The sequence below is a fragment of the Lithobates pipiens genome, unplaced genomic scaffold (genome assembly GCF_037356315.1).
Source record: "Lithobates pipiens isolate NorthernLeopardFrog02 unplaced genomic scaffold, aLitPip1_a1.2 Scaffold_18, whole genome shotgun sequence".
Classification (NCBI taxonomy): domain Eukaryota; kingdom Metazoa; phylum Chordata; class Amphibia; order Anura; family Ranidae; genus Lithobates; species Lithobates pipiens.
Window position 1 is genome coordinate 245,201,580 of NW_027507758.1, and position 72,089 is coordinate 245,273,668.

Genomic DNA, 72,089 nt, shown 5'->3' on the forward strand with positions numbered 1-72,089 from the left:
GTTGCTCAATATCCACCAAATGCATACATTAGCTTGGTCTTTGCTAAATATATGTAAAATGAAAGAATGATACTTAGTTTTTCACCTTCTTAATCCTTTGTTGCTGCTCACGGCTGCTGATCTCCCGTATCAACTTCCCGTCTATGGGAATGTCATTTTTCAGAATGGCTTTTCTGATGAACACTGAATCATGTCTGTGTGATAAATGTTGAAACAGCCACTAGTAACCTCCATCTGAAACCCATGTGACAGAGTGACAATGCAGAAGCCCAGCTCAACGATAGGCATAGGCCTCATGCACACTGGGAGTCAGGACTTTTTTCCTTTTGTCTCTAAATGCCCCTCAAGGTTAGCCTATGTGGAAGAACCTTCATGGAAGAATCCCCAGGTATTATTCTAATGAAAACTGCAAATGTAAAAATAAATGTCAATAACTTTTAGTTACATTAACATGTTTAAACTTCTATGAGGATTTAGTGACTGTGTTTACATCTACTCTAAGCTGCAAGCGAAAGGAAATATCAATACATAGGTATAGAACTTAGGAAGTCATCATCAATAATGATTGGTCATAAAATCAGTAATAGTGAATAGGGATGGACTTGGTGTTTGCCCGTTTGGCGCGAACGGCCCACAGAGTTCTGGGTTCGCCAAATTCGTGTGGTGCTCATGGCCCACAATGCACTGCCCCATCGCAGTGCATTGCTGGCTCATGATTGGCTAAGCATGCACTGTGACCCCGCATGCTTGGCCAATCACAACGCCGGTAGCGAGGAGAGCCATGATTGGCCACAGGCAGGATGCTGTGTAGTACACACCCCACCCCAGGCGGCGGCCCTGTATAGTGTTCCCGCGTCTGCAGGAGTTAGTGGGTGTTGTCTGTGTGCCTTCAGCGCAGTATACACCTGTATTTACCTATATTGCTGTTCTCTAATTGAGCCATCTGCAGGAGTTAGTTAGTGTTGTGTGCCTCCAGCGCAGTATACACCTGTAGCTACCTATATTTCTGTTCTCTAATTGAGCCATCTGCAGGAGTTAGTGGGTGTAGTCTATGTGCCTTCAGTGCAGTATACACCTGTAGCTACCTATATTGCTGTTCTCTAATTGAGCCATCTGCAGGAGTTAGTGGGTGTTGTGTGCTTCCAGCGCAGTATACACCTGTAGCTACCTATATTGCTGTTCTAATTGAGCCATCTGCAGGAGTTAGTTGATGTTGTGTGCTTCCAGCTCAGTATACACCTGTAGCTACCTATATTGCTCTTCTCTAATTGAGCCATCTGCAGGAGTTAGTTGGTGCTGTGTGCCTCCAGTGCAGTATACACCTGTAGCTACCTATATTACTCTTCTCTAATTGAGCCATCTGCAGGACTTTATTGTGCTGTGCTGGAGGCACACAACACCCACTTACACCTGTATCTACCCTTTATTGCTGCTGTTCTATAATAAAGGCACCTGAAGGAGTTAGTGGGTGTTTTGTGCCTCCAGCACAGCACAGTATACACCTGTATCTACCCTTTATTGCTGTTCTATAATAGAGCCATCTGCAGGAGTTAGTGGGTGTTGTGTGCCTCCAGCACAGCACAGTATACACCTGTATCTACCCTTTAATTGCTGGTGTTCTATAATAAAGGCATATGCAGGAGTTAGTGGGTGTTGTGTGCCTCCAGCACAGTGCAATATACACCTGTATCTACCCTTCATTGCTGGTGTTCTATCATACAGGCATCTGCAGGAGTTAGTGGGTGTTAGTGGGTACACTACCCACTTGCTGGTTTTCCCATCTCCCTGCAGGCCATTACCATGTCTGGAAGACCTACAAGGAGAGGCAGACAGGCACCAGCCAATAAAAGAGAGCTGGTCATGGACACGGTGCATCGTCATCAGCACGTGGCCATGGGACACGCTTGTCCTTATTTTCGGCAGCTGGACTTGTTGAGCCGCATCATGCTGAAGACTTTGTGTACTGTTGTGTAGTGGTTGTTGTCTGCGCTATATTCACCTCACCTATATAGCTAGTGATCTATCTTTTATAATAGAGCTTGCAGTCAGTAGTGTTCGGAGCTTGTGCGTGCTGTCTGCGTGCTCTGTACCCAGTACACACCGCTATATCCACCTACATAGCTCTTCTCTATTTGAGCCATCTGCCATCTGCAGGAGTTATTGGAAGTTGTGTGTGCCTCCAGCACAGCACAGTATACATCTGTATATACCCCTTTATCTCTGGTGTTCTATAATAAAGGTATCTGCAGGAGTTAGTGGGTGTTGTGTGCCTCCAGCACAATATACACCTGTATCTACCCTTTATTGCTGTTCTCTAATAGAGCCATCTGCAGAGCTTAGTGGGTGTTGTGTGACTCCATTACAGTATACCCCTTTATCTCTGGTGTTCTATAATAAAGGCATCTGCAGGAGTTAGTGGGTGTTGTGTGCCTCCAGCACAATATACACTACCAAACTGCTGTTTTACCCAACTCCATTCAGACCATTACTATGTCTGGAATGCCAGCAAGGAGAGGCAGACAGGCGCGAGCCGATAAAAGAGGGCAAGCAGGCTCTGTGTCTAGAGACAACAGTGCTGGTCGTGGACGCGGTGCATTGTCATCAGCACGTGGCCATGGGACACGCTTGTCCTTTTCAGCAGCTGGACATGTTGAACCGCAACATGCCAATGACTTGGTAGAGTGGATGACCAAGCCCTATTCATCCTCTTCATCCTCTCTCACCCAGGCTCAGGGTACTAGCAAAGCAGCTGCCAACGCTTCCCTCGTCTCAATGTCATCATCAGTGACTCCTTCCCTAGACCCACCATGTCCTCCTGAGGAGTCCCCGAACTGTTTGAGCACAGTTTTGGGTACATGCTCTAGGAGGATGCCCAGTGTTTTGGAGGCTCTGATGATGATACTCAGCTAGAGGAAGGCAGTAGCGTGAGCGCAGAGGGGGGGGATGCTCAAGAAGGACAGCAATTTGGCAGTCATGTTCCACAAGTTGCAGCATACTGCCAGGTTTGCTCCAGTGATGAAGAGGGAGGAGATGATGAGGTCACTGACTCCATGTGGGTGTCTGGTAGGAGAGAGGAGGAGGAGGCACATCTCCAACGAGGCAGGATGCCCTCCGGAGGCCAGCTTAGGGGCAGCACACTGACTGAGTCACACCACAGAGCTCCGCCTGTGCAGGGCGCTGCCTCTGCGCGTTATTCTAAAAGTTCTTTGGTGTGGGCCTTTTTTGAGACGAGCGCACCAGATCGCACCACTGCTATTTGCAACATATGTCTCAAGCGTATCTCGCGTGGCCAAAACATTAGCCACTTGGGCACCATGTACCTCAAAAAAATCACAATGGAAGCCTCCAATAGTGTAATACCGTAAAAGCACTTTAAAATTCACTCTTTATGCACTCACATGAACAATAAAAAAATAAGCCACTGCAAATAGGTCAATTCACTTCACACTCCAAACTCCAACAGGTGCTTTAAATACGCTGGGGAATTGGTGGTCACAGCGGACCTCTTAAATAGGGAACTGGGTCGCTCTATCTCACCCTTCCTCACGTATCCCGCCTGGTCCCACACAGCAGGTCCGTAATTTGAATTTGTGCGCCTTAGCTAACTTGTAACATCCCCTTTGTCCAGCATCACCTTCCACCACCGTGTATACATGCTAATGTTTCAGTATTGTTCGCCAGATAGCCATGCCCCCGACATGTTTCGTCATACCAGACTTAATCATGGGATTCTTTTACGGTATTACACTATTGAAGGCTTCCATTGTGAGTTTTTTGTAATAGAAACTTCTGAGCGGAGGAGATCCAGTGATATGAGATATTATATTATAATTATCTCTTAAGAGGAGTAAAAGCCTTATTAGCTTAACACGTGAGTGGAAGGCTCAACAGCTGGTGAGTGTACCCACGAAGGGGGAGTCACAATCACAGATGGTGTGGTGAAGGAGTTAACAACTGTTTTGGACACTGGAGATTGCTTGCACTTTTAAAAGGACTACTGTAGAATTTTCTAATTACAATCACTTAGGGTGATGGAATAATTAAATTTTTTTTTGGCTGTTTTTTGATATAAAATAATACTACAGTATTCACGCTGTTTAGTATATATATTTTCACATTGCACATAAAGTGGGTGATATGTACAGTTATATGTGCTTTATGTATACTTTTCTGAATATATCTATAAATATGGGATTATAGATTATTTTCTGTCAGTAATGAAGGTAGATTGTGTGCATTAGTATTTACACAGGAATAGTGCTATAGGGTATTATTTATTTGTATACAATTGGAAACAAATTTTGATGCACCTATATTTTGTCCTGTTATGTTGACTGTCTATCCTCTTCCTCCTCCGCTGATATCTTGGAAGAAGGTTTTTGGTTCTGGGTGATGCCACCAGCCCAATTTTATTTGTTTAACAGGGGCATGTAATACAATTTTTGATGCAATGCTTTGCAGCAGGGCTCATTCCTGCACTCCAACTAGAGTATCAGGGAGAGGTTGCAGTGTTGTGGCACCAGCAAGCAGTGCCTAAGGCCCAATTTTTCAGCCCCTGTTTAACAGGGGCATGTAATTACAATTATTGATATAATATTTCACAGCAAAGCCCATTCCTGTGCCCACTGAGAGTAACTGTGAGGACTTATAGTGTTGTGGCACCAGCACCACCACCGCAACCACCAAAGGCCCAATTTTTTTACCACTGTTCAACAATGGCATGTAATTACAAATCTTGATATAATCGTTCATAGCAGGGTGCTCCAGCGCCGACCAAGAGTCACTTTGAGGGCTTACAGGGTTGTGGCAACACCAACACCTTGTTCCACCATTTCTGCAGAGCATATAGGGCAGGCCCCTACTTTCAAACTTCCAACTTACAAACTTCTCCTACTTGCAAGCGGAAGGAGACAACAGGAAGTGAGATGAAAAAAGTGTCAGGAACCATGAAACAGACAGAGACAGAAGTACAATCAAATCACACTTGTTTATTAATAAAAATAAAAAGGTAAATAGGAAAAAGCGTAGTCAAGCAAGCCAGAGTCCAGTAGCCAGATCGGGTAGTCAGCCAGTCCAAAGTTCATAAACCAGATCAAGTAATCAGCCAGTCCAGACGTCAGGGATCCAAGGAGAGCAACTGCAAGCAGGATGGAAGCCAGGAGGGATGTTAGCAAGCCAGTCTTGAAATAACAACAGGAGATGGTTCCTAGTGATGTGACCAAATGTGAAGGCAATGAAGAAATGAGCTGGGAGACTTTAAATAGGAGGCCAGACGAGCATCATCGGGAACAGCTGGTAACTGTGGAGAGAGAAAAGATCTGGCAATTAGCCGATAGCTGAGCGGCCAGCCCAGAGGAGGAAGGGCTAACCCATCCCTAACAAAAAGACAGACGGCAAAACAAATTATACAGGGGTGATAACCCTTCCCTATGTTTTCCAAAAAGCTTAAAAATAGATTTTTTGACTGGAGCTACACTTTGAAAATGTACCAGTTCAAAATTACAAACAGATTCTACTTAACACATCATACCTACACAGGCCCTGTCTTGTTTGCACCGCCTGTATACTCCTGTTCTGAGTATATAGGGCCTGGGGGACCCACACCTTTCCTTTTTTTAATATGGGTACGGGGTTCCCCTTAATATCCGTACAAGACCCAAAGGGGCTGGTAATGGGCAGGGGGGGGGGGCTACCTATGCCATTTTCTCAATCATTTTCATCCATATTGCCGAAACCAGATATTACATTAAAACCACAAGCAGTTTTAAATGTCTTTTTTTCCGTTAAATGTAATTTTGTGCAGGGGCTGTTCTAAACACGGGAAAACACGTGCCACTTCACAGGCATACTATAGACACACCCCATGCATGATATTTAAAGGAATATTTCACTTTTTGTTTCACTTTAATCGTCATTAAAATCAGTGCTCCTGAAAAAACAGCCGTTTTTAAAAACATTTTAGGCATTGACCCATGTCCCCTGGGGCAGGAGCCAGGTCCCCAAACCCTTTTTAGGACAATATCTTGCATATTAGCCATTAAAATGAGCACCTTTTATTTTGAACGTTCAAGTCCCATAGACTTTAATGGGGTTCTAAAGTTTGCACAAATTTTCAGTCCGTTCGAAAGTTCTGGTGCGAACCGAACGGGGGGGGGGGGGGGGGTGTTCGGCTCATCCCTAATAGTGAAGGATACAAGTTATTTATTCTCTGGCTAATGCTTAGGTCTGTATATCAGCTGAACTGGACTACTCCTACAAAACTGTCATAGTTTACCCATAGTGAGGAAATAGGAGACACTACATACTTATCTGTCCAGCAGGCCATTTTTTTAAAGTTCTCTGTTATCCAGCTCAGGATTCCTCAACATTTTACATCTCCAAAAGTGTCAAACGTTTGCATCCCCTGCCACATGCTGTGGTTCGTTCTTCAAACATCCCTTCACTACAAGTTTAAGCAGAGACATAGGGGCCAGAGGAAGAAACAAAATGACAAGGAACTCACATCCCAGAGCATGCTTTGTTTAGCCTTTTCTGCAAGTACTGACATTTTTATAACAATCTTTACAGACAAAATAACACTGACAGTGTTATTATAGCTATAATAAAGTCCACATAAAAGTACATTTTCAAAGTTTACCATACAGATTATTAGTCCTTAAACTAACACTAGCTTCAGGTGATTCTGTAAGGATTAATTGATGCCTGATACTCAATGCCTTATTTTTGTGCTTTTATTATGTGACAAATGGCTCCATGATTGCTTTATGATTAGCAGCACCTTAATTTAACAGCCTGTGGTAACAGAGGAATAATTCTGCTGGTAGCGAGCAAACAGTGTTTGTGCCCCCAAGAATTGGGATTCCGGGGATCTTTTTGACACCTCTATCAACAAATGTAACCATAAGTAGGTCTTTCTTTGACTCTGATGTCTCCTGAATTTTGGAGGTCTTGGCAATAATGCCAGACACTGCCATCTTGTAAATTCAGGATCCACCTCGGCTCCCCAGGAGACCCGCTACAGCTGCATTTCTCCAAAGCAACACAATACTTTCCTGGAGACCCCCTACAGCTGAATTTCCCACAGTAACATAGGTGGAGCATCTGGCAGCGGTTTTTGTGGCGGTCTCTGAGTCAGAACAGCCCACCATGTCACAGCAGCTGCATACTTCTCCCTGCTCCCCAGGATTGTGATGGGGTGATGTTAGGAACTAGACAACTGGTTCCTGGACCTTAAGAGTGTAGTCCCAGAATTCACTAGCGGGTGTATCCCAATAGCCTGCAGATCCCAGCATTTAGTCTCCCCCTTGTGCTGACAGCTGGAAGGGTATTTAGTGGCTCCCTGAGGTTCCACAGTGTTTTGCGCTGTGTGCCCAGAGGATCCGATCTTGCTTCCCCGGCATCTGTGATCCTGTTTTATCTATGTTTTTTAACTCTTACTCAGCTTCAAAGCAACAAGGCCAGTTACCCCATCCCATTTCTTTTACCTGTTCATCTTGATCCTGATTCCCACTCTGACCCTCTTTCTAACCTGTCATATTCAATAACCTTTGCATGCATGAATGCAATCTATACACTAGGGGGAGAACCTCTGGGGATATCTAGGATGGAAAAGGACCTGCTGGTCCTAGTAGATGATAGGTTTAGCAATGACATGCAATGCCAAGCTGCTGGTAACAAAGCAAACAGAATATTGGCATGCATTAAAAATGGATCAACTCCAGAGATGAAATGATAATTCTCCCACTCTACAAGATTCTGGTTCGGCCGCACCTAGAGTACGCTGTCCAGTTCTGGGCACTAGTCCTCAGAAAGGATGTACTGGAAGGGCAACTTCAAATCAACAAACAAATCAAGGGTCTGGAGGATAATAGTTATGAGGAAAGGTTGTGAGCACTGAACTTATTCTCTCTGGAGAAGAGACGCTGGAGAGGGGACATGGTTTCAATTTATAAATACTGTACTGGTGAACTCACATTAGGGATAAAACTTTTTTGTAGAAGGGAGTTTTACAAGACACGTGGCCACTCATTTAAATTAGAAAAAAATAAGTTTAACCTTAAACTATGTAGAGGGTTCTTTACTGTAAGAGTAAGTGGAATTTCCTTCCACAGGTGGTGGTCTCAGTGGGGAGCATCGATAGTTTCAAAAAATTATTAGATACGCACCTGAACGACTGCAACATACTGGTATATACAATGTAATACTGACATATAATCACAGCCATAGGTTGGACTTGATGGATTTATGTCTTTTTTAAACCTCACCTACTATGTAACTATGTAACGTTCACTTCCAAGTGCACTGCTAGTGCACTTGGAAGTGCAGTCATCGTAGATCTAAAGGGGGGCATGCAAGGAAAAAAAAAAACAGTATTTTTGCTTGTAGGGGATTAGATGATAAAATCAGAAGACCTTCCCCTCATTTCAGATCTACAGAGACTGCACTTCCAAGTGCAATTTCAAGTGCACTTGTAGTGCAGAGTGGATTTTCCTTTAGTAAATCAACCCCTATATATCCATACACAGGTACAGTGCCTTGAAAAAGTATGCATACCCCTTGAAATTTCCACATTTTGTCATGTTACAACCAAAAATGCAAATGTATTTTATGTGAATTATAGGGTGCACAGAAAATAACAGAATGAAAGCCTCGTCACTCAGGTTAGCTAATGAGTTGTTAAAGTGTACCATCATCCAAAATTATATGAAATATAAGTCGAAAAGCCTGGTTCCCATATCAGGCTTATCGAAAACAGAGGTGAGCTAAAGGACATGTAGAAATGTTAATAACCAATTGTTTAAACCGGAGTAAAATACAAATAAAGTTTATTCTTATTATTATTTATTATTTATTGAATAAACTTTATTTGTATTTTACTCTGGTTTAAACAATTGGTTATTAACATTTCTACATGTACCGTAATAGTCCTTTAGCTCACCTCTGTTTTCGATAGGCCTGATATGGGAACCAGGCTTTTCGACTTATATTTCATATCATTTTGGATGATGGTACACTTTAAGTCGAAAAGCCTGGTTCCCATATCAGGCCTATCGAAAACAGAGGTGAGCTAAAGGACTATTACGGTACATGTAGAAATGTTAATAACCAATTGTTTAAACCAGAGTAAAATACAAATAAAATGTATTCAATATATAATAAATAATAAGAAGAATAAACTTTATTTGTATTTTACTCCGGTTTAAACAATTGGTTATTAACATTTCTACATGTCCTTTAGTTCACCTCTGTTTTCGATAAGCCTGATATGGGAACCAGGCTTTTCGACTTATATTTCTTATTTGGATTATATGTGATAGACCAACACAAAGTGGCACATAATTTTGAAGTGGAAGGAAAATGATAAATGCTTTTCAATATTTTTTATAAATCAATATGTTAAAAAATGTGACATGCATTTGTATTCAGCCCCCTTTACTCTGAAACCCCTAACTCAAATCTAGTGGAACCCATTGCCTTCAGAAGTCACCTAATTAGTAAAATAGAGTCCACCTGTGTGCAATTTAATCTCAGTATAAATGTAGCTGTTCTTTGAAGCCCTCAGAACACTGTTCAATCCATCCTCCAAAAATGGAAAGAGTATGGCACAACTTCAAACCTACAAAGACATGGCCGTCCACCTAAACTGACAGGCCGGGTAAGGAGAGCATTAATCAGAGAAGCAGCCAAGAGGCCTATGGTAACTCTGGAGGAGCTGCAGAGATCCACAACTCAGGTGGGAAAATCTGTCCACAGGATACCTATTAGTCGTGCATTCCACAAATATGGCCTTTATGAAAGAGTGGCAAAAGAAAGCCATTGTTGAAAAAAGCCATAAGATGTCCCGTTTGCAGTTTGCGAGAAGCCATGTGGGGAACAGCAAACATGTGGAAGAAGGTGCTCTGAAAACATAAGACCAAAATTGAATTTTGGAATTTTTTTGGGCCTAAACGTAAAATGCTATGTGTGGCGGAAAACTAACACTGCACATTACCCTGAGCACACCCTCTCTACCGTGAAACATGGTGGTAGTAGTATCATGTTGTGGGGATGCTTTTATTCAGCAGCAGTCTTTTAGTCCGAAGAAACCTGTGGACTTGTACGTGGCTGGGAGGAGTTGGCTGCGGATCATGTTGTCCTTAGTGACCTAGAGGACTCTGGACTGAATGCCTTAGCTAACCTACGCTGCATGGCCTCCTTGATCCTACAAAGCCTGCAGAAGGATCCTCGTATTCGTCGGATCAAGGAGAGGGATCATTACTGGCTGACAACCCTCCTTCATCCACATTACAAGGGTAAGGTTGCAGACCTTATCTTGCCGTTGCAGAGGGAGCAGAGGATGAAACATCTTCGGGAGGCCTTGCAGAAAGGTCTGTGCAATGCGTTCCCAGAGACTGGGAGGTTACAAATTCCTGGTCTTCGACAACATGTTGCTGTGGCTTCGGTCAGTCACAGAAGGAGCGGTGGAGAAGGTCGCTGTCTGACCGACGCATTCAGACAATTTTTTAGTCTGCAGCCCCAAGGTATGATCGGTTCCAGCAACCATCCAGCATCTGATTTACATGGTGCAGGAATACCTAGGGGCAAGATCAGACTTGGACACCTTTCCCACCGAAAATCCTCTGGGTTACTGGGTCTTCAGGATGGATCACTGGCCAAAACTTGCAAAGTATGCAATTGAGCTGCTGGCCTGTCCTGCATCCAGCGTTCTTTCAGAACGCACATTCAGTGCTGCTGGAGGCTTTGTAACCAATCACAGGGTGCGCTTGTCCACCGACTCGGTTAATCGACTGACCTTCATAAAAATGAATCAGTCTTGGATCACCATCAGCTACCAAGCCCCTGATGCTGATATAACTGAATATTTTTTTTTAAATGTCAGATCCCTTCAAGACTGCTAATGCTTTGTGACTATCCTGTTATGCTGAGTGACTCTCCTCTTCCTCCTCAATGATCATGCTGATAGCTTGGAAGAACATTTTTGGTTCTGGGCACCGCCACCAGTGGCTAAGGCCCAATTTTTCAGCCCCTGCTTAACAGGGGTGTGTAATTACAATTTTTGATGCAATTCTTTGCAGCAGGGCTCATTACTGTGCTCAAACTAGAGTATCTTTGAGGGGTTGCAGTGTTGTGGTACCAGTGCCTATGGCCAAATTTTTCTGCCCTGTTCAACGGGGGCATGTAATTACAATTTTTGATGCAATACTGTGCAGCAGGGCTCATTCCTGCACTCCAACTAGAGTTTCTGTGTGGTGTTGCAGTGTTGTGGTACCAGTGCCTATGGCCAAATTTTTCTGCCCTGTTCAACAGGGACATGTAATTACAATTCTTGATCTAATATTTCACAGCAGGGCCCATTCCTGTGCCCACCAAGAGTAACTGTGAGGGCTTACAGTGTTGTGGCACCACCACCACCACCAAAGGCCCAATTTTTCTACCACTGTTAAACAATGGCATGTAATTAAAATTCTTGATATAATAGTTCACAGCAGGGCGTTCCAAGCCCCACCAAGAGTAACTGAGAGGGCTTACAGTGTTGTGGCAACACCAACATCTAAGGCCCAAATTTCTGCAGAGTATATAGGGCATCCCCCTACTTTCAAACATCCAACTTACAAATGACTCCTACTTGCAAACGGAAGGAGACAACAGGAAGTGAGATGAAATCTACCCCTAGGAAGGGAAATTCTCCCCTGTAAGAGTTAATATGGGAGAAACATGTCCTCTCCACTGATGTTTTTTTGAAAATTTTAGTGAATAAAGCATTTGTCATTGGGACAGAAAGTGAGGTGAAATCTTCTAAAGAGGTGCACAGACAGCAAAGCAAATGTTACAGGGGTGATAACCCTTCCCTATGTTTTAAAAAAAACTTAAAAATAGATTTTTTGGCTGGAGCTACACTTTAAAATGTTCCAGTTCAAAATTACAAACAGATTCTTCTTAACAACAAACCTACAGTCCCTGTCTTGTTGGCATCGCCTGTACACTGCTGTTCAGAGTATATAGGGCCTGGGGGCCCCACGCCTTTCATTTTTTTAAGGTTCCCCTTAATATCCATACATGACCCAAAGGGGCTGGTAATGGGCTAGGGGGGCACCTATGCCATTTTTCGCAATGATTTTCATCCCTGTTGCCGGGACCAGACATTACATTAAAGCCGCATGCAGTTTTAAATGACTATTTTTCCTTTAGAAATGTAATTTTGTGGAGGGACAGTTCTAAACAAGGGAAACACGTGCCACTTCACAGGCATACTATAGACACCCCCTTGCACGATATTTAAGCATCATTAAAATCACTGCTCCCGAAAAACTGCCATTTTGAAAACTTTTTTTTGCATTGATACATGTCCCTGTGGCACGACCCGGGTCCCCAAACCCTTTTTAGGACAATAACTTGCATATTAGCCTTTAAAATTAGCACTTTTATTTCAAAGTCACATATATTTTAATGGGGCTCTAAAGTTTGCACAAACTTTCAGTCTGTTCGCAGGTCCTGGTGCGAACCGAAACGGGGGGTTTTCGGCTCATCCCTAGTGACCAGGGAGTGTAATGCACCACCATGCCCCTATATGCGTTCTGCACTGCATTCAAACAACATATCCATGCAAAGTAACAATTTAATACATATAGATACATAATATTGACAATAAAACATATATTTAAAAACATAATTGCAACTCTAACCTAAGACCCATTTAAAATACATGAAGTAAGCAGATATAACCTAGGAACTCCCTCCAGTGGTAAACCAATGGTATTACATAATCTAAATAATCATCCTCTAATGAACTAAAGATAAACGAATGTGTATGAGGTAGAAAGATGCTAGAAAAATGCTAAAAAAAATAATTTTTGACAAAAAATATTTAAAAAAATCTAATATTTTAAAATATTTTTAATAATTTTATTATAACTAATTTTGGAGGAGCAAATGCCACGAGATAAATTAGAAATCCGAAACAAAACAATTTATATCAATTTATATCAAAATCTATATTTAAGCACAAGGACGCAATGTCCCCATTTCAAAAATCCATTTTGATTTGTTTTTACTTAATTCTCTCACTTCATTACTACCCTGCCACTGCGGTTTATATTTTTCAATAGCCCAGAATTTCAACAACGGGGTTTTTTATCATGATATAGAGAAAATCGGCATGACACACTAAAAATGGCGTGACACACTATGTTTTGGAAAACCTTTTTTTAATATTCTGTATGTGCTCCCGAATGCGCTTCCACATAGGGCGTCTCTATCTTCCCACATACTGTAGGGAGCACAGACATTATAATACATACACCAGCCCCTCAGTTCTGCATGACACAAAATCTTTGATTTCATAATCTTTGTTTTTATTGGTAGATGTGAAAATTATTCTTTTTTTGACCATTTTGCTTTGTATTTCTACAAGCGTAGCATCTTTTACATGGAAAGAAACCCTTTCCTTGAAAAAATGTGAACCCCTGTGAGATTTTTGGAGGGTCCAAAACATTTTTCACTATTAAATCCCTTAAAGTCGGTTCCTTTCTATAAACAAATTTTGGTTTCTCTGGTAAAATACTACGTGATTGGTGATCCGCTAAATGTAGTGACCAATGGTTTTTAAATATATACTTAATTTGCCTACGCTGAGTATTATAATCCAGAATCATAGGAATCTCTTGGTACTGTGTGGTTTTCTTTTGTTTGTCTTTCATTAATTCTTCCCTTGAGAGCTCAGATACCTTCTTGATTTTGTCTTCTATAAAATCATTATTATACACTTTTTGAACAAATCTCCTTCCAATAATATTAGCTTGTTCCAAAAACATGCTTTTATCAGTGCAATTTTTTCTTAGACATATTAGTTGCCCTTTTGGAATAGTAATCAGCCAGGGATCAAAATGACAGCTGTATACAGGGAATGTATAGATGTGTTACAGATTTCATAGGTAAACTTGATATTTTTTTTGATTGTCATTCAATTTTTCCAAAAATTCCATTAAAGTATTTTCATCCCCATTCCATTATACAATCATCTATAAATCTTCGATACATTATCAATTGTGGGGGGGGGGGGGGTATTTGAGTGCACCACATATTCCTCCCATTCGGCCATAAAAATATTAGCCATGCTCGGGGCATATTTAGTACCCATTGTAATGCCATTAAGTTGCCTATACAATTCTGAGTTATACCAAAAATAAATATGTTGTAAACCAAATACCAAACATCTTAAAATAAATCTTTTCTGTTTAGAAATGATATTGCCTTTTATTATTGGCCGTCCCGGCGGATTCTTCTGATCCTTATGTAGCTTTGGTATTGTGTAAATAATAGGCATCCTACATGTATCTGGTTAGAGATATTTTTCCTCCTTTTTAGTTAATATATTCTTTTTGACTCCTTTTAGTATCAACTTTATAAGGATCAGAAGAATCGGGATGGCCAGTAATAAATGGTATACATTCTATAAATTCAAGATTAAGGGAATATGTGGACATTTTTTGCAACCATTAGGTCCCTCAACACCAGCTTATCTGAGACACCAAGCACTTGATTAAGGAATTGAATAACATTGAAATTAGGCCAGATCAAAAATATTTGTTAGCCACAGCAGACTTTTCATCTCTGTATACAAGCATAGGCCATCAGGAGGCCATACAAGCCTCAAGATGGGCCATGGATATAGCAATACCATTTCTAAACAGAAAATATTTATTTTAAGAGGTTTGGCATTTGGTTTACAACATAATTATTTTTGGTATAACTCAGAATTTTATAGGCAACTTCATGGTATTGCAATGGGTGCTAAATATTCCCCGTGCATGGCTAATATTTTTATGGCCGAATCGGAGGAATATGCAGTGCACTCAAATACCCCCCCCCCCATAATTGATAATGCATCGAATATTTATAGATGATGATGATGTATAATATAATGGAATGGGAATGAAAATACTGATTTCATAGGTAAACTTGATTTTTTTTTTTGATTAACTGAATTTTTGGAAAAATTAAATGACAAAGTAACACATCTATATATTTCTTGGATCTGGATTTACGATTGACTAAGAATGGATTCCTAACAAAAACTTATTTTAAACCATTTGAGAGGAATAGTTATAGCCCTGTGGACAGCTGTCATTTTGATCCTTGGCTGATTAATATTCCGAAAGGGCAACTAATATGTCTAATGCCGCATACACACGATCAGACTATCCAGTGGACTTGGTCCGGTGGACCTGAGTCCGCAGGACAATCCGCCCGTGTGTGGGCTCTGGCGGACTTTTTTTTCCCAAAAGTCCGGCGGACTTAGAAAGTAATATTGACTCAAAAATTGTCCTGTTGATGAGGACAAGGGCCTCTTCTCGACAACCCTGGCCGTTGGTTGTCGGGGTCTGCGGGCAGGGGGCTTATCGGAATCCAGGAGCCCCCTTTAATAAGGGGGCCCCCAGATACCGCCCCCCCACACTATATGAATGAGTATGGGGTACAATGTACCGCTACCCATTCACCTGGTGAAAAAAATGTAAAAAAAAAAACACCACACAAGGGTTTAAAATAATTTATTGCACAGCTCCGGGGGTCTTCTTCCGTCTTGGGGGGTCTTCTCGCCAGACTCCTCTGCTATCTTCTGCTAGCTCTTTTACTAGTGGAGGAGCCCCACTTTCTTCGTTGTCGCCGCCAGGGGGTCTTCTTCCGACTTCGGGGGTCTTGTCCCCCTCTTCGGTTCTTCTTGCCGGGCCTCCGCTTTCTTCCTTAAGCTCTTTTACTAGCGGGGGCCCGGTCTTCTGTCGCCGCCGCCTCTTCTTCCGACTTTGGGGATCTTGTCCACCTCTTCGGTTCTTCTTGCCAGGCCTTCGCTCCTTCTTCCAGCTCTTTTACTAGCGATGGCCCTGTCTTCTGTTGCCGCCGCCGCTGTCACTGTCGCCTTCTCTAAGTAAAAACAAATCAAAATGGATTTTTGAAATGGGGACTCTTGCTCCCTTGGGCTTAAATATAGGTTTTGATATAAATTGTTTTGTTTCAGATTTTTAATTTGTCTCTTGACATTTGCTCCTCCAAAATTTGTTCTAATATTTTAAAATATTGTAATAATTTTATCATCTATTTTTTAAAATATATTTTGTCAAAAATTATTTTACCATTTTTTTTTTACATTTTCTACCTCATACACATCCATTTATTTTTAGTTCATTAGAGGATGATTATGTAGAGATGTAATACTATTGGTTTACCACTGGAGGGAGTTCCTAGGTTATATCTGCTTACTTCATGTATTTTAAATGGGTCTTAGGTTAGAATTGCAATTATGTTTTTAACTACTTCCCACCCGGCCAATGTACATATACGGCTGGGTGGGCGCCCACTCCTTCTGAGTGGACATTCAGAGGCTCTTTACCAAGGACAGTGTAGCAGTGTGTCAGACTGACACACCGCACCACTGGTCGCCGTGATGCGGTGGCTGTTATCCTGCTGGATGTCATATGATGCCCAGTCAGGATAACTGAACCATTTCCCGGCTGTCATTTTGCTATTGGCCAGGCGGGAAGTGGTTAAATATATGTTTTATTGTCAATATTATGTATTTATATGTATTAAATTGTTACTTTGCATGGATATTATGTTTGAATGCAGCGCAGAACGCATATAGGGGCATGGTGATGCATTACACTCCCTATAAATAGTAAGCAAGGTCGTCCCTTGGAAAAGTCACATGTCTTGTGATAAAACTGGTCGGGAGGAGCCAGTGACGAGCAGTGCTGTGTGTGCACTGTTGGCGTGTGAGGTGATCCCAGCTGTTAGCTGTATGCAACTGACCTTACCATATGCGATTTATTCTGCTGGAAAGTGTGAGTGAAGTTTACCCTTAGTTTATAGGGAATATTCAATATACTATCTGCGCAATGATCTTTCTCTTTGTTGTTTCATACTGCGGAAGTTCTTTGAAAGCCAGAAGCCAGCCCATGCTAATGAGCAGGAAGCCATCTCTATCATTGGGGTTACTCATTGAAACCTGTCTAAACTCAATCACTAAAGACTTTACATTTCTTCACAGCAGTATGCTATCCTATTGAGATATTTTTGCACTGTGGTTCATCACATTATTATATCTCATGTTTCTTTTTTTTTATTGTGTTTAATAATTTATCATCACATTTATATTTAGTTTTAGGATTTTGTTATGGTGAAGGATGTTATGTTATTTATAATAGGCTCAATTTGCTTATTTTGCACATGATTCACTGATTAACCATTAGGAGGTTACACCGTGTTATATTCGGAGGTTAACATTAGCGCATTATACATTCTAAATATAAACTGCTCTCCGCTACGCTGCGATAGTGACCACCACATTCCACCTAAATGGCTGGAATGTGGTGGTCTGGATGGCACAGTGACTAGATCCACATCTGGCCCTCAGTCAGCCATTTAGTGATGCCTGCTTTAAATGTTAAATAGAAGCTCATCATTATACATCCTTTGTGTTTGTGTTAGGTATTCACCAGAATGTGGATGGGAAGTGTTTGGAGCTGATCCCTCCACAGATGATGTTGCTCGATCTGGAAAACATGAATGTTAAAAAAAAAATATTTCTCACATGTGTAGTCATAAAATAATACTCTCCTCTCCTCTCCTCCCCTGAATGCCTCTCCTCCCCTCCTTCCCTCCATTCTCACTCCCAGACATTCTAATGGCAACAACACCACCAATCCACACAAAAACAACCACAAAAACAACAATACCACTCTCTGCTCTGCTCTCTGATCCTCCCTCACCACTCCACTGTACACTCCCTCAAATTGGCAAACAGGGGCGGAGGCTATAGCGCGTGTTGAAAACTAAACTAAAATTCCAGATTGCAAATCATTACAAAAGATTTGATATTTACGAAAGTACGAATCCATTAAAAGCACGGTAATAGACATTAGTACATTTACATTACGTAAAATTATGAAATGTGTTCTGATTACGACTCAACAAGAACAAAACAATGTTACGAAAGTACGAAACAACGAAAAATATAATCTCACAAAAGTATGAATTACAAAATTACGAGTAGTGTACCAAATAAAGAAAAATTATTTTCTAACAAAAATAGGATTTTTATAACAGCTTACTTGTAAAATCCTTTACTTGGAGTACATTACGGGACACACAGCCACAGTAATTACTGTATGGGTTATATAGGGACCTTTAGGTGATGGACACTGGCACACCTTAGACAGGAAGTTTAGCTCCCTATATAACCTCTCCCCTTACTGGGAGTACCTCAGTTTTGTAGCAAAGCAATACACGTGTAATCAGAAAGAGAGGAGGGACCTCTGTGTCCCGTGATGTACTCCAAGAACAGGACTTTACAGGTAAGCTGTTATAAAAATCATATTTTCCTTGTGTCCTGTGATGTACAATAGAGTCACAGTAATTACTGTATGGGATGTCCCAGAGCAATGTTATTTGAGGGGAGGAAGACATAAACAAAAGTAGGGTGCAATCAGACCTGAGGACGTATACTGCTGCCTGTAGCACACTGCACCCAAAGGTGATATCCTCATGTTTTCTTACATCCATCTAATAGAATCTGGTGAATGTATGGACTGAAGACCAAGTTGCGCCCTTGCAGATTTGAGCTATGGAGGCTTGGTGATGCACTGCCCACGAAACACTAACAGCCATAGTGGAGTGTGTTATGGTTTGAAGAGGAAAGTTCCATCTTTTCAAATCAAAAGCTTCAATAATTACTTGCTGAATCCACTTAGCAAAAGTAGATTTCGATGCTGCCTGTCCTTTACTAGGACCGTCAGGCAACACAAACAAAGCATCTGTTTTCCGAATCTGAGCAGTCGCTTCCAAATAGATTTTGACTGCTCTCACTACATCCAAAGAATGTAGTGACTTTTCTTCCATAAAACAGGGTTCTGGAAACAATGATGGTAGAACAATATCCTGGTTTAGATAAAAACCTGAAACCACCTTTGGCAAAAAAAAAGGATGAGCACGCAATACTACTCTATCCTTGTGAATTATTAATCACTTGCTTACTGGGCACTTAAACCCCCCTCCTGCCCAGACCAATTTTCAGCTTTCAGCTCTGATGCACTTTGAATGACAATTGCGCGGCCATATAAAACTGTACCCAAATGAAATTTTTAGCATTTTTTTCCCACAAATAGAGCTTTCTTTTGGTGGTATTTAATTACAGCTGGGAGTTTTATTTTTTGCTAAACAAACAAAAAAAGATGCAAAATAAAAAAAATAAAAAATCATGTTTCATAGTTTGTTATAAAATTTTGCAAACAGGTAATTTTTCTCCTTCATTGAAATGCGCTGATGAGGTGGCACTGGTGGGCACTGATAGGCTGCACTGGTGGGCACTGATAGGCTGCACTGGTGGGCACTGATAGGCTGAACTGGTGGGCACTGATAGGCACAGTTAAGGCGGCACTAATAGGCACAGATAAGGTGGGACCGATAGGCACAGATAAGGCAGTACTGATGGGCACCGATAAGGAGGCACTGATGGGCAAAGATGGGCACAGATAAGATGGCACTGATGGGTGGCACAGATGGGTGGCACTAAGGGGTACTGATAGGTACCACTGAAAGATGGGACTGATGGGCACTGATAGGTGGCACAGATAGGTGGCTCTGATAGGTGGCACTGCTGGGCACTGATGGGCACTGGTAGATGACACTGATGGGCACGGATATGTGGCACTGGGGTGCAGCACTGTTGTTGAGACAGATTGTGGGCACTGATAGGTGACACTGTGGGCACTGATAGGTGACACTGTGGGCACTGATGGGTGGCACTGTGGGCACTGATGGGGGGCACTTTAATATTTAGTTGGCACTGGCAGGGGGCAGGGGGGCACTGATAAGCTGGCTGTGATCGGGACTGAAGTCCCTCTCACGGCTGCCGGTGATCGGCTTTTTTTATAATAGCCGATTACCGGCTCTGTTGTGTCACATGATCAGCTGCCATTGGCTGACAGCTGATCACGTGGTAAGGGGTCGGAATCGACCACTTGCTCCGATCCATGATCAGGCGAGTCTCATAGAATCGCTGATCACAGAGCACGCCACTCAGGGGGTGCGCAGGCCGCTCGTGCACGGGACGACGTCAATAGACGTAGTCCCGGCAAAGCAGGTCTGCGCTGTAGCCGTTATTCGGCTATAGCGCGGATCTCTAGTGGTTAAATATGGCTCTTTACAAGAAAGAGCAGCCAAATCTGATACCCTTCTTGCAAACAATATGACCAGGGCTTTTTTTCAGCTGTAACTTGATGGAACTAAGTTCCACCACCTATGGCTGGGGCCCTCTGCTCCCTGCTCATCACTATTACTTGTAAATATTGAAGTCCAGCTTCTGTGTTTACAAGGAACAGCTTGTCTCTCAATGGCTCCCACAGATCTGATCTCCTGAGTGGACAAGGAAGATGCAGGTGCAGAGCAGATCCCAACCCCCGCCACTGGATCATCTCCCTACAAGTGAGAAAGGAACCACCTTTAGTGTGTGGGGAGGTACTGGAGCTAACAGGGTGTTTCAGTTTAATACAGCAACACAAGTAGGTTATGTGGAAAATGGCGGCGCTTTTAAGGAGGGAGGGAGAAGATGGGGGCAGTGGAAGGGGGATTGCACGCAGAGGTCAGAGCTGAAGAGGGGTGAAAGTGAGAAGTGAATGGGGGATACAGAGGTAAGCAGCTGCTGAAGAAGGCTAAACTCTGCACTATGTGTGTAGTGCACTCCTTAACTTTGCACTGTGTGTAGTGTACCCCATGAACTTTGCACACTGTATGCAGCGCACTCCTGAACTCTGCAGTTGCGCTGTACACAGTGCAAACTCTGAACGTGGCACACCCTAGAGTTCTGCACTTTGTGTGTGGTGCACCTCTGAACCGTGCACTGTGTGCAGTGCACCCCTTAACTATGCACAATGTATAGTGCACCCCATGAACTCTGCACACTGTATGCAGCACACTCCTGAACTCTGCACTGTGTACATAGCGCAACTGCAAACTCTGACGTAGCACACCCTGGAACTCCGCACTCTGTGTGCAGTGCACCTCTGAACTTTGCACTGTGTGTAGTGCACCCCTGAACTCTGCACTCTGTAGCACACCCTGGAAGTCTGTGTGTAACCTCTCCCTCCCCCGAATTCTGCACACTGTATGTACTGCACTCCTGGTATTTAATGCCCCTTTAAGACCCTTGTTAGTGAAATTTTACCACACCCACTATTTAATGAGGTTTGGAGGGTGTGTGGGGGGAAGGTTGGTTTTGGGGGGGTCGTGGTTGAGTTCCTGCATCTATTTTCTGAGAAAAAAAGCCGGTTCTGGATCATTTCCCTTGGACAGTTTCTCTTCCAGGACTGCTCCCCAACCCGAAAGGCTGGCATCTGTTACCATCTTCCAGGTAACTGGTATGAAGGATTTCCCCTTCCGCAGATTCTTGGGTATCAACCACCAACTGAGGCTCTTTTGGCGACAAACGCATCGGAAAATCTAGCGCCTGGACCTTCTTGTTCCAGGCAGACAGGATACTGTTTTGCAGCAGCCTCAAATGAAACTGAGCATAGGGAACTGCTTCAAATGAATTTCCCAACGATCTCATGCAAAGGCAAATAGAAGGACCCTTCTTCGCCATGATATCCTGAACCAGCTCCTTTATGGTGCTGATCTTTGCCTGTGGTAAAAGCACCCTTTTCTGGGTTGTATCTATAACCGCACCCAAGTACTCTAGTCTTTTTACTGGCTTTAAAGAAGATTTCTCTTGGTTGAGGACCCAAAATAGGTATTCCAGGTACTTGACTGTGGTGACCATGCTTTGGTCTAAGCAAGCTACTGACTGATCTATCAAGAGCAGGTCGACTAGGTAAGCTATAATCGTTATATCTTGGGCCCTTAATCTGGCCAGAGGAGGGGCCAGGACCTTTGTAAACACCCAAGGTGCAGTAGCTAGATCGAAAGGCAGAGCTACAAATTGAAAATGAAGGTTTTCCAGATCGAAACACAGATATTTCTGATGAGCGGGGAAGATAGAAACATGCAGGTATCATCCTTGATGTCGACTGATGCCAGACGTTCTCTTCCTTGTCGGATTGATTCCATACGAAGAGAGCGAATTTTCAGGAACTGATTTAGATCTTTGAGATCTAGAATGGGTCTGACATCTCCATTTGGTTTTGGAACCGTGAAAAGGTTTGACTAAAACCCCATCCCCTGCTCTTCCATAGGGATCACCATGATCACTTTTTGCAACAAAGGTTGGTCTAACGCTTGAAGGAGAGACTTCTTTTTCTCTGGATCTTTGGGAACATTTGACCTGAGGAAACGAGGAGACGAGAATTCTCGGAACTCTAGTTTGCAACCTAGAGCTATTGTGGCGACCACCCATCTGTCTTGAAAATCCTCCTGCCAGACCCTTGAGAACTGTAACAGTCTTCCCCCAACTCGAGCGGGCTGGGCGCCCCTTCATAAAGAGGTTTTAGCGTTCTGTCTTGAAGGTTTCCTCCCCCAGGACTTCTTTTGTCCATGGGATTGACTCTGAGGTTTAACTTTTGAACCTGACGGTGGAGGCCTGGAGGCTGATGCCCCTGGCACTGGAGAAAGAGCCTGTTTAAATGAAGGACATTTACTCCTTTTCTTAACTAGCAAAAGGGTACTTTTCCCACTTGATTTCTTTTGGATATATTTGTCCAAATTATCCTCAAAACAGCCTTTCACCATGGAAAGGAAACCCAGCCAGGAGCTTTTTGCATGGCGCTTCGGCTGACCAAATCATGGGCCTGCTTTTCAGGGAAAATCTTGAGTACCTGTTTCAAGTGGTCTCTCAAGGATTGACACAAACCAATTGCCAGTCCTGCAGCTACTGAAACTGACAAATAAAAAATGTTTTTTAACAGGAAATCCAACTTTTTATCAGTTGGATCCCTAAGCATTTGAGCATTGTCAACAGGAGAAGTCAAACTTTTATTTACAGAGGATATAGCAGCATCAATTGTTGGTATACCCCACCTCTTTGTAATTTTTCCTGCATAGGATAAAGTGTTAAGCACTTTTTCCCTCCTAAAAAGTTTTCATCTGGGTGATCCCACTCAGAATACATAAGCTTTTCCAGCAATGAATGGACAAGAAAGGCACGCAAAGCTTGAGGAGGCTTCAGCGAACCCAAAGAAGAAGTGGGCTTTTCAACCAACTCATTTAAGGGTAGCTTAACTAGATGCTGACCGCCGGCCGTCAAATGACGGCCAGGCGGCGCACCTATTGGGGCGGGAGGCCGTGATATGACGGCCTCCCGTTTAAACAGGGAATGCGCGCATCGGGCGTGCGCATCCCTGTTTCTTTGGTGGCAGCGTGTCACGGAGACACCGCTCGCCACCGAAGGGGGTGAACAGCCATTGGTTATGGCTGTTTACCACGTGATCGGCCGTGATGAAGTCACGGCCGATCACAAATGGTCACACCCCGGCTGTGCACGGCGCATGCGCGCGAGCGCGCTGCGCATGCACGTCGGTGGCGGCATGTTCCCCGGGAACACTGCTCGTCACCGACGCTGGTAAACTGCCATTGGCCGGCTGTTTACCCACGTGATCGGCTGTGAAAGGATCACAGCCGATCACTAAAATGTAAACAAACCACGGTAACGAGATGTTACCGGGTTGTTCTCCTCCTCACACACCGATCGTGTGTGAGGAGGAGATTGCGGTAACATCTCGTTACCGCCTAGTGTACACCAATCACACTGATGGACTGTGATTGACAGGTACTATGAGGGGTGGTGACAGGTTCTCTTTATTGGGGGGGCGCAATCAGAGTACCTGTCACAGTCCATCAGAGTATTTGAGTACCTGTCACAGTCCATCAGAGTATTTGAGTACCTGTCACAGCCAATCAGAGTACCCGAGTACCTGTCCCAGTCCATCTGAGTACCCGAGTATCTGTCACAGCCCATCAGAGTACCCGAGTACCTGTCACGGCACATCAGAGTACCCGAGTACCTGTCCCAGCACATCAGAGTACCCGAGTACCTGTCACGGTCCATCAGAGAACCTGAGTACCTATCACGGCCCATCAGAGTACCCGAGTACCTATCACAGCCCATCAGGGTACCCGAGTACCTGTCACGGCCCATCAGAGTACCCGAGTAACTGTCATGGCCCATCAGAGTACCCGAGTACCTATCACGGCCCATCTGAGTACCCGAGTACCTGTCACGGTCCATCAGAGTACCCGAGTACCTGTCACAGTCCATCAGGGTACCCGAGTACCTGTCACAGTCCATCAGGGTACCCGAGTACCTGTCACGGTTTAACAGTGTACCTGAGTACCTATCACAGCCCATCAAAGTACCCGAGTACCTGTCACAGTCCATCAAAGTACCCGAGTAGCTGTCACAGCCCATCAGAGTACCCGAGTAGCTGTCACAGCCCATCAGAGTACCCGAGTACCTGTCCCAGTCCATCTGAGTACCCGAGTACCTGTCCCAGTCCACCTGAGTACCCGAGTACCTGTCCCAGTCCATCTGAGTACCCGAGTACCTGTCACAGTTCATCTGAGTACCCGAGTACCTGTCAGAGTTCATCTGAGTACCCAAGTACCTGTCACAGTTCATCTGACTACCTGTCACAGTTCATCTGACTACCTGTCACTGCCCTTCAGAGTACCCAAATACCAGTCACCAAGCCATCAGAGTACCTGTCACCAGTCCATCAGAGTACCCCAGTACCTGTCACCAGTCCATCAGAGTACCCGAGTACCTGTCACCAGGCCATCAGAGTACCCGAGTACCTGTCACCAGGCCATCAGAGTACCCGAGTACCTGTCACCAGGCCATCAGAGTACCAGAGTACCTATCTCCAGCCCATTAGAGTACCCCAGTACCTATTTTCAGCCCATGTCTCATAGAATATACGTTGGGATGTTTGCTTTCCAAAATGGAGTCATTTTGTGGGTAATTTCACTGTCCTGGTGGTCCAGGACCTTCAAAAGTGTGATAGGTAGGAATGAAATGAGATGTGTCATTTATGCTCCTAGAACGCCTGAACGTACTACTTCAATGTTCGGCCTCTCTATGTGGCCAGGCTGTGTAAAAGTCCTACACATGTGGTGTCGCCATACTCGGGAGGAGTAGCAGAATGTGTTTTGGGGTGCAATTTTTGCTATATACATGCTATGTGTTAGAAATATCTCATAAATTGACAATTTTGTGTAAAAAAAAAATGAGTTTTAATTTTTTTCCACATATTCCAAAAACTTCTGGAAAAAAATGAACCATTCAAAAGACTCATTATGCCTCACAGATTATAAGTTGGGGTGTTTGCTTTCCAAAATGGGGTAATTTTATGGGCAATTCCATTGTCCTGGTACTCTAGGGCCTTCAAAAGTGTAATAGGTGGTTGAGAAATGAGAAGCGTCATTTTTGCTCGTAGAACGTCTGAAGGTACTACATCAATGTTGGTGCTCTGTATGTGGCCAGGCTGTGTAAAAGTCTCACACATGTGGTATCGCTGTACTCGGGAAGAGTAGCAGAATGTATTTTGGGGTGTAATTTGTTGTATGCATATGTTGTGTGTGAGAAATAACCTGATAATATGACAATTTTGTAAAAAAAAAAAAATAATAAAAAAAATCTTCATTTTGCAAAGAATTGTGGGAAAAAATGACAACTTAAAAAACTCATCATGCTACTTACTTAATACCTTGGAATGTCTACTTTGTAAAAAGGGGTCATTTGGGGGGTATTTGTACTTTCCTGACTTGTTAGTGTCTCAAGAAATGAGACTCACCTGATGTACTGAAGGCCTGATCAGATGTGATCAATTTTCAGCGATTGGCACCATAGTTTGTAGACTCTATAACTTTCACAAAAAACAAATAATATATACTAATGTGGGTTATTTTTACCAAAGATATGTAGCAGTATAAATTTTGGCCAAAATGTAAGAAGAAAAATTACTAATTAGCAAAAATGTATGACAAAAACAAAGAAAAGGGAATTTTTTTCACAAAATTTACGTTTTATTTTATTTATAGCACAAAAAATAAAAAACTCACTAGTGATTAAATACCACTAAAAGAAAGCTCTATTTGTGTGGAAAAAAGGACGCAAGTTTCATATGGGTACAGTGTTGTATGACTAAGTAATTGTCATTCAAACTGTGAGAGTGCTGAAAGCTGAAAATTGGTCTGGTCAGGAAGGGGGTGTAACTGCACTGTATTGAGGTGGTTAAATGTGGAGCAGACCATTTTAGTAAGCGATTGCACCAGCAATTTCTCAGCCTGTGAAGCTGAAGAAGGTCCTTCACCACTTGATCTCTCAGAAGAGGAGTCATCAGTCTCTTCCACATAAGACACTGGTGAAAAAAACTGAGGTACTCCCAGTAAGGGGAGGGTTTAAATAGGGAGCTAAACTTCCTCTCTAGGGTGTGCTAGTGTCCATCACCTAAAGGTGCCTATAAGAGCCACAGTAATTACTGTAAAGCAATTACTGTATGGGTCAGTGTCTTATGATGTACGATAAAAAAAATTACAAATCGATCAACAAAATTTAGACAGAATTACGAATCATTTAGAATCAATGTAAATATAACTGTTACAAAGATACGAACGAGTTTGAATATGCAAACTCACATCTTACGAAATCACAAATAATTACGACTCAACGGAAACAAAAAGAAACAAAACAGTTTTTTGTTGTGAACATGTCTAGTATTCAGAGAGTAGTACCAAAAATGATATAACTATTTCTCCCCAGATTTCCAACCGCCATTTGACCAAAATGTTTAAATTCTTGAACGCCAGCATAACTATGGAAGACCTTAGTCTGGTTATTAAACAATTACCTACACATAAATCCCCAGGTCCAGATGGCCCTATATAAGACTTTTCATTGCAGTAAACTGGCTCTCTATAAACATTTGCTTCTTCTTCTCAGGCCGCGTACACACGCGGGGACTGTTCGCCCAACTTTGTCCGTCAAACAGTTTCGGCAAACAGTCCGCTCAAAATTAGCATGGACGGACATGCCCACATACGACGAACGAACAGTTTGCTGAAACCGTGCGCGATGACGTGAACGGCACGTACGACGGGACGAAAAATACGACGTCCTATACACTGCATTATAACTTTCGGCGTGTAAATCCTTTCTGAGCATGCGCGGAACTTAGTTTGACGAACAAGCCTACACACGGGCGGACTGTTCGCTCAAACAAGGTTTCAGCAGACAGTTTTACGGAATTTCCGAAAAACCTTGTTCGTCAAACTGTCCGCTGAAACTGTCCACTGAAAGCCCACACACGAGCGGACTGTCCGCCCAAACACTGTTCAGCGGACAAAGTTGGGCGAACAGTCCGCCCGTGTGTACGCGGCCTCATGCTATTTACCTTACCGATTTTGAAATGGTGTAAGTTGAGGGATTCCTTCTCCTCTCCATGCTCGCCTTTGATAAGTTTCTTATATTATCCAGATCTTCCAGGCAGTTTAGCCTATAGACACATCGCTCCGTGGGCCAAATCAGCCCTGTTCCAACTATGCCACTTAGTCAACCCAGTATCTTGTATGTTATGACCCTTTGCAGATTTAAACTCTTCTAAACATATACCATCTCATCACCAATTTGTTTATCTACAGATTAAGCATTTTTTCTCTGTTAAGGCCCTATCCCTAACCCTAGCAAAACCTAATAATTGTGAACACATTTGCACCAAAGGCTCCCACCAATTAGGTTTAATTTCTTCTATATATAAATGACTACAGAACCCCTTTGACTATAGAATCTAATTTATACATGAGCAAATGGTCACAGAAACGTCAGCAGTCATTTTCTCTCAAACTCAGGGAGAAAATTTTTGACTCTGCATTCAAATCCTCTCATTGCATTGTATAAAGAGAATACTCCTAAACTTATGATGTTTTGGTATAAAACTCCCAAGGTGTTTCATGCCCAGAATCCAAATAATCCTGCAGCCTTCTGGAGATGTGGTCAAGGCATTGGCTTGCTTTTTCACATGTTTTGGCTCTGGCTGCCTGTCCGCCCTTTTTGGGTAGATGATTTACCAATATTGCAGCAACTCTTAAATTTTACTCTTTCATATGAGGCCATCACTTTTTCTTTAAGGCCTACCTTTTTAGACATTTCCAAACATGCCAAAAAACTGACTATTCAAATTTCACAGCTGCCAGGAGAACTTTTCCACTGCTATGGTTGTTTACAAGAGCACCTTCCCTTTCTGATTTGTTGAAGTAATTACTGAAGTCAAGAAAATGGAGTACCTCGCTGTCCTTGATGGAAACACCTTCCCAACCAGGCCATTTGCAATATTGCACTGCGTTGCTTTAACTGACAATTGCACGGTCATGTAACACTACCTAAATAAAATGTATGTCCTTTTTTTTACGCAAATAGAGATTTCTTTTAGTTGTATTTGATCACCTCTGTGGTTCCTATTTTGTTTGCGCTAGAAACAAAGAACGACAAGTGTCATTGCTTATTTTTGGATGCTATAAAGTGAGAAACCATTAGACATAACTTCAATAATAATGTGCAAAAAAACGAATGGGCCTGGGGGAAGAAATCCAGCGTCCGTATTGGTTGTTGTAATTGGGGTGGATAAACCCCTAGGATGACCATCAAGCCGTGTTATTGGGCACTTTACCTATCGGCACGAATGAGGCTTGGTTAAAGGGGAAGTAGTTGCCTCATTGGGAATCTGATCAGCCGGTTGGCTATCGAAAATGAGGCTTGGTTTGAGCGGGAAATGCCGAAGGCCCAGAGCGAGGCTTGGTGAGGATGTGGCAGTATAAATAGAGGTGACACAGCGTGCCGTTCGTGCCCCTGGATGTCGTAATTTTTTTACGAAACGCGTAGGGATGAGCGATGCACTGACGTCATCCCTTGCGAAGGATTTGTATCCAGGAAGGACGCGTTTGTCCGTATGTGTCCGGCCGGCACAGCGGACATAAGGCTGATCATTCCTTTGTGTCTTGTAAGTGCAATTTTGTTTTTATATTTGAGCTATATTAAAAGGTTTTTTACACTAGTGGAGCTTCATTTCTTTTTCATGGAACTGGCATATATGACCTAACATATGGGAGATAATTAAGGATACTTGCTTGACAACCTGGTCATGATATCGGTGGAGGGAGGAGAACAGCTGAGACCCTTCTGAAGAGGGAGATAATCTATTGTTACATGCTGTTTGTGACCCTCTGTAGTGGGGGTTCATGAAATTCTGGTAAGAAGTGATTTTGGCTATATGGTGGTGGATCAAGCACTTGCTACACAGTAGAAGATTTGATGACTCTTCATTTATAATTATATTTATTTTTATTTCACAAGGACTTTGTTGAAATTTAAATGTTTACATAATTCTAATACATTGGGTGTTCACTATATTGTTTATTGTTGTTCACTGGGATTAGTTATCCTACAACCCTAATTTTTTATGATTTGGGGTGGAATAGGTCCATTCGTTTTTTTTTTGCACATTATTATTGAAGTTATGTCTAATTGTTTCTCACTTTATAGAATTTTATGTAGGTTTTATGGTTTAGCGCAGCTTATTTAATTTTTTATGTGTTTTTTTCTGTAATTATGTAATACAGTCAAGCCGCAGCTGAACAAAGTTCTATTGTGGACAATTAGTACACCATTCTTTTTATCATAGCACAGTTTTTTTCTTTTTCTATTTTTGGATGCAAAAAATATGTCATTCAATATGAGGATTTTTTAAATAATATTTGAACTAAATTTCCATTTCATATTTCTGCCTGATAAATGCTTGCTCCCTGACTTCCCAAAAGCATTCTATTAAACATGCTGAAATTATTTGCCTCAAATGTGTATACATGTTTATACAGTGTGTCTGGAAAAATAAAGTTAACAGCTACAGCCTTAGAGTGATTGTCACGTTTTTTTTTTTGTAAATTAAAAATAACAAACATGTTATACTTACCTGCTTTGTGCAGTGGATTTGCATAGAGCAGCCTGGATCCTCCTCTTCTCGGGTCCCTCTTCAGCTTTCCTGGCCCCTCCCTCAAAACGAGTGTCCCAACAGCACATCCACAGGACCTCCTGGGATGGGAAAAGAGGAATGGGTGGGAGCCGTGGACCGGGTGGAGACCGCTCGGCATATACTGAGACCACCTGGTACTGGACATATAAAGGAAGGTATACGTAAATAAGGTATCTACATAGTGTAGTATAAATATAAGTATAAGGTGTTGTATTGTAAACCACATACCCAGTAAAATTGTGTCCAAAATTTACTTAAAGGGGGATGTTTGTAATGAAAGCTTCCATTCCCTCACCTCCTGTTGGTCGCTTGCTAACCTCCAAGTTTACATCTTTCCAGAGGACACGTTTGGAGCCCCCAGATCCACAAAAGGCCAGCAAAAAAAAAGGCTGACACTATCCCCAACATGAAGTGAGGTCGGGAGCAGTGCAGCCTGTGTGTGCCAGGTGACGCCAGGCATACATCCACCCGGCGGGGCTCCACAACCAAATAGTGGATGGAATGGATTGAAATAGAATGGAATGAAATTATTTCTCCATCGTTCCTGAGGTGAAGCCCTCCAAAAAGCTCTTAAAATGTACTGCCTCATTGAGGCCTAGAAATGTGGTGGCTTCAAGGTGATGGATCCACCCTAGCTCCCTCTGGAGGAGGAGCTTGTTCCAATTGCCTCCTCCGGAGCTAGGGTGGATCTGATCCAAAGCTAAAAATGTAACTTTGGGGAAAAAGCCGCCATGTATGGCGGTAATGTGTCTGCCCAGATGCTGCTCCAGAATACAAGTTTACATACCCACTTCAATACCGGGCCTATTCTGGCACTTCTCTCCTACATGGCAGTCATTGCAACTTTTTATCTTGCACGGTATTTGCGCAATAATTTTTCAAACGCCTTTTTTGGAAAAAAATGGTTTCATGAATTAAAAAATAAAGTTAGCCCCATTTTTTTTGTATAATGTGAAAGATGATATTATGCCTAGTAAAAAGAAACCTAACATGTCATGCTTTAAAATTGTGCACACTCATGGAATGGGCCAAACTTCGGTACTTAAAAATCTCAATAGGCGATGCTTCGAAATTTTTTACAGCTTACCAGTTTAGAGTTACAAAGGAGGTCTTGTGCTAGAATTGTTGCACACACTCTAAAGCAGTGGTCATCAACCCTATCCTCAGGGCCCACTAACAGGCCAGGTTTGCAAGATAACTGAAATATATCAAAGGTGATATCATTTGGTGCTCATTGATTGCAGTATTCTAGTCTGCATCTCCCCAAGGTAATACATAAAACCTGGCCTGTTAGTGGGCCCTGAGGACAGGGTTGATGACCACTGCTCTAAAGCATGCGGGGATACCTCAAATTTGTGGTTTGAATGACATTTACATATGTGGGTGGGACTTACATGTGCATTCGCTTCTGAACGCGAGCTACTGGGGACAGGGGCATTTAAAATGTATTTATTTAATTTTTATTTTACTTAATTTTTTTATTTTTGCGCTTTTTTTTTTATCACTTTTATTCCTATAACGTCATAACGTTGCGCACGGGCCTCCGACTATCATAGAGATGCAGACATCATTCAGATATTCCCACTCAATGTGAAGGGCATCTTATGATGCCCTTGGTATTGAAGTGAATACTGTGAATATGCCTGTAGACCCTTGCCCAAAATTCAAGCTTGGTTTTACCCACATAGAATGAGCTGCAGTCATATAACATATGATATATCACACCACAAGTCTTAGCCCTTGTACACACGGTCGGACATTCTGATGGACAATGTTCTATAAGACCGTGTTGTCGGATAATTCGACAGTGTGTGGGCTCCATCGGACTGTTTCCATCGGAATATCCGACGGAACAAGTTTGAGAGCTTGGCAATAAAATTTTCCGAGAACATGATCCGATCACGTCAGTTCCGATAGTATGTAGCCTAGTCCGATGGACAAGGTGCCACGTATGCTCACAATAAAAGCGCTGGGTCAGGTAAAACTACCGCTCGTAATCGATATAGCACATTCGTCATACTGCAATGTTAAAAATTCTTTCATGCAGCACATTCTATTTTTCTGTACAATGCTACAAGAATGAAGTTGTTTTTCTGCTCATATTTACACACACTTCTCCCAAACGTATTTCTTTATTCTTTTTACTCATTTCATCAATACAATATTTTAATTCGTCACATCTCCCCAATTTTTTTTTTTTTATAATTTTGAGGTTGGTTTTTTTAATCAACATCTCCTTTCTTGACAGTTTGCTCATCTTTGCATTTTTTTTGGTGTGTTTTGTGTGTCAACACCATTATTATCTTTTTAATTTATTGTTTTCTTTTTTAATCTAGAGGTGGTTGGTTGGTGTTGGTGCCCGTTGTTATTCATTTGACTTTGTATTTTTGAAATGTACCTGCCTCCTCACAAATAAACTGTCCCTTTTGAAGTAAAACACATAGGCAAGTATTTCTTCAACCAAAAAAAACCTTTATTTAGGTGTCAGTAACAAATAAACAGGAAGGCAATGCTGGAGAAACTGGTCAATTTGGCAAAGCCTTTGGCCCCAGGGCAGACATGAACTAAATTGAAAATGCAAAATTGGTGGCCTGAAGAGTACTTATCTCAGGGAGAGCAGTCTGGTACAGAAGTCCAAGAGATCAGGAAGAGCAGATGACATCTATGTCCCCAGGTTGTGGTCATACAAGAGGCTGCATCTTCTGTCAGACCAGACTGAACCCAGGCCATCACTCTCTGGTCTTCCTTAGGTACTTCAGGCTTCCTTCCAGGCTGTGGCTCGGCTCCTGTAGTTGTGGCGGGAGGAGGAGGAGGAGGGCGATAGTCGACCTCCCGCTGCCACTTGCCACAGCCTCCTCCCGGCTGAGGTCTTCCTGTGTATGAAAATGGGACATAGTTTTAGTTTTTTGGTCATCAATCACACAATTGTGTGCTCATGACTGTTGCAAATTGAATGTTACCAAATAGAACAGACTATCATTCTGAGCCCAGCATTTTTCATTCTTGTTCCAATCATTTTTGGTCACTACTGTCTATTGAGATGTAAACCACTTTGTTAAATCACAACTTACTGATCAATAATAACATCTAGTTATCATCATTAAATATACGACAAGAAATATGTTCAACAATGCTATACCTGTCTCAAGCTGGGCCCCTCTACATGTTGCTGCCTGGAAGGCCCAGGTTGGACATCGGAAGCCTCAGCTGGGTGTGAAGGAAGCCTTGAAGGAATACTGTAGAGTGGTGGCCTGGGTTCCCCCTGGTCTGCTAGAAAATGCAGCCTCTCGTAGTACAACATCCTGGGGACATAAATGGCATCTGGATCTCCTGATCTCAGGGAATCCTGGAACTTATTGCGCTCCCTCAGATATGTACTCCTCAGGGCACCAATTTTTGCCTTCACATAGGTCATGTCTGCCGTGGGGAGCATGATCTTCACCAAACCAAGCAGTTTCTCCAGCACTGCCTTCCTCTTTCTTAGGTCCTTAGAAAGGGGGTTGTTCATCTGCCACAGGCAGGGCAGCTCCCTGAGCATATCAAAGCTCCATAAAATGTGGTTTCTTGAAGGGATCCATCTTGTCTGCAAGACACAACACAAGACAAAACCTAATAATGTCAGGCTAAACTCTCTCTAATCTTGTGCCAATATAGGCCTCAATCTAGAAGCAGTATAGGCTAGTGATGTACCAAGTGAAAATTGTACCTTCGATTGAATGGTCAGCGCGTCAGCTCCTCCCTTTGCTCACAGATCGTACGTACGACACACGCGTGTTGCGTTTTATATACACTGTGCATGCGTGAAACTCTGCCCGCCCCTGACGTTCTTTCTAGATTATTCCCCGCCCCTTCTCTTTCAGCACAGTGGGGAGAGCACATAGCGGAGACACAGGAGGTGCGCAATAAGAATTCCACTAACGATGAGGAGGACGAGGAAAGCCCGGAGCCTAAAGCGTCCCGATCCCGGAGGAGAAGATTTAAGGCCTCAAATATATCTTTTGGAGAGATGTTGGAGATGGTGAACATATTGAAGAGGAACGACTATGATGGGAAGTATGGACCCAAATATCAGGCCGAGATCATGACTAAAGTTGTGAAGAGTCTTCAGAAGAATTTTGGGGTACGGCGATCCAAGGATCAACTGAGAAAACGCTGGTCAGACCTGAAACTGAGGGAGCACGATCAGTACAGAAGGATCAAGCGAGTTCTTCAAAAAAGTAAGTAGTTGTGTGTTCATATTATTATTATTGCTTGCATACTGCTCCATGTGCTTTGATTTAATGTTGTACAGTTTAAAATGGCCACTTTCATGTTCATGGGTTCAGTCGTTTGTACTAAACCTCGTTTGTTAGTTCACTCCAAAAACAATGTTTTGCCAAATTGCACTTCACTACATTTGTTCACACTACAGGTAATTATTGCAGCTTTCGAAAGTGTCAAAAATAATGTTTTCACCTTTGAACTCTGCCAAAAAAACACAATTGTACGACACTTCCAAGCAAAGTTTCATATTCCTATTTCTACCCTCTGTATGCTAAGTATTCCTTTTTTACATTCTCATAGGGGAGAGAAGACTCAGGATGTCTGAAGACACCAGGGACCCCACACCTCCCAAAGAAGGGGAAATACCAACACCAGAAGCAGAGGAGGAGGAAGGAGAGATTGTTGAAGTTGGCCAAATTATCACCACAACAGGTGAGTGTCGGACACCACAGCTTCTGGTAAGCTAATCAATGTATGTCTGCATATTTATAATACATGGTGTTTTTTTTGTTTTTTTAGGTGATATGGAAGAAGAATCACATTTTACCAGTGAAAGTGCCCAGATCCTCATTGGGAAGATAATGGGGTGCAATCGCGATTTAGAGAATATACAGAAAAACATCAATGATGTTCAACAAAAAATGAAGAACATCATTGATGTTTTGGGGAGAGTCTGAAACACCCCAAACTAGCTAGCATAGTTTTTAAATTTACAAAAACACTTATATTTAAAAAAAAAGCCAAATTTGGAAGATGCACACAGTGTGTCAACGTACATGTTTTGTGGGTGCAACCCCTTCATTGCTACTAAAGTGGCTGATATGAAGGGGTTGCACCCCCAAAACACGTACATTGATACCCCATGATGGGAGATAGCACATGTTGACATTAGGCATGGGATCAGGAGGAAACTGGCCACTTTTTGATTCTCAATTTGTGTGCATCTTCCAAATTTGGCTTTTCCAGGGGTGACACCTCGTCTGATGAAGGCAATATCAGCACAGTTTGAAAAGTGAAGACAATATCAGACATAAGTATGTACAAAGATGAACTTTGTAAGTTCCTGAGTTATAAAAATGTAACCCAAAATAATGTTTTCTATACACCAAATATGTTGGTTTGTTGTAAAACCTTTTTCTAAACGCACATGTGAATGTGCTTTGAGTAAAAAGGGAAATTATCAACAATGTGTGGCTTCCTTTTTCAATGCGCAAAAGCAGTATTTGTAGTAAAGTGTTTGTTTTCTGTGGCAATGGGTGTTATTTACTAAAGGCAAATCCACTTTTCACTCCAAGTGCAGTTTCAGGTGGACTTTTGCAGTGCACTTGTAGTGGATGTGCCTTTAGTAAATAACACCCACAGTGATGTTTAAATTTCCCCAATCACGCCATTTTCATGACCCCACATATTCCTGCCATGGTGCTGAAAATGAACAATATTTTTGTCAGTAATGCACTACATACATTATCAACAAAAACAAGGTGTGTGTGTAGCAGACCCACAACATAAGATTATCTGAAGAAGAGACTGTCACCTCATTTTGCTCAGAACTTATGTTTGCACTGTTAAAAAAGGCCCAAAAACCAGCAAAAATACCTAGGAGACACCTAAAACAAAGCCAAGCAGTAAAGGTAAACAAAGATTATTGGAGTTTCAAAGAAAAATTTATTTAAAAAAATGCCTCTGAGACATTGTCTGGCATATCAATGCCCCCCCCTCCTACCCACAAAGTACTCCATGTATTGGTTTCTGACCTCGCAGGCACTTTGGGGGGCAAGCCAGGACGAGCAGCTTCAAGGGCCGTGAGGTTGTCATTTTCCGGCAAGTCTGCATCTGGGCCTACTGAGACCACATAGTTTGATGAATGTTTTTTCAAAAAATTGGCAGAACCCAGCAGGCAAGCACAATGTGATTTAGTTTATATTCCGCCATGTGTATTGGTGTCAAAAATAGGTGGAACCGGCTGGCCATTATTCCGAAAGTGTTCTCCACAACTCTTCTGGCTCTGGCCCGCCGCACATTTAAGATCCTCTGATCCGGGGGTGAGGGTCCTCATCGGGAAAGGCCGCATCAGGTGGTTTATCAGAGCAAACGCCTCATCTGCGATGAAAACGAATGGGAGTTCTTCTACATTCTCCTCTGGAGGTGGCAAGGCCAGACTGCCACTCTGGAGACGCCAGTAGAATTCCATCCGTGCAAACACTCCACCATCCGACATCCGGCCATTTTGCCTCACATCCACATAAAGGAACTCATAGGTCACTGACACCACCGCCAACATCACAATACTATTAAACCCCTTGTAATTATAATAGCACGACCCCGAGTTGGAGGGTGAGACGATGCGGACGTGTTTCCCATCAATTGCACCTCCGCAATTGGGAAAGTCCCAACGGCTGGCAAAGTGGGAGGCCACAGTCTGCCATTCCTGTGGCGTTGAAGGAAACTGTCGTGTGAAACAAGAAAAAAAAATAGTAATTTTGCACATCAACATTGCAAGCAGATTAGACACAAACATTTTTGGACAATATCAGTATAACATTTTGGGAAATTAGTATTTAAAGCCTAAAGTAATCCCCCCATCTGATGGGTCATTGCAAAAAATGAGGGGGGGATGTTTTGGACAGGTAACCCTCTCCACTTCATTGAGAGCTGAATGCATAAATAATGTGTGATACTTTGGCCAGCCCCTCCTTACTTACATTATTGGCAGCCCACCAGACAGGTAAGAAGTGTCATAATAAAAAAAAAGGAACAAATGGAAGCACATTTTCACAAACTGCTATTACCTATCACGATAATAATAGGAGAAAAAAAACTTAAAACTGTAGCATTTCAAAGTATTGAGGCAGGCCCTTGCACTACATGCTTTGGTGAATTCTTCCATAAATCTGACCAGAAAAAGGTAGGTATAGTGTTTATTGGGTTTGGCAAAGTCAGCAGATAGAGGATTGCTATCAGCTGACCTAGCAGTTGGGGGGAAGGGGGTTCCTAATGAGTTTAGCACAACCAAAAAAATCTGGCACTCTGCATGAATTTAAGCACACACATAACATCTGTACTCATTTTAGGGGGTGTTTAGGGGAAAGCAATACTATGGAGCTGAAAAAATACATTGCTAAGTGACTAGACTATAGGTTTATGGCCCCAGAAGAGCATGTTGGGGAAGTTAGTGAAGGCAAATATGCATGAAGGACAAAAAAGGAACTTGAAAAGCTTCCAGCATGCATGAGGACAAAGGGGCACAGCATATCAATTACAGCATATTCCAATCATGGTAATTAGGGAATGAGGAAAGAAACCCAATACATTAAATACATAGAATGTGATGTTAAAGGAGAAAATTTACCTTCATATAGTCCTTCTGCAGGACCTGAATGATGGCTCTGGAATAATGATTCCCAGAGCCTGGGGGGAGATGCCTGTTGAGAACTTCAGGTCCTGAAGACTTCTCCCTGTCGCCAAGTAGCGCAACGTGGCGATGAGCCTCTGCTCTGGAGTGATGTTTTGCTGCATGCAGGTATCCTGCCTGCTGATATAAGGGGACAGCAAAGCCAACAGACAGTGAAAAATGGGGTCCGTCATCCAGAGATAATTCCTGAAATCATCAGGATTATTCTCCCGGATCTCACGAAGCAAAGGCATGTGCGAGAACTGGTCACGCTGGCGCAACCAATTCTTGGTCCACAAACTCCTCCTCGCCCTGTTCATGGACCGGGCTTGTGTCAAAGCTAAAAGCCTAACACGAAGCCCCTGCACAGCACAAACTCTACGATGAGTATGTACACGAAACATGGCTTGAAAACAGTCGGCTGGTCAGAACAGACAACAGAAAGCACCGATAAACAGCAATGCCTGAAAGAATGACCTGAAAACCAGAAACGAGCAGACAAAAAGGACTGAAAATCAATGCGTACTATACCAAGATATAGTCCACAATGAACAACAAATGCTAACTGTGCTTGTCGGTGCGTATCTGCTTATCAGTGCGTGTAGTCAAACGGAAGAGCAGTAACAAACTGAAGCACAAATCTGAAAAGCGTGAATCGTCTCTAACCAAACTTCTACTAACACGCGATAAACACAAGATCAGCAGAAGGAGCCCAAAGGGTGGTGGACGTGGTGCTGAACTTCCCTTTTCTAGTGCCGTCGTACGCGGCTTACGTCACCATGTTCTTGGCAACCGGAAATTCTGACAACTTAGTCTGACCATGTGTATGCAACACCACTTCCGGACCACTTCCGGACCACTTCCGGACTAAATCCATCGGAATTTATCCGACGGATTTGGTTGTGGTAATGTCCGACCGTGTGTACAAGGGCTTAGAGTTGCCATAGTGCTGTGCCCTAAAGATTTATCCATTGGGTAATTTGATAGAAGGGCCGTTGTGCATTCTCCCTAAAGTATCTGCATGCCCCACATATAAAGGTACCCTTGTATTTAAAAGGGTCCTTTATTTTTTTTCCCCTAAATTTACATTGTATGATACGATGCCTAATGGGGGTGGCCCTCCTGTACCTTATCAGGGGAGTTGAGGGTATAACCTTGGCAATGCTGGGATCCATAGAAAGCAGATGCCAATATTTTTTCACAATATTCCTAATCTTAAGATTTTGATTAGAAAATTTGATAATGATTCTCATAGTGTTTTTTGTCTCTGTTCATTTAATTTCTTGTTTTCCTTATTGCTTTCTTATATTGGAACAATTCCTGCTAGTCCTTAAATACTGACTGTAGGGAATTGACATCAAAAGCAGTTTAGGATGAAAGCTTGATGCAGGCAAGATGGAATTGCCGGCCGAAGGCTTTCGATATAGGTGATTTGTGAGCATGTCCTTATCACCGCGTTTTTCAAGGACACCCAAAAATGACACCTCCACAAGGTCATATGACATTTTGAAAGGCAAGATTGAAATCATTTTTGTCAAGTCTTTTAAGGCAGATTTTTAGCAGATCCTCTAGGTCGTCTCATATCATGAATATGTAATCGATGTATCAGTGCCATAAAATTATATGGTCCGTGTACCTCGATAATTGTTCATTGGCCATCACCATGTGTTCCCACTCCCCCAGGAACAGGTTAGTGTACAATGGGGCACAACACATCCCCATCCCTGCACCTAGAGGTAGTGGGAACCATCAAGAGTAAAGATATTGTGTTTCAGAACAAATTTCAATGACCATAAAATAAAATCATTGAAGGCCCATTCCTCCTGACCTCTTTGGGCCAGGATGTGTCTGACAGAAGCAAAGCCTAGCTCATGGGGGATTGAGCTATACAGGGCCTCTACATCAATAGGGACTAAAAGCACCTGTGCCGGTATGTGGAGGTTATCAAGGATTTGTAGAAAGTGTATGGTGTCTTTTATACATGAAGGGAGACTCACCACATGGGGTCTGAGTTATTCATCAATGAGGCGGCTAAGGTTTTCAGTGAGGGCACCATTGCCTGAAATTATGTTTTTTTTTTATGTATCTTAGAGAGCGAATAGAAAGTGACAATTTTGGGAAAACTGGAGCGGACAAAGTCCCACGTGTTTTTGGTTACAGTGCCATTTCTAAAGGCTGTATCAACAAGATCATAAAACTGTTCATTGAATCTGTCAATTCGTGTTGGGGCTATAGGGCGATACCAGTTGGTATTGCTCAGAATTTTCTTACACATATATACATGTTGTTCATTGTACATGATATCGACTTGGCCTACAATCACTCACTAACAATAAAACCATCAGATAAGGAAGGCAAAGTCTTGTAGGGCCTGTATTTCATCGTTGGTTAAGTTATCCTTTCATGTTCGAAAGGGATTTTTTTTATATCTCTTGTTACTAATTTCAAAAAAGCAGCTACATTTGAGTTAGAGCTGGGTGGTGGAAAGTAGTCAAATTTTTTTCTTAAGGGAGGAGCTATAGCGCACAGATGCCACTGTTTGTTCCTCACAATGTTGTAGGAGTTGGTCAATGTCAACATGATTGATTAGATCTGTGTGATCATTTTCTTCTAGTAGGGATATAAGATAGTCAATTGCTCCATTTAGGACACACTGGTTATGGGGTTTACAATGCAATACCTTATACTTCTATTTTAACTACACTATGTCACTTTAGATACCTCATTTACTCATACCTTCCCTTCTATGTCTGGTACCAGGTGTCTCAGTGTATGCCGCGCGGTCTCTGCCTGGTCCGCGACTCCCACCCATTCCTTCTTTACCATCTATGTGTCAATAGCTCACCCATCTATTTTTTTTTTATGATGTGATTGATCATGCCACAACGTGGGAATATCTTGTGAGTATTATCCCTTTGAAACCACTCTGCGTTATATATACTGTGATACAATGCCTATATGCACACAAACTATGAGCTTTGGGTAATATGATATAATTTTTCATTCTTAGACCATATCAACATCACGTTTCAGAGGTCTCCTTGAGGAAGGAGTCTCAGAACTCTGAAACATGTTAGATTTGCGGATGTAACCTCTGCATGTACAGGAACAAGTAACATTATGTGACATTATGTCATTATGTGTAACATTATGTGTCATTATGTTATGAGTACTATTGTACCCCACTTTTACTATGTACAAGCTTCATGATTTCATTGGCAGTGTATGTAAAATGATTTTTTTTTTCTACTAATAAAATTATAGCTTTTATATAAATATGTTTACTCTTTGAGCCTTTAAAGTCCCACTTTAGTGGGGGAGAATTATTTTTCTAAATCAGCCACTGGGGGGGTCCCAGGTATCCAAGACAATCCTACAACATCGCTGCTTTGAGATGGGCTCAGGTAAGTATTGGGGGGGAGGCTAAGGGGGGCGGCTGTACACAGAAGGCTTTTTATCTTAATGCACAGAAGGCATTAAGATCAAAAACTTTCTGCCTTTACAATCACTTACATACATCTTGCAAGACACTGCTGAGGACATACAGTATATAATCTGAACTAATTATGAAACATGGGTGAAGAATGTTATTTATATCTAATATTCTGTATCTCAGAGGCGTTTCCGAATCAATAGCATTGATAGTCAAACTGACTTAAAAGAAAGTGTGAGTTTATTTGTCACACAGTTGGCATCATAAATACAATGTAAAAAGTATAATAGTTCAGTGTAGGTAAAAATATATGAAATAGAATAGTTATAAAGCTGTAATAAGCTTATGAAAGCATGTGTGTTTCAATAGTTGCTGCCTCACTGTCTCGTGTGTCCTTCAAGAAGCAACAGGAAATGACGTTCTTAGACTTCTGGCAGAATTCAGCTGTCCCAATTCATCAGTCTCTGTATGAATATGTCAGGGTGTGTGTGGGTGTCAGAGTGAGTGAGTGTCCGTGAGTGCTCTCCCCCAATCTGAAAACATAGGCTTATATGCAACATGTGAACGTCATAACCTCACAAACTTAGAACCTTGTATGGCACACATTCATTTCTGCTAACTTCCGCAATGTGCAATCCAAAGGTAGATACTAACTCAGAGAGTCATATGGAGCTTGATTGACAAGCTCACATGTAACACTCCATACTTGACATCATGTGCTGTTCATGTAATATCATATAAACATACATTTACATAATATGAACACATATTAACAACTTTACATTAAGTAACTTTATACTAATATGTATTAACATGACTGAGACTACTCTAAACTTATTTTAACAAGATATAATCCATAATGTATCATTGCTTTGGCTACATAGACACATGTCTATTTTTGTCTTCTCATGACATTCTGTACCAAGATACCATATATGTCATACTCAAATTGGCTACATCAGAAACTTATTACTAACTCAGCTTTAGATGAGGATATGTTTCACTGAACACTTGATCAAGGTCATTCACACATACTATTTATTATGATTAATCATAAAACCAAATATGTTTTGCAAGCTTGCCATAAATATATTATAATACCTATAAGTGCCGAATTATGAATTTGGAATAATATTCTAACAATCCCCCCTGAATTATGATTAATCATATCAAATTGATTTAATACATTCATAACATCATTTATGTCACATTCACTCATCAAATGATCGGACATAATATTCCTCAGAACTGAAGCAGCTAGAAATAACTCTCATTCTAAATGCTATTCTCTTTACTTTTAACTTCTCTAAGATCTATCTATTCAAAATCTTAAAATAATGGTACCGTACTTTTCGGACTATAAGGCGCACGTAAAAGCCTAAATTTTCTCCCAAAAACGACCGTGCGCCTTATAATCCGGTGCGCCTTATATATGACCTGTTGACATCGCTGGAGTTCTTTGTTAACAGTATCTGTCAGATGGGCGCGCATGGAGTCACAGATCAAGTCTCTTGACGTTAACCTTCGGACTATAAGGCGCACGTAAAAGCCTAAATTTTCTCACAAAATCGACCGTGCGCCTTATAGTCCGATGTGCCTTATATATATGGAAATATCCATTTTATCAGCCGGTCGTTGCTAGTGCGCCTTATAATCCGGTGCGCCTTATAGTCCGATGCGCCTTATATATGGAAATATCCATTTTATCAGCCGGTCGTTGCTAGTGCGCCTTATAATCCGGTGCGCCTTATAGTCCGAAAAATACGGTATATATATATATTTTTTTAAAGTATAACATAATCATGACTCATATCAATAATTATTAATAATAATAATTATTATTACAATTAGTATTAAAATAAATAAATGATGCAATAATATATTCCCATATTTGTGCTCAAATAATATTTTAGCTCTTTGGAAATATACTTTACACTCTAAAACTTGTCATAACTTTCCATAGTTCTATTAATAGTGATATGTTTCCTAAATTATGAACAAAAGATGTTCTACTAACTAGAATGATTGTGCAGTTGTAACCTAAAACTATTCAATATATGAATAAAGAAAAATAATAATGATAATCCTAACTTAATATGAGCATTAATATCAGAATAATTGGTTTATCAAAAATATATATATATATATGTGGATAAATGTTTCAGTCCTAAATTGTTTATCTATAGTAGATACAGTTTCTTCTGATTCGTTTTTTTTTGTGAAATGTCTTTAAAATTTCTTCTTCAAGTTCTGTTAGGTTAAAACAGTCATAAATATGAAGTATAAATCTTTTGTCCAATATTCTTTCCGAGAGGATCTCTTCTTTAACTTTGAATTTCCTTATATTCTCTTTGCTCTTCATAGGAGCTTGTTATCCTCCATATTTGATTTTAGATGCCATATCTGTAAAAGAGATGCAGTATCATTGATTAGGCATAACATATTTACATTCAATTCTTGTAACTTTTTCTTTCATTTTTTCAACAAATGTTAAAACATTGTAGGACAATTAACTTTGTGAATTTGTTAAACTATATGTAAAATAATACTATCTTGTATTTCCTTCAAAAGAGAACTTCTGTATGACCATGTACTGTCCTCACCCTGTCTAAAATGGCCTCAACTATAAAACATATGACTGTGAAGTTTCGGTATGACAGGACGCAACATTTCTTTTTAATCATAATATAAATCCATATTTTCACAAAGGTTTTATATCACCCAGAGACAACAATGGACTATGCCTTTGTTCTCATTTCGAAAAGATTAAAAATATGCATAAGTGTATTCTGTGTTGAAGCTTTTATTCTAGTGTTAGAATGTTCTGCAGTAACAAGTACTGATTCTTCTCGGTTCTTATGCTGGAAACCTGAGATGAAGACTTCTCAGATACAGCTGTATAAACATGTGCTGGTGTACATTTCTGAAGATGTCTTCCTTTTACATCTATCTGAATGTGTTTGGATGATAAAGCGCTGAACCATAGAGCATATGTTTTACGACATTCTTTAAAACTATCTTCCTCAAAAATATCTTTTAGTGAGCAGTCAGGTGTCTGTACAATGATTTTGTTTGATTTTACTATGCTCTCTGTAGCTTTAATTGCATAGTAAACACTTAGCAGTTGCTTTACACCTGGCTCAAAAGTCTTTTCCAAAAATGATAAAACTCTGGAGAAATAGGCAATTCTTTTCTCCTTACCTTTTAACAATTGAGACAATGTTACTGAGATGGCATTCTCAGATACATGAGTTTTCAAAACAAAAGATATTTCAGAACAAACCTCTACTGTATTTAATGCAGGAGCAATCCGCAAATCTTTTTTCAACATTTCAAAGGCATTTTTCTCATTTGGACCCCATTGGTCAACTATATTACCTTTATTTCTCAAAAGATTATATAGTGGATTAACTTTTTCTGCGAAACAGTGTACAAACTCTTTGCAAAGATTCATTTTATGCAAAAATTGATGCAGTGCTTTATGAGTTGTTGGAGTTGGAATTGCAGTGATATCTCTAACTGTTTCTTGCAACAATTTTCTCTTTCCTTGATTAATTTGCATGTGAAGGAATTTCACTTGACTTTTCACCAGCTGAACTTTTGTTGTGTTTAATTTTAAACCTCCAGCTTGTAACATCATAAACAACTCAGACAAAAGAGCAATATGTTCATCAATATTCTGAGTACTCAGCAAAATCGTATCTACATGCTGACAAATGCAGTCTGGCCTAGAAAATTTTGAAAGTATTTTTGCTATAGTTTCATGAACTATACCATCACCAATACCTAGACCAGGTATTAATCGAGTGAACGTATAAGTCTCTTTTCTGAAAGTGAATGCGAGCTTGTACTGACAACTATTCGTTAAAGGAATGGAAAAGTGGCTATTAGCGATTTCTAGTACAGAGAACACTTTGTCCTCAGCATTCAAATTTAACTTTATATTAGATTTATCAGGAAGAACTGGGTCATTTGTGATGTATTTATTCAATGTCCGCAACTCAACTGATAAAGAATATGAATTATCAGTATTTTTGATAGGCCAAATACAGTTATTTACCACTGATTTAGCTTTCTTTACAATTCCAAGTTGTACAAACTCTTGAATAATGGCAGAAAGTGAACCAATTGATTCTAGTGGTAACTCATACTGACTAAGGGGTTCTGGATCTTTTCCCTCAATATTAAATTCGGTATTTTTCAAAGTTACAATAGCATTTTTAAACTTTGACCACAAACTTGGAAAACTTTGTACCACTTCCTTTTAAGCACAATTACCATCAACATCAGGCCACTTTTGTTCTGTAGACATATTGTTAATAGAACCAACATTACTGTATACAGAGGGATCAATAAGCACTGATTTGGGCCTAGATGGATCTTTCCAAATACTTTTATTTGCCAAATCAATCACCCACTTTTGTTCATTGATTACATCAATGCCAAGTATATGCTCTGCTTTGTGACAGACCCAAATGTTAATTTTAGTTTTCACTAATCCAGGTACCTCAAATGTTACATTAGATACCTGTCTAGCAGTGGAATTACCTGTATTATTAAAACCCACTATATTGTACATAGGAGAATTAGGTTTCACAAGTATGTTTTCTCTGGTAAGGCTAATCTCAGATCCACTGTCAATGAGACAATTAATATTTGTACCATTCAGCAAACATTGTATATATGGTCTACCATTCTCATCCAATATAATTGGTGCTACATATTGTAATGGCAGAGAAATTGAATCCCGATGTAATTCTGTTTTTGGCAATGGCAATAAACCTTCTCTTTCAGTGACAGTGTTGTCTGAACTGCTGTTAACAGTCAAATTACTGATCTGTTTGACTTCTGTGACATAAGGCAATTCAGTCAACATTTTATCTTGACATGAAAAAACAGGTTGTACAAAAGCTGATTTTTCATTCTCCATATCTTTAGTTTTTATTTGTGAATCTCTCAAATTTACACCAATGTTTTCTCATATGGTCAGATCTATGACAGTAAAGACACGTGATAGGCTCTGCTTGCCTCATTTGTCTGCACCTGTCCTTATCATTCCTGCTATTACCTGTCTTTTCTGACATGTCTGCAGCCTGACTATTTTTGTCACATTGAATTATAGCTACCTCGTGTGTGAGATTGCTTTGATTCAATTGCCTCCTAATTTTATCAATGAAACTTACTACATCATTTAAATTTTGATGTTCCTGTGCTATGGCTACTGAAGTTGGGTCAAGGTATTTAAACTTTTTTATGAAAGCTATTTTTAAACCTGGGTCATTGTCATTATCTACTCCAAATATAATTTTATAAACCTTGCAAAATTTTATTTTTAACCCAAATGGATCTTCTTCTACAGTAGTCTGTAATAGATCTAACATTTCTATGGTCGGTATTTGCTCACCAGTCGTACACAGCAATAATTGTCGTAGTCTATCTGTCGCATCATTTTGTTTTTCCTGACCTTCGTCATCAATAACAGTTGAATTAATTTGTTTAGCAAAATTAACAGGAACCCAGAACTGAAATATGTAATTGCGCTGATCATTTGACAGATTAAAATGATCTGCAAACATTTCAAATAAATCCCAATTGGAAAATACAGTTGCCTCAATGTCATAAACAGGAAAATCTTTTAAAACTTTCATAAGTTGGTCATGTATTTGCAACTTTAGTTTTGCAGTTCTACATAATAAGTTTTTATGTTTCATTTCTACTTCATTAGTAGCATCAACATTCTCCATATCCGAATTTTCCGGAATATAAGAAGGTAGCTTAGACTTGGATACAGTCTTTTTGTCATCTGTAGTTATTACAGCAACCTGTCTACTGTCATTTTCTAGCAAATTCATTTTTTTAGATTCTAATTGTTCTTCAAGATTCTCTATGTAATTACAAAAAATCTCACAGGTTGGACAACTAAGAGAATCTTGGGACACATTTTCATGTATTCCTGTGTTCTGTACATTGTTAGTTTCTGTCTGCTTTAGTGTACACACATTTTTGGCAGGTAAAATATTAATAATCATCTTATTAAATATTCTCACCAAATTCAAAATGTTCGATATCTTTTTACGCTCCTTTTTAACAGTACATTTATTTTTCTCTATCTGCAAATTGGCTTGTAAACATTCATTGTACATATACAGTGGTGTGAAAAATTGTTTGCCCCCTTCCTCATTTCCTGTTCCTTTGCATGTTTGTCACACTTAAGTGTTTTGGAACATCAAACCAATTTAAACAATAGTCAAGGACAACACAAGTAAACACAAAATGCAATTTGTAAATGAAGGTGTTTATTATTAAAGGTGAAAAAAAATCCAAACCATCATGGCCCTGTGTGAAAAAGTGATTGCCCCCCTTGTTAAAACATACTATAACTGTGGTTGTCCACACCTGAGTTCAATTTCTCTAGGCACACCCAGGCCTGATTATTGCCACACCTGTTCACAATCAAGGCATCACTTAAATAGGAGCTGCTTGACACAGTAAGGTCCACCAGAAGATCCTTAAAAGCTACACATCATGCCGAGACCCAAAGAAATTCAGGAACAATTGAGAAAGAAAGTAATTGAGATCTATCAGTCTGGAAAGGGTTATAAAGCCATTTCCAAAGCTTTGGGAATCCAGCGAACCACAGTGAGAGCCATTATCCACAAATGGCGAAGACATGGAACAGTGGTGAACCTTCCCAGGAGTGGCCGGCCGCCCAAAATTACCCCAAGAGCGCAGCGACGACTCATCCAAGAGGTCACAAAAGACCCCACAACAACGTCCAAGGAACTGCAGGCCTCACTTGCCTCAGTTAAGGTCAGCGTTCATGCCTCCACCATCAGGAAAAGACTGGGCAAAAATGGCCTGCATGGCAGAGCTCCAAGGAGAAAACCACTGCTGAGCAAAAAGAACATCAAAGCTCGTCTCAATTTCTCCACAACACATCTTGATGATCCCCAAGACTTTTGGGACAACATTCTGTGGACCGATGAGACAAAAGTGGAACTCTTTGGAAGGTGTGTGTCCAAGTATATCTGGCGTAGAAGGAACACTGCATTTCATAAAAAGAACATTATACCAACAGTAAAATATGGTGGTGGTAGTGTGATGGTCTGGGGCTGTTTTGCTGCTTCAGGACCTGGAAGACTTGCCGTGATAAAAGGAACTATGAATTCTGCTGTCTACCAAGAGATCCTGAAGGAGAATGTCCGACCATCTGTTCGTGTACTCAAGCTGAAACGAACTTGGGTTCTGCAGCAGGACAATGATCCTAAACACACCAGCAAGTCCACCACCGAATGGCTGAAGAAAAACAAAATGAAGACTTTGGAGTGGCCTAGCCAAAGTCCTGACCCGAATCCTATTGAGATGTTGTGGTATGACCTTAAAAAGGCCGTTCATGCTCGAAAACCCTCTAATGTAACTGAATTAGGACAATTCTGCAAAGATGAGTGGGCCAAAATTCCTCCAGGACGCTGTAAAAGCCTCATTGCACGTTATCGCAAATGCTTGGTTGCAGTTGTTGCTGCTAAGGGTGGCCCAACCAGTTATTAGGTTTAGGGGGCAATCACTTTTTCACACAGGGCCATGATGGTTTGGATTTTTTTTCACCTTTAATAATAAACACCTTCATTTACAAATTGCATTTTGTGTTTACTTGTGTTGTCCTTGACTATTGTTTAAATTGGTTTGATGTTCCGAAACACTTAAGTGTGACAAACATGCAAAGGAACAGGAAATGAGGAAGGGGGCAAACACTTTTTCACACCACTGTATGCCCATAAATGACTGTCATTTGGGTAAAAAGACACATCTTTAAACTCTAGTTTGCTTTCTCTAGCAATTTCATCAATAAATTCCATAACTTTTACTCACTGTATTTAGAAGAATTTCTTGTCTTCAACCGTCTGTGTTCCATCAGATGTGGTCAACAGTCCAGTATCAAACGCCTCTTGGTTGATAGGTTCTGAACCGTCTTTTTTCTCGAGACTTGAATATTCGCAAGACTGCGATAATCTCTCCCCCCTCAGCAAGGATCGAGATTTCCGTAAAAACTGAGAAATGATGGCACTGGCTGGCTCGCCGCTGAAGAATATTATTTATATCTAATATTCTGTATCTCAGAGGCGTTTCCGAATCAATAGCATTGATAGTCAAACTGACTTAAAAGAAAGTGTGAGTTTATTTGTCACACAGTTGGCATCATAAATACAATGTAAAAAGTATAATAGTTCAGTTCAGTGTAGGTAAAAATATATGAAATAGAATAGTTATAAAGCTGTAATAAGCTTATGAAAGCATGTGTGTTTCAATAGTTGCTGCCTCACTGTCTCGTGTGTCCTTCAAGAAGCAACAGGAAATGACGTTCTTAGACTTCTGGCAGAATTCAGCTGTCCCAATTCATCAGTCTCTGTATGAATATGTCAGGGTGTGTGTGGGTGTCAGAGTGAGTGAGTGTCCGTGAGTGCTCTCCCCCAATCTGAAAACATAGGCTTATATGCAACATGTGAACGTCATAACCTCACAAACTTAGAACCTTGTATGGCACACATTCATTTCTGCTAACTTCCGCAATGTGCAATCCAAAGGTAGATACTAACTCAGAGAGTCATATGGAGCTTGATTGACAAGCTCACATGTAACACTCCATACTTGACATCATGTGCTGTTCATGTAATATCATATAACCATACATTTACATAATATGAACACATATTAACAACTTTACATTAAGTAACTTTATACTAATATGTATTAACATGACTGAGACTACTCTAAACTTATTTTAACAAGATATAATCCATAATGTATCATTGCTTTGGCTACATAGACACATGTCTATTTTTGTCTTCTCATGACATTCTGTACCAAGATACCATATATGTCATACTCAAATTGGCTACATCAGAAACTTATTACTAACTCAGCTTTAGATGAGGATATGTTTCACTGAACACTTGATCAAGGTCATTCACACATACTATTTATTATGATTAATCATAAAACCAAATATGTTTTGCAAGCTTGCCATAAATATATTATAATACCTATAAGTGCCGAATTATGAATTTGGAATAATATTCTGTTTACAAACGATTTTTATTATTTGTAAGGTCAGAGTATAAAACAGTTAAGCGAAGGTACAGGTATAAAAGTATATGATAATAACAATAAATGTAGTACAGGAATATAACAAGGATTCTTACAATGGGAGATGACAAATAGGTCTCATATAAAATTACTCTCTGGCAGCAAAAAATCCCATACTTTAAATGGTATTACATATGGTCAAATTGCTGTGTATCCTCATTGGATCCACCCCAATGTTTTGTGTCCCTGGATATGCTGTGATGGATTGTTGTAATTCTGTAAAGCTTTCAACTATATGCCTTTGCTTCTAAGTACAATATGTATACATAACACCATCTTTATTCTCCTGAGGAAATGGATGAACTCCACTTAACATGTAGAGAGAACACAGTACCAATTGAATATTGGCTGGCCTCTATAATCAAGCCTGATTTAAGGAGAGATTGTGGCTTGAAGCTGACATTATTGTTTACTGTATACACTGCATGCCTTCATGTTTTTTTCATTATTGTTTACTATATTTTTCTATATTTGAAATAAAATGTGATGCTTATTTAAGACCAGTTAATGTTGAGTACCTGTAATTGGTGTGAGAATAGTCCCATTTAATGTCACTTTCGAACAATAAAGTTTCACTTAATATTTCTAGATGAAAGATGCCTCCAAAACCCTATCACATCTAAAGAATATGATTCATATAAATCATTATATTGTGAACAATACATTTTCATTTAGTATTTAAGACTGAAATAAATGGCAGCTCTCTGGCTCCAAAGTTGTTTCATACAAAAAAGAATACAATTCTGTAAAGTGAATCTATACAAATTACCTGTGTTGTAATACATTTTGGGCAGAAATAACTCATTGTTTTGGACAATGCAATTTGCGGATTGAATTGTATTAAATCTATATTTATTGAGTAACAATTTTATATATACATACAACTGTAATACAAAGGTGATATATACATCTATGAAAAAACAACAATTCTCAAATCTCTAATAAACACTACAATATTAGAGTGTATATGATATTTGACATAAAAAACTCCTCACAGGGACCATTATGTCTATTTAATAGAACTTAATTCTAATACTATTGGAGAGGTAATGACAATACCGAAGCATATCTTTTAACAATAAAACATATGTTTTAAACAGCTCTCGTTTAGAGTTAGACAACTTCTTAATACCAGGAAGAGTTATAGTATCTAGATCCTTAACATCTATCATCGAAGCTAAGGGGGTGTTAATGACAACATTAAAAAAAAGAGGGAGGATAAAAATGAAAAGAAAATAAGTAAGAAAGAAAGAAAAAAAAGTAACGGGTATGACAACCAGATGCTGCTCCACGTAGACAACATTGGACCAATTCAGGTCCTACAGTTGTCCCCCTATAAGTTTTTGCATTTCTGATTATTTCCTACATAATTTCCAAGGAAGCCATATTTGTTCCTTCCTCTCAATATAGTCCATCTCTACCACTCATTCAATTAAAGTAGGAGCCTGTGCCATCTGCCAGTGGTGTGGTATGACTGATCTTGCTGCTGTCAGCCAATGTCTAATGCCGCGTACACACGACTGGACTTTTCAACGGACTTGGTCCGGCAGACAATCAGACGGACTTTGCAGCTGAGGTCCGCCGCATTTTCAAACGAACAGACTTGGCCACACAAGATCACTCCAAAAGTCAGACAGATTCGAACATAATGACATGGAATAAGGAAGTTCATAGCCAGTAGCCAATAGCTGCCCTGGTGTCTGTTTTAGTCCGTCGGACTAGCACACAGGCGACCGGATTTTTCGACCAGACTCGAGTCCATCGGAAAGATTTAAAGCAAGTTTTATTGGTAGCTCGGCCGGTCTTTTGGGAAGAAAATGTCCGCTGGAGCCCACAACGAATTGTCTGACAGATTTCAGTCCGCCTGACCAAGTCCGTCAAAAAGCCCAGTCATGTGTACTCAGCAAAAGGACATCTATTTTATTGCATTTAGGAGAACTGGGGAGGATAGATAGTAAAGTGATTTGTGGAGTGTTGGCTACAGTCGTCCTGAAAACAGTATTATAAAGCCACATTATCAGATCCCAAAACTCATGAATAGTTGAGCATTCCCACCAAATATGCAGAAGAGATCCCTTGGTAGAATGACAGCGCCAACATGTATCTGTAACATCTGGGTTTATCCAGGGAAGCAGCATCAGACACCGGTATCAACGGGAGAGAAGTTTAAAATGTGTCCCATAGATGGCAATAACAAACAATGGGTAAGGGTAAATGAGTTAGCCTACTCCTCATTTGTGATTTGTATCTTCAAATCTAATAGCCATTTAACGGTATATTTCTAAAATCCAGGATGAAGTTTTGTTAAAAAGTAACTTATATACCACTGAAAGGACATGGTTCAGAACAGAGTCTTGTAGAAGCAAAGACTCAAAAATATCTGGTTCCTTGATCAATAGGTCAGTTGATGAAAAAGAAGAAAGAAATTACTGTAATTGACAATATTCTAACAAATGCTTACTTGAATGCTGTTGTATAGGGATCAGATTTGACAAAGGCAGAAGAGTTTCCTGACAGAAAATTTGAGATAGTTGGCGGTGTGACTCCCCATTCCACGACAAAAAATGTGCCTGGGCAACTGTAGGGGGGAACCGTGGATTACTAAGCAAAGGGTCATCGGGCTCACTTTAGGAGAAAGTCCCAGTTGTGATAGCATTTTATCCCAAATGTGCAATAGTTGGGATGTAAGAAGATGTTGCGATGAGGGAGGACCACGGATAGATGGATCTATTCAAGGGAGCACGTGAAGATCGTAAGAAGTGATTGCATGTTCTATAAAAACCCATTGTTTAGTATGGGAATGGTGAAACCAATTGACTAACCTGCTTAAAAATGCTGCAGCATGATAGTCATAAAGATCTGCTGCACCTACTCCTTCTTTTGCTTTAGGGAGAGATAAGATTGTTCTATGTAATCTAGGTCTAGTCTATCACCGCCCCAAATAAACCAAGTAAAAGCAGTTTGTAAAGTAACAAAAAAAAATGGAGGACCACGATAGGTATAAATTAAAAGAGAAAAAAGGGGGTAATGTTATTATTATTATTATATTATTATTATACAGGTTTTATATAGCGCCAACAGTTTGCTCAGCGTGTGACATTTTTTAGGATTTTAACCCCCCTCCTCCCCCCAAACCACGAATATTGGGCACATTCATATTTTCTAAGGTCTTGTAATGTACGTTGCATCAGGGGGAAATTATTTTCCAAATATGAGTAAGATTAAATGGAATTCTGATACCCAAATATTTGAGCACAGAAGAACAAAATCTAAATGGAAAAAATATTCTTAAGAACCTGAACTTGGTGTGGTAAAAGAGATACATTGAGGATTTCTGATTTAGAGAAATTTACTTTAAATTTCTCAAAGATCCAAAATGCTGGAGCTCGAGCAAAATAGAGGGCATAGACACATGAGGATTGGTGATGTAAATTTACAAGCCGTCAGCGAATACCGCAAGTTTCACTTCTTGCTTGTCTATTTGTATACCGGTAATGGACAGGTTTTGTCTAACAGCTATTGCTAAATGTTCCATTACTAAGACAAACAGGAAGGGTGGATAATGGACATCCCTGAAGGTTCTATTATGAATGGGAAAACTTGGAGTCAGGGATCCATTAGCGCTATATTCTAGACCTAGTGCTAAAATATGGATTAAGATTTTATGCAACATAATCAGGCCAAGCCCTATTCACACTAATGTTTGCTCAAGAAAAGGCCAACCAACACAGTCAAAAGAGAGAAGGCAAGACAGAATTTTTGCTGTTTGGGCATGACCCATAAGCAATAGGGTTTTAGGCGTATTATCACACGCTTCTCTCCCCTAAACAAATCCGACCTGGTCCATATATATCATGTTTGGGAGAAGGGGTTGAAAACATGTGGCAATCAGCTTGGCATACATTTTTATATCTACCCCAATTAGAGATATAGGGCAATAGCTGGAGCATAGCATTGGTCCTTATCTGGTTTCAGAAGTAAGGTGTTATGAGCTTCCAGTGTCTGAGTGAGGAATACATTGGGAGTTGAGATACAGTTAACCACTCCAAGCATAAATGGAATTAAATGCTCCTTATACATTTTGTAAAATTTTGGGGTAAATCCATCCCGACCTGGATTTTTACTGGATGGTAGGGTTGGGCGGAACATAGATAAAATTGGGATATCCCCGCACTATCATATACAAATCTCACTATATACTAGGGGTGGGTTGCAGCAGAACACCGACAGTGGTATAAACCCTACCACTGAAAAATGTGTGACAAAAATCAAATAGGTGATGTTGCGCTCCCTTAAAATAAATAAACAACTCTCAACTGCATACAAAATTGCATACAAAGTTGCATATATCAATACTATAAATCCAACTATCGTGCCAGACCGTAGTCCGTAAATAAAGTGTCAAATGCTGAAAATTTAACTAAAAATACAGTATAAAAGTGTCCAAGTGCTTGATAGAAATCACATTAAATCTAAAGTGCCTATTAATTACATACACAGTTACATATGACTGCACAGCAATGTGAACTCATCTATCGTGATCAGGAGTAGTCCATAAATAAAGTGTCAAGTGCTACAAATTATACTTAAAATAAAAGACATTTACACAATAGGAGTGTCCAGTGTCTCCAAAAATCGCATACACCAGTGGAAATATGTCATGCACGTAAACTTATTCCTCAAAAAAACGCTGCAAACTGTATTGATAATAACATAAACGTGAATCACACAGTGCGATTAAAATATATAAACTAAAGAAAAGAAGAACAACAGTCTCTTAAACAGCATATAAAGTGCCACGTGCTTCGTACAGTGCTTCTCCAGGTACAAGGTGCCAAATAAACCAATGTGTACTCCTGTGCCTCTTCAGTGTTCCACACACATCAAGTGAAATGGCCCCTTACCTTACTGCTGTAAGGCAAACAGCAGAAAACAGGGATCTCAGGCTATCCAGGTGGTGTACCCCTACTTCCAGGTTATGGATACTGTCCCCACATCAGTTATTACAAATGGCAGGATCTTATCTGTATAATGCTCCCCCCCTGTTCTATTCCCACCATTTTGTTCGAACACATGAACACCATTAAAGTCTATGTGACACGAACATGAAAAATCAAAAGTGCTCATTTTAAAGGCTCATGTGCATGGTATTGTCATAAAAAGTGTTTGGGGACCCGGGTCCTTCCCCAGGGGACATGGATCAATGCAAAAGCCCGCCCCCTCTGACAACACAGGGAAAGCCATAGGGAAGTCCCCCTGCGCCAGAGGGGGCAGGGTCAACGGGTGGCCCCGCCCTCCGTTATATAAGAACTGTCACCGAACAGAAGCACCACACATCGGAAGACTCCCACTGAGGCAGATCGCGTGGAGGACAAAGCAGAGAAGAAGAAGCCAGAGGAAGATGCCAGATGAGAAGACCAGAGGAAGAAGAAGATGGAGGAAGAAGAAGAACACAGAAGGAAGACCAGAAGAAAGAAGATGGAAGAAGAAGCGGGGAAAGAAGAAGAAATTAACAAAATGGTAAGATTCCCCCAGGGGGGGTTTTAGGCAGCTAGATGTAGAAAATGAGAAAGATAAACATTGGGTAGAGAATAACAAATTATTTATTGAAAGGTGAAATAGGTTGTAACATGAGTGTTAAAATATGAGCTCCAATGGGAAAATATACCCATACCAAATACAGGAAGTAGCAAACATGGGAGTTATGCACAGCATATAATAATGACTATTGCATAGCAGTGACTGACGCATTTTGACCCATAATGTTTGGGGTCTCTTCAGAGGATGAGTTTGCTAAGAGAAAGAAGATTTATAGTAATATATCAAATTTGTTTAAAAACAAGATATAATATATGCAAAATGTTTAGTAACACGTAGCACATAATTAGCACAGCATTTGGAGATACCCCTCAATCAAAAAATCCCCCACACAGCTGTGAGACCATTCTGTGCGCCTCCACGCCACAGTGAGACACCGAGAAGAGGACGATGGTCCACTCAATGTGGCTTACAAGGAGTCAAACGTAAACAAATGTCCCCCACCGAAGCGCCCCAGAGGAGATGGGGCCAGAACCTGCAGCAATTACCAGAGCGTTAGCTCAGGGAGAAACCCATATCAATTTATAGTTTATTCAATTTAGCTATTGAACGGTCAGACAATTTTAAGATAGTCCATCATATACTCTAGTAATTAAATATACAAGAAGGGGAGTATTCATAGTTTTAAATTAATAATAATGTTAACTGAGGTAGATAATAATGTCAAAGATTTAATGACTGAGTGTAAAGACGTGGCCATTTTTGGCGTATTTACCTCAGACAGTAGGGTAGTGAGTGATATCACAAAAAATGTGAAAAGTGATGAAAGGTTGAAAATGCATAAAAAATTATTGAAAGCGTTAAGGTGGTTGTGTGAGAGCCAAATAATTAGGGAAGGATCAGTGAGTATGAATGTTGTGTGCAGATCAAGTGAGCATAATCTTGAAAAGTGTGGTGGCTAAAAATAAAAATTTACATAGGAAATCCAGGACTGATAAGCCTAGTAGTGAAAGTTGGATAAATATGAAAGATTAAAAACAAATGAAATCTACTAAATATTAAAAGAATTAGTAGATAAATGGTTGTAACTAACTCCTATGGTTAGGGGTAGAGGATCTGACCGTCTAAGCCCTTGTACACACGGTCCGAGATTCCGACGGAATGTGTCCTATCTGAGCATTTTGTCGGATATTCCGACTGTGTGTGGTCTGCATCGGACTGTTTCCGTCGGAATATCCAACAGACCAAGTTTTCCAACTTGCAGGTAAAATTTTCCGACAAAATGCTCATATCGGACATACTCCCATCATGTGTAGCCTACTCCGACGGACAAAGTGGCACGCATGCTCAGATAAAATTCAAAGCTATTGGCTACTAGCCTGAACGTAGTCCCGCCGTAATGAAATAACGTCATCAGGTTATGTACAATCGGATTTTCCGACAACTTAGTCCGACCGTGTATATGCAACATCACTTCTGGACCTCTTTCAGAATGAATCCATCGGAATAACTCAGATGGATTTGGTTGTCGGAATCTCCGACCGTGTGTACGGGGGCTAAGAAGTGTGTGAGGTGATCGTATTTTGATCAACCCTCATCACAAAAATTAAGTAATATCCTTATTTACAAGGATATTGGGAAAATGGATAACAGGTGCCGCAGGTTCGGCCCCTCCCCCCCTGGCGCACAGAGGGAGACAGTGGCCACCAATGGTGTACCTCGTGTGGCTCCCTCGGCGTCCCTAAAGGCAAAGCCCTGACCGCTGTCATCACCTCCGCCGTAAACTACGTGACGGCATGACATCACACATGCACGCGGAGGGGCCCTCCGTGTGCACGAAGCGCAACGTCATGACGTCCGGAGGTGATCAGGGATGCCGCCGGCAGGGTGATCACTCCCACCTGTGGCCGAGACCGGGACTGACTCAGCCACCTAGTGGGACGAAAAGGGAGTACAGATGACAAAGCTCCCCACCCTGCCGGGAAGACGCATATGGAAACAGGATCCCTGACCCGGGGCAACGTGTGGCAATAGAGGGCAATAGAAGGCTTACAGGGATCCAATGATCTGAAATGCAAGTGGGGAAGTGCTGAACGAGAGGCATAAAAAACGAGCTCACAGGATTGTACAATGTATGGTGTAACAATATCAATAAAAACCAAAACAATTACTCATTAATCGTATAACAGAAATGTTCTAGGCTGTACACAATGAATTCTAGTGGTATACTTCAAAGAAGATGGTTACTCAATCCATCCAAAAATTACCACATTGGTTAATCATTTGAGGGGATTTGTTGAGAGGAGATCCTTCCCGAATGAAGAGAAGGGGAAGCACAGGCATTTGGGCCAAAGTAAAAAGGTGATATGAGGTCCCAAGAAGCCCTCTTTGCTCATAGTGGAAGTAGGATCTTAATCCGATCTCTACCACGATCGAGAAAATATATGCTCGATTGGGTATGGCAAGAGATACAGACTTATAAGAGAGCGCAACTAATTTGGTGAGCTCTAAGGGAGAGATATAGCTTCAGTTTGATCCCCATATTAGAAGTCTGCTTAGTGTCCTAATATACAATTTAGCACATTCTTCATATAAATTGTGAATATTACATCATTTTACATCAATACTGTTTTTTTAGGACAGCGAAAGAAGAAATTAACCACTTAAGCCCTGGACCAATTGTCAGCCTAAGGACCAGAGTTCTTTTTACAATTTCGAACTGCACTGCTTTAACTGGTAATTGCGCGGTCATGCAATGTTGTACCCAAACGAAATTTGCGTCCTTTTCTTCCCACAAATAGAGCTTTCTTTTGATGGTATTTGATTGCCTCTGCTATTTTTATTTTTTGCGATATAAATGGAAAAAGACCGAAAATTTAGAGAAAAAAAGACTACTACTTTTTGTTATAAGAAAACCGAAGAAACTAAATTTTAGTCATACGTTTTGGCCAAAATGTATTCAGCCACATGTCTTTAGTAAAAAAAAATGTCAATAAGCGTATATTTATTGGTTTGCGCAAAAGTTATAGCGTCTACAAACTACAGTACATTTTCTGGAATTTACACAGCTTTTAATTTATGACTGCCTATCTCATTTCTTGAGGTGCTAAAATGGCTGGGCAGTACAAACCCCCCCAAATGACCCCATTTTGGAAAGTAGATACCCCAAGGAAATTGCTGAGGGGCATGTTGAGCCCATTGAATATTTTTTTTTGTCCCAAGGGATTGAATAATGACAAAAAGTAAAAATAAATTAAATGTTTACAAAAATTTGTCACTAAATGATATATTGCTCACACATGCCATGGTTATATGTGGAATTGCACCCCAAAATATATTCTGCAACTTCTCCTGAGTACGGGGATACCACATGTGTGGGACTTTTTGGGAGCCTAGCTGTGTACGGCACCCTGAAAACAAATCACCACCTTCAGTATTTCTAAGGGTGAAAATTTTTGATTTCACTCCTCACTACCTATCACAGTTTCGAAGGCCATAAAATGCCAAAATAGCACAAAACCCTCAAAAATAACCCCATTTTGGAAAGTAGACACCCCAAGCTATTTGCTGAGAGGCATGATGAGTCCATGGAATATTTTATATTTTGCCACAAGTTGCGGGAATATTACAAACTTTTTGGGACTTTTTGGGAGCCTAGCCGCGTACGGGACCCCGAAATCCAAGCACCGCCTTCAGGATTTCTAAGGGCATTCATTTTTTATTTTACGCCTCACTACCTATCACTACCTATCACAGTTTTGAAGGCCATAAAATGCCAAGATGGCACAAAAAATTTTGGAAAGTAGATACCCCAAGCTATTTGCTGAGGGGCATGTTGAGCCCATTGAATATTTTATTTTGTCCCAAGGGATTAAATAATGACAATACATTTTTTTTACAAAAAGTTGTCACTAAATGATATATTGCTCACACATACCATGGTTATATGTGGAATTGCACCCCAAAATAAATTTTTCTGCTTCTCCTGAGTACAGGGATACCACGTGTGGGACTTTTTAGGAGCCTAGCTGCATACGGGCCCCAAAAACCAATCACCACCTTCTGGATTTCTAAGGGCGCAAATTTTTGATTTCACTCCTCACTACCTATTAACCACTTTCAGACCGGACCATTTTGCTGGTAAATGACCAGAGGTCTTTTTACACTTTGGCACTGCGCTGCTTTAACTGGTAATTGCGCGGTCATGCAATGTTGTACCCAAACAAAATTTGCGTCCTTTTCTTCCCACAAATAGAGCTTTCTTTTGATGGTATTTGATTGCCTCTGCGATTTTTATTTTTTGCGATATAAACGTAAAAAGACCGCAAATTTTGAAAAAAAAATGATATTTTCTACTTTTTGTTATTAGAAAAATCCAATAAACTCAATTTTAGTCATACATTTAGGCCAAAATGTATTCAGCCACATGTCTTTGGTAAAAAAAAAGTCAATAATTGTATATTTATTGGTTTGCGCAAAAGTTGTCACATCTACAAACTAAGGTACGTTTTCTGGAATTTACGCAGCTTTTAGTTTACGACTGCCTATCTCATTTCTTGAGGTGCTAAAATGGCAGGGCAGTACAAAACCCCCCCAAATGACCCCATTTTGGAAAGTAGACCCCCTAAGGAAATTGATAAGAGGCATGTTGAGCCCATTGAATATTTTATTTTTTTGCCTCAAGCGATTGAATAATGACAAAAAAAAAATTATTATTTTTTTTTTACACAAAGTTGTCACTAAATGATATATTGCTCACACATGCTATGGGCGTATGTGAAATGACACCCCAAAATAAATTCTGCTGCTTCTCCTGAGTATGGGGATACCACATATGTGGGACTTTTTGGGAGCCTAGCCGCGTACGGGGCCCCGAAAACCAAGCACCGCCTTCAGGCTTTCTAAGTGCGTAAATTTTTGAATTCACTTCTCACTACCTATTACAGTTTTGAAGGCCATAAAATGCCAAGATGGCACAAAACCCCCACAAATGACCCCATTTTAGAAAGTAGACACCCCAAGCTATTTGCTGAGAGGCATGTTGAGTTCATGGAATATTTTATATTTTGCCACAAGTTGTGGGAAAATTACAAACTTTTTTTTTTTTTTTTTTTTTTTTAACAAAGTTGTCACTAAATGATATATTGCTCATGCATGCCATGGGCATATGTGAAATGACACCCCAAAATAAATTCTGCTGCTTCTCCTGAGTACGGGGATACCACATATGTGGGACTTTTTGGGAGCCTAGCCGCGTACGGGGCCCCGAAAACCAAGCACCGCCTTCAGGCTTTCTAAGGGCGTAAATTTTTGAGTTCACTTCTCACTACCTATTACAGTTTTGAAGGCCATAAAATGCCAAGATGGCACAAAACCCCCACAAATGACCCCATTTTAGAAAGTAGACACCCCAAGCTATTTGCTGAGAGGCATGTTGAGTCCATGGAATATTTTATATTTTGCCACAAGTTGCGGGAAAATTACAAACTTTTTTTTTTTTTTTTTTTTTTCACAAAGTTGTCACTAAATGATATATTGCTCACGCATGCCATGGGCATATGTGAAATGACACCCCAAAATAAATTCTGCTGCTTCTCCTGAGTACGGGGATACCACATATGTGGGACTTTTTGGGAGCCTAGCCGCGTACGGGGCCCCGAAAACCAAGCACCGCCTTCAGGCTTTCTAAGGGCGTTACAGTTTTGAAGGCCATAAAATGCCAAGATGGCACAAACCCCCCCCCCAAATGACCCCATTTTGGAAAGTAGACACCCCTAAATTTAGGGGTACACTAGTGAGACTAGGTAATAAATGGCGGGTGCCCTGAAACTATAAAAAAATAACTAACCAACCAGCGTCACCTGTAACAGTTATATGGTGATCACTGGTGAAAGGGTTAACTAGGGGGCAATTGGGGGGCTTTATGCGGTAGTATATGGGGGTCCCTGGCACTATAAAAAGCTGCAGCGAACCTAAATACCTACCTGCCTAACTAGCGTCACCTGTGACACTAATACAGCGATCAGAAAAACGATCGCTTATTAGGCTGGGTTCACACTGGAGAGATGCGGGAACGCCACGAATGCGCGGCAGGTTCCCGCATCGCATGCCTCCCGGCGGCAGTTCACACTGCCCTATGCGAACTGCTGGGAGTGTCAGTGAAATGTTACTGACACCCCCAGATCAGTTCGCATATCGCAGTGCGATCTGCAAACTCGGATCGCATGGTGTGAACACCCATGCGATCCGATTCTGCTGCGGGCCAAAAAAAGGGTCCCGTGCGAATTTGCGGCGGGTGCGGCGGGTGCGGCGAATGGCTGAACTCGAATCGCACAGAGATCGGATGTGATTTGCACTGCAGTGCGGTGCGAATCACATCCGTTCTCATAAACCGCTGCAATGTGAACCCAGCCTTAGTGACACTGGCGACGGGGGGTGATCACGGGGTTAAACCTTTATTGGGGGGGTTAGGGGGGTACCTTAGAACTAAAGGGGGCTAACCCTAACTGCCCTAACAGTTATTAGTCACAAATGACACCCGCCGGGTGATCAGGGGGTTAAACCTTTATTAGGTAATAAATGGCGGGTGCCCTGAAACTATAAAAAAATAACTAACCAACCAGCGTCACCTGTAACAGTTATATGGTGATCACTGGTGAAAGGGTTAACTAGGGGGCAATCAGGGGGCTTTATGCGGTAGTATATGGGGGTCCCTGGCGCTATAAAAAGCTGCGGCGAACCTAAATACCTACCTGCCTAACTAGCGTCACCTGTGACACTAATACGGCGATCAGAAAAATGATCGCTTATTAGGCTGGGTTCACACTGGAGCGATGCGGAAACGCCGCGAATCCGCGGCGGGTTCCCGCATCGCATGCCTCCCGGCGGCAGTTCACACTGCCCTATGCGAACTGCTGGGAGTGTCAGTGAAATGTTACTGACACCCCCAGATCAGTTCGCATATCGCAGTGCGATCTGCAAACTCGGATCGCATGGTGTGAACACCCATGCGATCCGATTCTGCTGCGGGCCAAAAAAAGGGTCCCGTGCGAATTTGCGGCGGGTGCGGCGGGTGCGGCGGGTGCGGCGAATGGCTGAACTCGAATCGCACAGAGATCGGATGTGATTTGCACTGCAGTGCGGTGCGAATCACATTCGTTCTCATAAACCGCTGCAATGTGAACCCAGCCTTAGTGACACTGGCGACGGGGGGTGATCACGGGGTTAAACCTTTATTGGGGGGGTTAGGGGGGTACATTAGAACTAAAGGGGGCTAACTCTAACTGCCCTAACAGTTATTACAGTCACAAATGACACCAATGCAAAAAAAAAAAAAATGACATTGGTGTCACTGTGACTGGGGGGCAGGGGTAATTGGGGGGGTGATCGGGGGGTAAAGGGGGGGTGTGAGTGTGCCTGGCATGTTCTACTGTGTGTGTAGAGTGTTGGTGCAACTCACCGATCCGCTCTCCTCCGTGTCGGAACGAAAAATACCGACACGGAGGAGAGAATACATCACTTCCTCTCCTGTGTTTACATTACAGGAGAGGAAGTGATGTCACCGGGGATTTCTATTCGTCGGGAGCGATCGCGAGGGGGTGGCCATGAATGAATGGCCGCCCCCTCGTCCCGGATCGCTCCCGGACGAAAACCGACCGCCGCAGGCACCGGGCGGGGGCCCGATCGGGCCCCCGACCCGCGGGAGGCAAGGGACGTACATGTATGTCCTTATGCCTGCCCGTGCCATTCTACCGACGTACATCGGCGTGCGGCGGTCGGCAACTGGTTAAAGTTTTGAAGGCTATAAAATGCCAAAATAGCACAACCCCCCCCCCCCCCCAAATGACCCCATTTTGAAAAGTAGACACTCCAAGCTATTTGCTGAGAGTCATGCTGAGTATTTTACAGCTCTCATTTTTTTTTTTAAATGAAGAAAGTAAAGAAAAAAAACACCTTTTTTTTCTTTTTTTCAAATTTCAAAACTTAGTGACAAAAAGCGCGATCTGCAAAATACTCACCATACCTCTCAACAAATAGCTTGGGGTGTCTACTTTCCAAAATAGGGTCATTTGGGAGGGGGTTTGTCCATGTGGGCATTCCATGGCCTCCGAAACTGTGATTGGCAGTGAGGAGTGAAATAAAAAATGTACACCTTTAGAAAGCATGAAGACGTTGCTTGGTTTTTGGGGTCACATACGCAGTTGGCTCCCAAAAAATCCCACACATGTGTTATCCCCATACTCAGGAGAAGCAACAGAATGTATTTAGGGGTGTAATACCACATATGCCCATGGCATGTTTGAGCAATACATCATTTAGCGACAGCTTTGTGCAAAAAATAAAATAAAATAATTTTTCCCACAATGTGTCAAAATATAAAATATTCCATGGACTCGACATGCCTCTCAGCAAGAATGATACCAAGATGATACCTAAACCCGCAGGCATCATTCTGGTATAACCATTCAAAGTCCAGCAACATACCAGTACATTGCTGGTCCTTGTTGGACATATATTGTAATCTTTTTTTTCATGCAGCCTGTTGTCTGAACGAAAAAAAGAGATTGATCGGTGGGTATGCCCACCATTAGAATACCTCCCTTCATCCACCCACTTCTAATGATGGGCATACATGCACCATTTATATATGCCGAAGCATGGGGGCATCCTCCCACAAAAAAGTTATGCCACGTACACACGGTCAAACTTTTCTATGGGCAAGCCCTCTGTCGGAATTTCGACCGCATGTACGCAGCATTAGGAGCAAAATCGCTCACCCGCCCCTGCTGCCCCCATGCTTCGGCATATATGTTCTTTTTTTTTAACTGTAGCGGTGAAATCACCTCCTACAGCGTTGGGATACACAGGAAATAATAAAAATAAGGGCCTCGTTACATCAGTTAGTTAGAAAGATAGTTGGAATGTACCATCATCCAAAATTAAACAGAAAAAAGGGGTTAGGAGGCCTGATTCCCATATCAGACTACCTAAGGACAAGAATGAGCTAGCGGACTGTTGCGGTACATGTAAAAATGTGGATAACAAAGTAGTATAACACAAGTAAAATACAGATAAAGTTTATTTAAACAGTAAAATCCTTTCACAGCAGATGAACATCTTCAGGAAAAACATACGTCTGTAGAAAAACACAACTACAGTACATTGAATAAGAGTTTTTTTAACTTTTGAGAGACAATATAACGAAGTGTGATGGGAAGGAGAAAGATCACGCACAATTTGGCTCTTACCCCCAGCGGTGTACCAGCACAATGCTTAAAAGACCCCAAGAAGGTCTCCCCCGGCGACTGGTGGGCAGATGAGGCCCTTCTCCCCATCAACATGGGGACAAGGTGCTTTGGGGGGCTACCCCAAAGCACCCTCCCAATGTTGAGGGCATGTGGCCTGGTACGGTTCATGAGTGGGGGGAGCTTAGGTGTGCTCAGATAAGGGATGCTTGTGTGCTCAGATAAGGGTCTGAAGGGCCTGGTATGGAATTTGAGGGGACCCCATGCCTTTTTCTTTAAATTTTGGTTTGGGGTTCCCCCGTCGTTTTTATCCATGAACTTTTATGTGTATTGCCGGACCGACAATTCATTATAGCCGCGAGTAGTTTTAAATTACTTTTTTTCCTTTAGAAATTTAATTTTGCTGTCAGACTGTTCTAAACATGGGAAACATGTGCCACTTTAAATTTCATGCCGGGGGGGGAGGTGTCTATAGTATGCCTGTAAAGTTATATTACACTTTTATTGTTTCACTTTAAGCATTATTAAAATCACTGCTCCCAAAAAAACGGCTGTTTTTAAAACTTTTTTTGCATTGATATATGTCCCCTGGGGCAGGATCCAGGTCCCCAAACACTTCTTATGACAATAACTTGCATATTATCCTTTAAAATTAGCACTTTTGATTTCTCCCATAGACTTTTAAAGGTTGTTCCTTGGCTTTTGAATTTGCCGTGAACACCCAAACTGTTCGCTATTCAGCAAACGGGCGAAAAGCAAATGTTCGAGTGAAACTCATGTTCAACCCGAACATGAAGTCCATCCCTACTGGATGGTGTATTGGTAATCACCTCCAGTAAATCCTTATATGAAAAGGGGGCATCCATGGAATCCCCAGTGTCCACATCTAGTGTTGAGATAGCAGTTTCCTGTACGTGACCGGTAGAAGACCCTGATTCCTCTAAGGATATTGATGGAGCAAGATTTTATAAGGCTGAGAAATAATCATAGAAAGTCTGTTGAAGGGAAGGCAGTAGGTAATTTTCCCTGATAGCAACTTAATGCTGGGTATAAAAGGCTGGGAAGAACAGGGTTGTAATGATTGGGCTAAAAATCTCCCACATTTGTTTCCATAAGGATACCTACCTAGGGCTGAGAGATTTCCAATAGCTGCAATAGAGATGTCCTTGTAGATGATATATTTTATTATTATTATTGAGGATTTATATAGCGCCAACAATTTACGCAACACTTTACAACATAAAAGGAGACAATACAGTTACAATACAATAAAATACAAGAGGATTAAGAGGGCCCTGCTCACAAGAGCTTACAATCTAATAGGGTGGGGCAGGTAGTACAAAAGGTTAAACTGTGGGGAATGAGCTGATGGAAGTGGTAGGAGATTAATTGGAGACATGATAGGCTTCCCTGAAGAGATGAGTTTTAAGGGATCGCCTGAAAGTAGCAAGAGTAGGGGATAGCCGGACCAGTGGAGGTAGCGAGTTAAAGAGGATGGGAGAGGCTCTGGAGAAATTCCTAGAGATGAGCATGGGAAGAGGAGACGAGAGAGTTTGAGAGTAGGAGGTCTTGAGAAGAGCGGAGGGGACGATTTGAGTCATATTTGGAGACAAGATTGGTGCTGTAGCTCGGGCAGAGTTGTGAATGGCTTTGTATGTTGTGGTTAGTATTATAGATTTAATTTGCTGGATGATTGGGAGCCAGTGTAGGGATTGAAGAAGAGGGTTGGCAGACACTAAGCGGTTGGTAAGGTGAATAAGTGTGGATAAGTCTGGCAGCAGCATTCACGATAGACTGAAGAGGGCATAGCCTATGGAGAGGCAGGCCTATGAGAAGGGAGCTGCAATACTCAAGGCGAAAGATAACAAGGGAGTGAATGAGGAGCTTGGTGGTTTCATTTTTTAAAAAGGGGCACGTTTTTAGAGATGTTACGGAGGTGAATTCTACAAACTTTTGACAACGATTGGACTTGGGGCTGAAATGACAACTCAGAGTCTAGTATTACACCTAGTACCCTGGCATGAGGTTTTTTATATATCTGCTAACAAATCTGAAGAAGGAGAAGCTGTATGTGAATTTAATAAGGAACAAAGCTTGCACATAGTATTTTCGATTGCAGCTGATCTTTCTTCTTTAACCCCCTTCAACCGTGCTGAATAAACAACCCATGAATCACTCAGGCAATAATGAAGCAAGGGGATACATGTTAACATGCACCACAAGTTGCTATATGTTGGCCATTCACTATTAATTTACTTCAACAACTACTTGCTCTCTCCTTCTGAAAAACCTACCTGTCCAAAAAGGAATACAAGCTTAGCAGCCAATCTGTCATTTTTGTTTTTTACTCAGTCTGTGAAAAATAAAGCATTTTTTTTTGCTTGAGAATGCAATTACTTTCCCCCTCAGAAATTGCAGCCTATTCCATGAAGGCTTAAAAAGTGTGATGTAATTCTCTTCAGGGTTTATATTTTAAATTTTATACAAAAGTATCTACTTTTCCAGTTGCAAAATGCACATTCAACCACTTGATAATGCAGCCTGGTAGATATGCAAGTATGATGCAAACTGATTTAATGTTTTTTTTATTTTTTATTTAACCAGTTAAGGACCACTGCATGTAATTATACGTCGGCACAATGGCACAGACAGGCACAAGCACGTACCCATACGTGCCTGCCTTCCAGCTGGTGGGGGGTCTGATCGGACCCCCTCCCATTGGCTGCGGTGGTTCTTTACACTACAGGAGCGATCCGGGATGAGGGGACAGCCGTTGGTTTCTGGCCATCCCCTCGCGATCACTCCTGGCGAATGAGAAGTTTCCCCTGCATGTGTAGTGTAAACACAGGCAGGAGGAAGTGATGTCACTCTCCTCGTGGCAGTCTTTTTGACCGGACGGTGAGGAGAGAAGACATCCAAGTAAGTGCACCAACACTACACATGACACGTAGGTACACATAGGCACACTTTTCACCCCAGTCACCCCCCCGATGTTGTTGAGGTACAAGAACCGCAGGTCCCTCTTATGTAGCAAAGAGCCAGTACTAGCGCCGCTCATCCTTCTGGTGAACTGGCAAGCACCAGCGGCCTAGTACACCCTGGACATACATCCAGCACTGCAGTAACACATGGTGATGTGGCGAGTCCCATAAGTGCAGTTCAAGCTGGGGAGGTGGCAAGCACAAGTAGTGTCCCGCTGCCATCAAGAAGAAGACAAAGCAGGCCCGTCGTTCCCATAGTGCCCTTCCTGCAGAATTCACCAATCCTGATTGGGTGCCCACCACTTCTGCAGCACCAGTACTTCCCCCATTCACTGGCCAACCCAGTATTCAGGTGGAAATTGATTTTATGCCACTTGATTTTTATTCACTGTTTTATATGGAAGATCTCTATAGATCTATTGTGGACCAAACTAATTTATATGCTGGTCAACACATCGCCACTAATCCCCAGTTGCCTTCCCTTCGCAGAGATTCGAAACCAATTACGGTTTCCGAATTTAAGACCTTTCTGGGCCTTTCCCTCAACATGGGCACACATAAATTCATGACGTTGCGGACATATTGGCCCACGCACCCGACTCACCATATGCCCGTGTTCTCTAACTCCATGTCCAGGAAACGATACGAACAGATCTTACGGTTCATGCACTTCAATGACAATGAACTTTGTCGTCCTCGTGGAGACCCTGAATGTGATCGGCTATACAAAATTCGGCCCCTCATAAACCACTTCAACCAACGTTTTGCAGCCTTGTTTATTCCCCATCAAGTTGTCTGCGTTGATGAGTCCCTGATTACTGTTTGAATGACAAGAGGCCAGAAAACTTACATTCCCAACAAGCGTTCCAGATACGGGGTCAAGCTCTATAAGTTCTGTGGCAGGGCAACAGGCTATACATGGAGCTTTACGGTTTATGAGGGAAAAGATAGTTACGTAGAGCCGGAGAACTGCCCAGATTACATAGGGAGCACTGGCAAGATAGTGTGGAACTTGGTGTCACCCTTATTCAGAAAGGGGTACCACTTGTACGTGGACAATTATTATACGAGCGTGCCACTGTTTAGTCATTTGTTTGATCACTGGGGCTTTCCCCAGGGGCTTGTAGATTTCCGTCTTAGGCTGGGGGAGAGAGCCTGCTTGCAGTGTAATAACTTGCTCGCTATGAAGTGGAGGGATAATAAGAATGTTTTCGTTCTTACCTACCTTCATGCAGACACGACAGTCCAAATTCATACGGCGACTGGTGCTGTGGAGAAACCCCTCTGTGTCCACGAATATAACCAAAATATGGGAGGGGTGAACCTCAATGACCAGTTGTTGTACGCAGGGCCGTCTTTAATATTGATTGGACCCTGGGCAAAACTTTTCTTGGGGGCCCCTCCCCCCCATGCACATACAATAATTAGCAGTTAGACTCAAAATCAGTTTACTGAATCAGATCAGGCAGCTATTGTGATTGGTTGCCAGAGGTTAGTGTATCATTACTGCTCACTGACTGGTTGCTAGAGGTTACAGCACGGCTCACTAATTAGTTGCTAGAGGTTGCAACATATGATTTCTGCTTGTTGATTGGTTGCTAGAGATTACTGTGGATATGACCTCAGGGGGGCATGCTATATATATCAATGCCGCCAGCCGCTGATATTTACATATGAATGCCAGTAATTTACATGTAAACACAGGGTCTGCAGGTGAGTCATCTGTACACAATAGGGCAGAACTGGGCAGCATTAGTAGCAGCATTTCACATTGAGATATTGGGACACAGCACAGGACTAAAACCTCAAGGGACGAGGGAATTTAAACCAGAATAGTTGACAAGTATGAGGTAGCTGCTTTGGGCCCCACAACAATGACAGGGCCCAGGGCAGCTGCCCCTTTTGCCCTGCCTTAAAACCGGCCCTGGTTGTACGCTGGTACAAAAAAGTGTCTGTTTACTTATTTCAATTGGCTTTGCTGAACGCTCATGTGCTATACAGACTTTATACTTTCTTTTATTCCAGAAAGAAATTGTCACAGACCTTCTATATCCAGACGGTTCTGCACCTCACCATTCCCAACCAAATGCCATAAGTCGGCTGCATGAGAGGCATTTGCCGTATGTCCTTGAGAGTACCCCTACCCAACGAACCCCCCAAAGAAGATGTCATGTCTGTTCCAAGCGCGGATGTAGGCGTGACACCCATTATTATTGTCCACACTGTCCTGGCAATCCTGGTCTTTGCCTTGGTGAATGTTTTGAATGCTACCACACACCAGTGAAGTTTTAGCGTAGGGTACAGCATTTCACAGGCTAGGACTCACTTACTGTTAGAATATTATTCCAAATTCATAATTCGGCACTTATAGGTATTATAATATATTTATGGCAAGCTTGCAAAACATATTTGGTTTTATGATTAATCATAATAAATAGTATATGTGAATGACCTTAATCAAGTGTTCAGTGAAAAATATCCTCATCTGAAGCTGCGTTAGTAATACGTTTCTGATGTAGCCAATTTGAGTATGACATATATGGTATCTTGGTACAGAATGTCATGAGAAGACAAAAAAACATGTGTCTACGTAGCTAAAGCAATGATACATTGTGGATAATATCCTGTTAAAATAAGTTTAGAGTAGTCTCAGTCATATTAATACATATTAGTAGGGATGAGCCGAACACCTCCCGGTTCGGTTCACACCAGAACTTTCGAACGGACTGAAAATTCATGCGAACTTTAGAACCCCATTAAAGTCTATGGGACTCGAACGTTCGAAATAAAAAGTGCTAATTTTAATGGCTAATATGCAAGATATTGTCCTAAAAAGGGTTTGGGGACCTGGCTCCTGCCCCAGGGGACATGGGTCTATGCCTAAAATGTTTTTAAAAGTGGCAGTTTTTTTAACCCCTGGAACAATTGTCAGCCTAAGGACCAGAGGTCTTTTTACAATTTCGCACTGCACTGCTTTAACTGGTAATTGCGCGGTCATGCAATGTTGTACCCAAACAAAATTTGCATCCCTTTCTTCCCTCAAATAGAGCTTTCTTTTGATGGTATTTTATTGCCTCTGCGATTTTTATTTTTTACGATATAAAAGGAAAAAGACTGAACATTTTGAAAAAAAATGATATTTTCTACTTTTTGTTATAAGAAAAATCGAATAAACTAAATTTTAGTCATACATTTAGGCCAAAATGTATTCAGCCACATGTCTTTAGTAAAAAAAATGTCAATAAGCGTATATTTATTGGTTTGCGCAAAAGTTATAGCGTCTACAAACTAGAGTACATTTTCTGGAATTTACACAGCTTTTAATTTATGACTGCCTATCTCATTTCTTGAGGTGCTAAAATGGCAGGACAGAACAAACCCCCCCCCCAAATGACCCCATTTTGGAAAGTAGACACCCCAAGAAAATTGCTGAGTGGCATGTTGAGCCCATTGAATTTTTTATTTTTTTTGTCCCAAGTGATTGAATAATGACACACAAAAAAAAAAAGTTTACAAAAAGTTGTCACTAAATTATATATTGCTCACACATGCCGTAGTTATATGTGGAATTGCACCACAAAATATATTCTGCTGCTTCTCCTGAGTATGGGGATACCACATATGTGGGACTTTTTGGGAGTCTAGCCACGTACGGCACCCCGAAAACCAATCACTGCCTTCAGGATTTCTAATGCCGCGTACACACGGGCGGACTGTATGGCGTACTTAGTCCGTCGAAACACATTTCAGCGGACAGTCCGCTCGTGTGTGGGCTTCAGTGGACTTTTTCAGCGTGCAGTCCGGCGTACTAAGAATTTCGGATTTTTCGAAATTCTGTCCGTCGTACTTTGGTTTCAGCGGACAATCCGCTCGTCAGTATGCTAGTTTGACGTACTAAGAATGGCGCATGCCCAGAAAGGATTTACACGGCGGAAGGGTGCTTTGCTGTGTATTGGACTTCCTATTTCTAGTCCCGTCGTACGTGCTGTACACGTCATCGCGCAAGCTTTCGTCGGACTGTTTGGGTATCCGTGTGTGGTCAAGTCCATTCAGTGGAAAGTATGACGGACTGTCCGTCGGATTGTATGAAGG